The sequence below is a fragment of the Myiozetetes cayanensis genome, unplaced genomic scaffold (assembly GCF_022539395.1).
Source record: "Myiozetetes cayanensis isolate MyiCay16 unplaced genomic scaffold, myiCay2020 scf1, whole genome shotgun sequence".
Lineage (NCBI taxonomy): Eukaryota > Metazoa > Chordata > Aves > Passeriformes > Tyrannidae > Myiozetetes > Myiozetetes cayanensis.
The window spans coordinates 33828354-33900442 of record NW_026086604.1 but is presented as its reverse complement, the minus strand read 5'-3'; the positions used below and the strand labels follow the sequence as shown (position 1 = coordinate 33900442).

The 72089-nt window shown below is 39.0% G+C and overlaps 1 protein-coding gene across 2 annotated transcripts; it reads right to left on the bottom strand.

Moving 5' to 3' along the window:
- Nucleotides 1-37983: 37983 nt before the first annotated feature.
- Nucleotides 37984-71594, bottom strand: ARMC1 (armadillo repeat containing 1). 2 transcript variants are annotated; one of them, XM_050312946.1, is made up of 7 exons: nucleotides 71428-71594; nucleotides 68726-68931; nucleotides 64427-64518; nucleotides 44045-44234; nucleotides 40939-41055; nucleotides 40782-40856; nucleotides 37984-40255 (listed from the first exon to the last, which is right to left on the bottom strand). In XM_050312946.1, exons 2-7 carry the CDS (start codon nucleotides 68897-68899, stop codon nucleotides 40064-40066), a joined length of 840 nt encoding a protein of 279 aa, XP_050168903.1. In that variant the 5' UTR covers nucleotides 68900-68931; nucleotides 71428-71594; the 3' UTR covers nucleotides 37984-40063. The 2 variants fall into 2 exon arrangements, with proteins under 2 accessions (XP_050168903.1, XP_050168910.1); XM_050312953.1 differs by having other exon boundaries at nucleotides 68726-68928.
- Nucleotides 71595-72089: the final 495 nt, after the last annotated feature.

Sequence of the window (72089 nt, the reverse complement as noted above, 5' to 3'; positions counted from 1 at the left end):
CTATGCAACAATCCATGGACGTAGCAAGGCCTGAATATGGCAAAGCAAAAAGGTCTACCTAGATAAATTTTCGTTGTGGCCAGCTGTTTGCAGGTAATTCTAAGAGCAGCATACATTGATGTTTTTCTACTTAGATTAGCAATGGAATGTTGACAGTGCTTGTACTAGTGGCCATATCCAGGGTTGCCATATTTCTGCACCTGATCCATCTATAATGTGCATGATGCATATGGTTTATATCAAATCTGCTGTGCAAATGTAGGTATACCAGCATATCCTGGCACTTGAGGTTTACTGCACCTTTAGAGTTTATCTGTCATGCCCAGCTGCCCACCAGTGCATGCAGAGCCTGGTCAGACCCTGTAGCTTAAGCAGGCATCAGACACCCCAAAACACTGAGCAAATGGCAAACAGAGGGAAAAAGAGAAGATGTTCAAGGAAAACTGGATGTATGGTAGCAATGTCCACGACAGTCAAGAATCCAGACTAGTTTAACTAAGTCTACCTCCATGACAGCCTATTCAGGCCAGTGTGGTCTGTAAAAAGCCCACTGACTACTTTAAACTTCTGTGCTACATGAACACTTACCTGCCACAGACACATGAGAATCAGAGAGAGATGGGTGTTTTCTCCCGTCAGTGTGAAGGGTTTGTTTCATTATTCTGGCTTTGACTGAGTTCCTCTGCTTCTTGCCAAGTTAAACTTCTGTTATATCACAATGATTCTAGGTGCTGCTAAAGGCATTTGGTGAAGCATGAGGAAAGCTAATTGACATGGAAAAGGAAAATTTGCAGGCCATGTTTTCTCCTGTGGAAATTATGTAAAATTGTTGCTGCTGCATTACACAAATAATTTTGATGCATTAACTTGTCTTTGTCTTTACCTCATTCTCACCCAGATACTATGTTTTTATGTGCCCTTTTTGGTTCTTAAATGTCTGGTTTCCAGAGAACAATTCACAAAGGCATCCTATAGAGCAGCTTCCTTCACATCTCTCCAAATGCTGATATGCAATAGCAGTTATTCAACAATGCAATTATTTCCTTAAGAAAGAGCAACACTTTTTCAAGCCAACTAGCATTTCTCTGAAGGAATTGACAGTACTGACTCAGGTAAGACCCTGCTGTGTCTTGTGCTGTGGCATGAGTTGAGGTTCTGCAGTGTAGCAGGGTTGCTGCCAGGTGAAGGTTAAGTCCTTTGTGGCAGCTCTGCCGTGCTCTGCCAAACTACTTTTGCCTGTCATCATCACCCTCATGCACGACCTGAGGTAAAACCCCAACCTAGCTCATGCTGCTTGAAAGTCATGTTCAGCTGCCCCTGTGGTGACAACTTTATGTGACAGCAGGGTTGCCATCCGTCCCCATCAAAGGTACAAAGAGCATTACTGCCAGAAAACAGCAACATTTCTGAAGCATTTCGTTCTGCCGTGTCTCTTTCTTTGTTCAGTGCTCACCCACACTTACTCTGTCATTAGTTTCTAAAAATTTAAGGCGTTCTCATTTTCAGCTTTCTCTGAAGCAGCATGTTAGCCTCTGACAGTCATATCTCACTGATACTCTTTTGCAATTTAGCAAAAGTAAATATGGATCAGAATCTGACTCCGAAAAATTGAATCAACAGACACTTTATAAATTTTACACTATTTTCACCTACCCATTGCAGTGACAATAGCAAGGACTGTTAGTTTGTTATAGTGTAAAAATATACAACATTTATAATTCATATCTATTCCAGAAATGTATAAAAGCTTAAGCAAATTGTTTCACTGCAAACTGCTGAAATTGTGGCCAAATCTGAAGATGTCTATGAATAAGTCCCTCAGAAAATTAAAAGAAAAGAAGCTAAAAAGAACAAACATTGATGTTTAAATATTTTTAATTATTTGCATCTCTGTCATCTTCATTACTAACAAATATAGTAATATTATTTTGCTATGGACTTGGCAACCCTATCTGTCTTGCTAATAGATATTTTCTCTTTAGAGAAAATGAGAACAATTCTGTTTTATTTAGAGGCCAATAACATTCTTGAGTGTTCATCCTCACTGTTCTGGAAGAACAATGAAACAGCACTTACATGAAGGATTTACTAGTGTGAATGCCAGGACAAAAACAGATGGACAAAACAAGTTTAGACAACTGAATCTGAAAAATTGGATGACCTTTATCTCACAAACAAAGTTACAAAAATGAAGAAAAAGCCAAAAGTTATTTTATTGCCTTCAATGGAGAAATTCCCATATTTGTGCTTGAGCCAACCACTTTAGTTTAAACCTGACGATGTGAATTAGTAGCCAGCCCTTATGGCCAACACGTATCATTCCTGAAGCACAAATATCTAAAATGTCTTTAAAAACCCCTACCCCATCCACCCCAAAACCTAATAGAGGATTTGCAGTTTGTTTGTTTGTTTATTTTTTTTTTTGCATTTGGTAGCATGCATGGACTCACAGCCAAGATCAAGTGACAGGCAGTGACAGTGTCAAGCTTAGGTGAGAGTTCCTGCCTCTGATAGCTGTGGGGGGAGGATAAGGCAGAAATACAGGAGGCAGACAAAACACGAGGTGTGGTAGGCTGCTGAAGGGTTAAGGGGGAAAGAGCAAAACATACCCTTGTTAGCACAAAGCACAACACTGAGATCACTAGTTGTAAGGCATTAAAAAAAAAATTACACAAAGGAAGTCTCCCATTGATGTTTCTAAGATATCAAAGCTTGCTCTTTGCTGAAGACAAGAATTTAAGCAGAGAGACGAGATATGGTAAGGCCACTGCAACAAGCAGATTTTGCATCTCTGCACACATATTTCAGGTTTAGATGGGGTATTCAAACTCTGTAAAATCTATTGAATACAAACACTGAATCAAAAAAATTCCCAAGTGGATTCTTCACATCCATTTGAGGGCGCAACTGCAAACTGACGTTATCATGAAAAGCTGATGAGCATCATTTCAGCTTTAAATATGACACGTTCTAAGAAGCTGGAGATTCAAACTAAACAAAAGGAAAATTAAAACATACACAGAAGAAACACCCTACACAGAAGCAAATAGAAAACCTTCCAAAATATGGAATGGCAAAGTTTGGGTCTCACGGTTAGTTCAGGTATTTGGCAAATTTGCAGGTAGATACAGAAAATTGCTTTGTTTTCATCTACCTAATGTTAAAGAGATCAATATATTATTGACAAAACACACAAGAAATCAATTTATAGAAAATAGTCAAAACCACTTCTCAGCTTCCCATGGTCTTCCTCAGAGAAACACCCTACAAAGGTTTCCTGTCAAGCTCACTGTCCCTCACTGCACTAATCACACTGAGAACCTCTGTTCACACACAGTGAAGCATCAGCACAGGCTCACGTGAATGGGTAGGGCCTTCCTCCACACACCTCTTCCACAAAAATCAACTTGAGTAATATATGACAGAAGGGGTAGCCCTCATGAGAATCCATCGGGCAACGTAGCAGAGAGGGGCAGTCTTGCCATGTCATTTGTAAATTAATATCCACAATCCTAATGTGGGAGTATGGGTCTGTTATGTTCTATTTGGTTTTACATGAATTCCATATGTCTCTAGAAAATTCATTTAGTGCTGTGATTTTTCTAAAAAAAAAAAAAAAAGAAATTTATGAGAGCATGAGGACGTTTACTTTTCACTTTGTTGCCTGTCCAGGCACTGTCTCCTCTACAGTTGTGTCATGAGCATGAACCTATGCATCTGCTTGAAAGGGCTGGTATTCTAAACTGAACACTCTCATGGCAGAATGTCATTTTAAAGAGACCCCTCTGTCTGGAGTCCTGGTGGTTATGACTTTGGTCTTGACTTAATCCATGTACATCCCAATGCCCAGGTTAGTATCCATTAACTTTAATGGGAATCTGCCCTGGCTCAGGAGAGACAGGATCAGGCCACAGGTACAATCATATCTCTGCAATAGAACCAAGGATTTTTGCTTTCAAGTGAAATAGCTTTTCTGCAGTCATTTCCCTGACTGCTTGAGTTGTGAGCCAATAAAGATGCTGAGGCAAACCACATAATACTATGACCTTAAGAATTTTAATTTTTTTTTGGCAGGGATAAAATTCTCCCTGCTTCTCATCTCTCAGCAGTATCAGCCTCTGTTTCTCAGAGCTGTTGAAAGATCCAAAAAGATAGAATCGTCCTGTTCTGCCTTTTTCAAAACAAGATGCTGTATTCAGAATAAAAATGTTCTGCAAAGATTCAGCTTTTTATTCTCAGTTATTCCGGTTTGGTTTTTTGTTAGGTTTGGTGGTTTGTTTTTTGTGGGGTTTTTTTGTAGCACAAAATGGTTTAATTCTATCTAACAAGCAATTAATATGTTCTTCCAAACAGATCAGAACTGGGAGACCAAATTAACACCCTTCAAGAGTGATATATCAATTCCTGATTTTACAGAATGCTTTACGACCCTTACACCTAATCTAATGGGTGGATTTCAAACATAAGAAAGCCTTAACATGGCTTGAATTTGAACACTTTGACTTCTTACTAGTGTGTATCACTAATTACAGTGAGACTTTATATTAAACCAAGTAGTCACCTATGTATTTCAAGGACAAGAAAACCTTTCAAAAAAACAGAGACCATTAAACATAACATTCACTGTTATTTTTATTGAAACTTACCCAGTGAAGGAATATTTACCATTTCAGTACTGCATACATATCAGGATTATTTGTAAATCTAAAATCAGCTAAATATTAAACACATAGCAGTATCTAGTCAGAACTAGAGATATCAGCTGCTAATTTTTTCCACTTGTCTTTCACTTCCTTCAGCTCATAAACAGATTTAACAAAAAAAGAACCATGGAATCAAAACAACATATTCATGGGGAGGTATGTTCATTTAAGCAACAGGCTGTTCCAATGTAGCATTTAATAAGATAGATGGAATTGAGTAAGTGATAATTTAACCAATGACAGAAATGTTTTTTCATACATTGCAATAATGCCAAGCTTTGAATTTTAATGAGTCTCTGTTTTTCTCATAAAACCTCAGATCTTATAGTCAGTTAATTAGGGAGCAATTTCATTTTTCATTTGGTGGAATGTGCAAAAAGGTACAATTCTAGGTGTTGCATTAGCAAAAAGTTGATATGAAGGAAACACCTTAGAAAACAGACAGCAAAGGAAAAAAGAACACAGTGTGATGGGTTCAGAATTATGCTTTTGTGTTGTACGGTGGGCTAAACTCACAGTTAAACATATATTCAAAGTATCCACACTAGGATGTAGATGCTTAGAGTCCAGGTGGTACCACTGCTGCACCACCTGCAAAGAGGATGAGGCAGATGGGGAATACCACTTGTATGCTGAGGTGCTCGTGGACTAATATCCAGGGTAATAGCCAGTGTCAGGGTATAAAGTCCCCATGAGAGTTGTCAAGTGGTACACAGAGTTAAATATCCTAAATAAATGGGCAACAGCAGGGCAAACTTCCTAATGATGCCTCACTCACATAGGGTAACTTTGTTTTAAAGAAATGCCTCTGAAAATGAGACTAAATGAGCCTGCATGCCTGTACAGCTTCTGCACTGCCAAATCTGGCAGCAGAGGTTTCTGCCAATTATTTTTTGTTAAGGGAATTGGAATGCAGCCTATGATTCATTTTACATATAGTAGAGCAAGAGTTGGCCTACATATAAAAATTCACACTGGTATAACTGTGTCAGTTTGGGGTGTGATATTTTGCTGACAGTTTTACCTCTAAAAGACCCAAAGTAGATGTGGTTAAATCTGTGCCTGGATACCTTATTCTCTCTGAGGTTGTTTGTTGGTTTGGGTTTTTTTTCCTGGTTTTCAGCTAGAATAAGCAGGCTAAACTATGTAACTATGGAACCTTTCAGCAGGCTGCATATTTACCTCTTCTTATCAAAATTATGCAGATCACATGTAAGTCCAGACATATAGTAGAGGTTCCCAAGAAAATTAGAGGATCACTAAAAAGCCATTTGCATCAGTCACCTCTTTACAGAATCACAGAATGGCTAAGGCTGGAAGGAATTCCTGGAGGTCATCTGGTCCAATGGTCCTGCTAAAGCAGGACGATGCAGAGAAGGTTGCCCATGACAATGTCCAAACATGGTCATGAATATCCTCAAAGGCAGAAGCTCCACAACCCCACTAGGCTACCTGTGCCAGTGTTCACTCACTCTCGCAGTGAAGAAGTGTTTCCTGATGTTCAGACTGAACCTTTACAAGAAGAATAAACTTGTTGAGTACAGATATTCAATAAAATGTACCAATTCACCAAAGTTTTAGGGAGGTTAACTGATAGGGATATATTACACCCTGTGCTATCAGAAATAAGAGTCTATGTCTTTGTTCTGAAAATGGCATTAATGCAGTGGTGTCTATTCACATTTCCTAGAGATTGATATTTTTTACTTACTAGGGCAATTCACCATATTTAACAGAAATAAGGAGATCTGAAACTAAACTCCCTCCTTAGCTATCAGCAACCTGAGACTTGTCAGAAATTCACAATCAAAAATAAGCTTGACTTTTAATGCAAGCTACCAGTTTATTTCTCACATTAGTTGTGGAGAGGAGGAGATCATAATGTAATACAAATATTTTAAGAATCAAGATTTACATGGGAGAAAAAATTACTTTGTTAACCAACTACATCTTGCTTTATTAGCATCGTTATTTCTAAGAAGACTAAAAAGTGAAAAGAGGACTGGGTTTTATTTTTAACATTTCCTCCCCCATTAATACTCCTGATCAATTGCAGTAATCAATTTCAGTTTGACACACTGAGCTTTCAAGTGGTAGGGTCTGGAGAGGGTAGCTGCTTTTTGCACCTTTTCCATGCACTACTTTCTCCGACAAAACTAGTTTGGCAACCACATCTCAGGCTCTTGGCAAAGTTCTGACCTGACCATTTTAAGCACTGTTTTCCTAATATAATGTTGACATATGGCTATTGTGCTCTTAATGTAGTTATTTTGTGTCTGCTGTGTTGTTGCTATCTCATCTTCTGAATTTTCTTCAGGCAATTACTGTCAGAGGCATTTAATTTCTTCAGCTACATATTAACCAGTTGCCAACATTTCCCTCTTTTCTGTATGGAGGGGGTGTTTATGGGTCCAAAGCAATATTATTTCAAGGTGTCCTAGGTATATCTGTATACCTGCAAGGCCATCTCAAAATATTCTGATCACAAACCAAAGAAGGGTGGAGAAGCTTTGGAGAGAATAAAGCTGTTCTTTTGGCCTTCACATGTCACGAAGCCAGAAAAAAAACCACGCTACATTGCTTTCATATCTAATATGTTGAATAGTTGCCTGTGGTTAATTACACTGTGTTGTGGAAGGTGCCACAATCAGGCAGTAGGTTTAAGCCCGTTGAAAGTGATGTGAGGAAACAGATGGAAAATAACTCAGGTAACCATAGAAAGAAAGTACAAAAGCTTTACTCATAAGTAGGCAAAACACCACGTTTAACCATTTTATGCTGTGTAAAAAGCAAACACCTCTGCAAGAAAAAAACAGTACAAGCTAACACACATTGTTCACTACCATGTGTTGACAATATTTTGACCTTGAGCAAGCAAGACCAGAGGTACGTATGAGAAACTGAGAAAAGCAATAGCTGGTAGGCACAGATTTAACACAGGGACAGGGGAGGGGATGTCCTTCACATTAACTCCTGCTGGTTCACAGCACACTCCACATCCTGTGATGGGGAGCAGCTGCCCTCCTGCAATGCCGTCAAGGCTGTATCCACTTTGACCAGTCTGTAGTATTTATTGCAGTGCATGACTTCCTTTTGGGTCTTGAGTCTTGTGCTAATGTCCCTTAACTCTAAACTATGAAAAAGCTGACAACAGAGAATGAGATGAGAAAGTATTTATTCTACAAGGCTTCACAGGGCTGAGTCTGAATGGTCCTCTGAGGAGCTTCTCTCTCTTTTCATTAACTGTAAATAACTCACATCACAGGCACCTTGTCTGGGCAGTGTGGTCATCTGCTCATCATCACTGTGTTACTGTGCTTTGTCCACATTCCCAGAGTATGATGTAACTTTTTTTTCTGTGTCTCTGCTTACAAAATGAGTATGACTAGACCTACTTCATCAGCTGCAAGTATTCCAGCATGTGATCAGGTAATCAGTTTTGCCTTTACAGGCATGACTCGTGGTCATAATGTTTGCTTTCATGGAACAAATTGCAGATCTCTAGAAAATCGGCGTCTAAATTTGTTGCAGTAACTCATTTTGAATGCAAGCTAAGTCCTGTGTTTTCAGATTGTACACCACAAATACTAAAATAAGCACTTCCTGGGGGCTGGAAAATAAACTTTGAAAAAATCTACCCTTGATTTCTCAGAGAAGCAAGAGCAGATATTTGAAGAGAAAGAACAAAAGACATGTGATCTGTTCCTATACTTCATAGTTTGCCACATTTTCTTTGAAATTCAACCAACCATTAAGTCATAGGATAGCATGTACTTTTCACAACAAACCAAATATAACAGTTGGTTTTACTCACAAATGACCATACTTTTCTGTAGTGATTTCTAAAGGAATTTTATCATATGACCATCGGTTGCACAAATGCCAGTTAGACAGACATGACGGGGGTATTGATAGTATCATAAAAACAGCAGTTACGCTTTGCTTAGATTAAATGGTATCCGTAGCAGCTAATCAGACAACTGGTTAGCAATTTAGAAACCAGTTTATTCATGAAATTAAATGTAGCATCAAAAACAATGTGGCAATATGACTAAACTGTGTTCATATAGGTTGAAGCATATTGGGCAAGAGACCTGTTTGCAAAGTTCATGAGAATTCGGCTGTACTGCAATATTCTGTCAGCCATCATCATTATCTCGTACAGGTACCTAGTGGACAAAATAACAATCTGAAGTACAGAAAACCTGTTAAAATTCACAGTTCAGTGAAAATCTGATTACAGCAGCAGCCCTCTTTTCTTCTCCCTGTCACTCCCACCCCTTTGTTCTCTTCCGCTTCGCTTTTCTCCTCGGAACAGCAGATAGCGGTAAAATGGTGTGGGTAACATGTGGTATATTAGTCTTATTAGCACTCATTTACAACAAGCCACATAGCTGCACTATTCCTGAGCCCATCCTGCTCAGCACTCCTACTGCCGGGGCACACACTTCCCTGCACAAGGGATCAGGACATCTTCTCTCCTGGGCTGTCTTGTTCTCATCTGCCCCAGCAAAGATGAGCTGTTTTTTGCCCCCTTTGTGTGTTTGAATGCCTCATTGTTTAAATCAAATTACGAGCTTATATTCCAGCCGATCTCTTTATCCCCTGAAACAAAGTTTGAATGTAAAAGATAATGCAGTATTTGCCATAAACATTACTCCATTCTATGACTGTAATTTTTATCTCCTAATTGAAATACTTATCATTTTCCTTGCCTCAGTGAGCTATTTTAAGGAATAGCTGAATGAGATTGTGTTGGAAAACACACAGAGAATTTCTCAAAACGGAGATTTATTTTCTTTTAGGGAGTAAAACACCACTTCCAAAATAAGTTTACAATTAGTCACCTGACATGTACCTAGATTGTTAAAATCTGGCTTTTCCATAGCCAAGTCATTATGAAAGGAGAACTAATGAGAAGTTATCTAAAAAATACCTGTATGTCATGACTGGATATAACCCTTGTGTGAGGCCTGACACAGGCTACAAAAATATCCACCCATCTAAAGGATCGTTCTGAGCCTCAGGATGTCACTGTTGCTTGCAGAAGGAGAGGTCTCATTTTTAAGGGACATTTTAAGACTCCTTAAACCTCAGCAAATGATATTTTGCTCAATATTTTTCTTCAAAATATAAAGAATTACTTTTTATTTTTCTAAGTTATCTTAAAATAGGAAGTTATGGGGGAAAAAAATAATTTCAGACAACAGCCCAGTTACTGAATGGATTACTTGATGCCATCCCCAGAAGCTGGTTCACAAAATCTCTGGCTCATTGGTCAGGGAAATGGGAAGTCTGTGCAGTACTTGATCTATTATTTTGAGCTGCTAAATTTTTCTTCTCACCTCTGCAGTCCTGAATCCATGAAGCACACTGATGGATTTTAGCTAGCACAATCAGTGTGATTAAGAAGATGTCTCCAGACAGTGCAAGTCACCTGTGAGACAACAGATACATGAAAGCAAGGGTCAGGACGACAAGCTGCTTTGGGGTTTGGATGGAGCTGCTTCTCCATCAGGCAGCAGAGTGAAAAGTTAGGTGCCTGCTTTAGGATAAGGAAAATATTAAGAAAAAGAAAGGTAAAAAAAAAAAAAAGAAAAATACAATTTATGGGTTTTCTTCTTCCTTTTGCTTTCCTGCCCCCCTCACCACCAACAGAGAGGTAATAGATTGAAAGACTTGATGTTGTCAGTGAATCAGGGTCCAGCCTCCATCAGCTTCTAGAATCCAATTTGAAATCACCATACCATTTTCCAGGTAATAGATATAAAAGTTTCTGTAGGAGACAAAGCACCTGAAGTTGGATCACATCATCAGTTTTGTACTGATGAGACATTGGATGGGTTTTCTATTACATATCCAAAAAGTGAACATCTGTCTTACCAGAAAGCTTATTCAGGCTCAGCCAAAAGCTTTCATATTCAGGAATACATGTCATAATTCGAGCCTAGTGAACTGGAGATATTCTGGGAGATGAAACATGCCGACATGGAATATTTTAACACAGCTGAGATTGGTCTAACATGGAAAGGACACTCAGAGACAAAAACATAGTCTTGAGGTTTTCTAGTCCTCTTTAATGCTGAGTTAATTTGGGGTTTTTGTGTAATTCTAGTCTGCTGAATACACACTGGACACCTAATAGGAGATAAAGCCACTCTCTTAAAAAAAAAAAAAAAAAAAAAGTATAATAATAAACAAAATAACCATAAATTTCAAAAGCACTGGCTCTAAAATAAATTTAAAGTATGTGGCTCCTTTTTATAATGAGATAACAGGAAAATTCTCCCAAACTATGGCAGACCTCCTGAAACTTAGTAGGCCTCTCCATCTATTTGTGGCCAACAAGGAGATCAGACTTCAGGGGAATCTTCCTATAAAGTACATTTGGAAAAGCAGGCTTTGAACATTCATGCTCTGGTTGGCCTCCTGAAGGCAGCTGTCTGTACAGTGACCAACCTCCAAACTACACACCTTTCTGGAACACCTATAGCTGGCTGGGGTAAATGGTGCCCAATATGACCATAAAATAGCATCTTCCTGAAGTTACAGCGTGCTATAAATCAACCAGCTGTAAGTCAAAGAGCTGTCAGAAAATTTAACTTCCCTAGAGGACTTTTAGAAGACAATCCATTTTGGATGCCTAGGTACCCAGGTACAAAACATAAGGGTCCAGCCTGGAAACAACTTCTTCACACAGGCAGCACCATCAATTTTAATGTAACTATTTGCACGAGTAAGTATTTTGCAGACTCATGACTTTATTTCGTAAGTATCTTTTGTAGCAATAACATCCTAAATCCCTTTATGGAATTAAATGACACTGTCCACTCTCTTGTATCTGATATAAATTACAGAAAACAGCATCATAAAGATATTGCACGGTGAATAAATTAAACCATTCGGTCGTAAGGCCAATGATCGAGGGAAAGAAAAATTAAGAGACAGAGGCAAAGGAGGAAAGATATGTTTTAAGATGGGGTTTGAAAAGAGATAGAGTCGATGAGGCAGAGAGACATTCATGCAATGGGACTGTGTACCAAGAAAAACTTTAAGATGTTCTGATATCCAGACAAACCAACCATGGACAAGTTTGACTAGACACATGGTACATGGAGGCTGTCACACATCTTCCTACACAAACAGCAATTCTCACACCTCACAAATTAATTATAGGGAGAGGTTTAGTGCTTGACTGGTCTATAACTTGTTATGTCTCTAGTTTTTCAGTTCACTGCCCTATAAAAGGCATTTATGTTAGCACAAATCCAGCAAGACACTAGAACTGTAACTTCAACCCATAAATTAAAGACATATGGGGTGTCTCCTGAGAGAAAGAGCAACGTTTGTGAAGGTCCTCCAAACCTTCCTGCTGTTAACATGCAGAACTTCAGTACTTGTATCTGGGATCCTGGAAATCCAAGGTGGACAAGATTAGTGAAGTCACAGTAGTATAGTCACAGCAGAAACTCTGGTCAGGTAGCACTGGGTTTGGTTTTCACTTCTACCAAAACTCATGGGCCATACCCACATTTATATTTAGGTATCCTGTGCCACTAAGTTCAATGGAACTTAAGTACCTAAATATCTCCATAAGCACAAGTTTTATGCTTGGCCTTCAGCAAGTCATTTAAAGATTGTGTACCTCAAATCCTTCCCTATCAAACTGGGATGATAGCACTCGGTAACAATAAATTAAGATAGGGAAAAGTTTCTGTAATAGCACATGGCACCAGAGCCATAATATCTGCCTAACACTTTGTGTGACACATCAACCAAGATACAAATAACCCAATGCCACAATTAGAAAGTGGTGTCAGAATTTTAGGACTTACTGCCACTACAGGCAGAGTGAGACACTATCAGGCCCAGAAAGAGATTCTGAAAACTCTTTTAAAGTTTACAGAAACCTGCTTATATGTCAGTCCCACCAGAGCTGATGGAATAAAGCTGGAGCCCATGGAAAGGCAAGCACATCTGATTCCTTGCATCAGATGCAGAGATACCTAGTCTACAGCTTCACATGTAGACCCTTTTCCTGGAATCAGACTAGAGCTTTTAAGTAAGATCAGCTGTATGAAGATAAAAGACCCACTGCACCATGTACATTTTCACTGTACGCCCTCTTGCCCCATTCTCATATGCACCTTCTCCCTGTCATGACAATGTTGACCATTGTCCCAGACTTTCTACCCCTGCCACCTCTACCAAGCAACCTTCCAACCCCATATAGATCACCTAAACATGCTTTTTTCCTGTCACCTGAAGTTTCCCCTCATGGCAGATAGCTTAGGTGTGATCTAGATATAATGTGCACTTCATGCATATTCATGCCATAAATTCATATTTAAACTACTTGAAAGTGTAAGATAAAGCATATTTTTATATCTTTTCAGTGCAGGTTTATCACTGAAAAGGACAGTTAAATAAAACATTTCCCACTTTCGGCTCTTGCACTTCATTAATATTTTGCAGCTGTGTGTTCAGTCAGATCCCTCATTTGACCTTCCAAGACAATATTTTTCCAAAAGTCTGACTCCATCACTTTGACTTTTCCAATAAGCTGGGATGTTTTTTCCACAAGTATTACACACACACGCTCACACACACTCTGAGTGCATCTGAAAACGGTGGTGACAGAACTACAAGATGCTCAGAGTCACAGACATCCCACTTGGGGCAGAGGATATTCCCACTCCCTCCCTTTCTAGTGTAGACAGCAAAGGTGGGGGCAGTATGGGGGATGTGTAGCAAGGAAACATCATGCTCCAAATTTGCAACCAGGAACACTGTAAGCTGTGTAGATACCTTCTTGGTCTGTATGGAGACTCATCTGCTTCCCTCTGACCCTCACACTCTGGACCAGCTGCATAAATATCTTCCCCATCAGAGTGGGCCCACGCCCCAAGACCATTACTCTCAATATTTGAGCTGAGACACACCTCTAGCAGGAACTAATAATATCAAATCCATAGTCCAGTAATGATTTCCTTAGCCTATATAAAGGCTTTTCAATTTTCACAATTCTCATGTATGGTAACTACAGTGAATGGCATGACATGACAACAAAATAAAGGTTTGGACAATAAGGCATTGTTTCTTGTGGGGTTTCCCCATCCCTTAGCTGCCTGTTCTGCAACTGAAGTTAGGTATTTTAAAAATTAAAGCAATCCCTTCAATGTCTCAATTATTCTTTAGAATTGAAGTTGCTTTATTTTGGTTTTACTTTGGAGAAATTATCCGCCATCCTCTCACCTTACTTTTAAAGGTTTTAAGATGCAAAAAAGTATCCAGCATATGCTTGTTTTGTTTTGTTTTTCTTTTTCCAGAGGGAAAATATACCTAGATGAGTTGTTGTACGCTCAGCAAATTTGCTAACAGCACCAAGCTGTGTGGTGAGGGAGGCACGATGGAGGGACGGGTTGCCACCCAGACAGACCTTGACAGCTTAAGAGGTGGGCTTGTGCAAACTTCACGGAAGTTCAACAAGGCCAAGTGCAAGGTGCTGCATCTGGGTAGGGGCAATCCCAAGTCCAGGGACAGGCTGGGCAGAGAATGGATAGAGATTAGTCCTGGCAAGAATGACTTGCTGGTGTTTGCAGATGAAAAGTTCGATACGACTCAGTAATGTGCACTTGCAGCCCAGAAGGCCAACCACGTCCTGGGCTGCATCCAAAGAGGTGTGATCAGCAGGTTTAGGTGGGTGATTCTGCCCCTCTACTCTGTTCCTGTGACATCCCACCTGGAGTGCTGTGCCCAGCTCTGGAACCCCCAACATGATAAAGACCTCAACTTGCTGGAGCGAGTCCAGAGGAGAGCCACCATGTTGATAAGAGGACTGGAGCATTTCTCCTACAAAGACAGGCTGAGAGAGTTGGGGTTGTTAATCCTGGAGAAGAGAAGGCTGTTGAGACACCTTATAGCAGCTTTCCAATACCTAAAGGGGGCCTACAAGAGGGCTGTAGAGGGACTTTTAACAAGGGCATGTAGTGATAGGGCAATGGCCTTAAGCTGAAGCACGGTAGATTTATATTAGGTTTTAGAAAGAAATTATTCCCTGTGAGTGGGGTGAGGCACTGGAACAGGTTGTCCAGAAAAGCTGTGGGCTTCCTGTCCCTGGAAGTCTTGAAGATTAGATTGGATGGGGCTTTGAGCAACCTGCTCTAGTGAAAGGTGTCCCTGCCCATGGCAGAGAGGCTGCAACTAGGTGATCATTAACGTCCCCTCCAACCAGAACCATTCTATGATTCTACAATTTAAACCAGAAAACACTCAAAACAGTCACATTGCTAAGCTGTTTCTAAAAAATCATGCTACCTTTCAGTGCTCTATGGAGACAGCTGCTGGTAACTAATCAGTACTTCTGGTCTGGAAAATAATATGATCTATCCTGATGAATAGAAACAAGAGAAAAATTAGTTGTCTTGTTTTTGTCTGAAGACAAGAGGAAAATACAATCTTATAGGTAGAACAGGTACTGAGCATTTAGGTTCTTAGCTTTGGCAAAACTTTTTCATGTTTCCCAAGCCCTGGCCTGTATTTTCCATGGTGATATCTTATTTACATCCTTGGATACCACAGGCTTGGACTCCAGATGCACTGAGCACTTCCAGATTCACACCTTTTTAACTGGAGGTACAGCCAAATCATGCTTCCCTGAGTGCTGGTTGTGAAGAGACTCAAGCAGATCAAAGCATAGAAGAGCATGAAAATCCAGCACTGCTTTTGAAAACTTGGATATTAACAGCCCTTCCTCTGAGTTTTCCTCCCTAGTGCCAAAAGGCTGCACCTGCTCGACACGCCAGGGTGTTATGAAGCTGAAACCAAAGCTTAGAAGCTTGGAAGAAGCTGCCTCAGAGGAATGATTACTTAGCAAATTCCTCCTAGGAAAGGAAGAGAAACATGTTATGTCTTATTGAGCCTGGCTGTTGAAGTGAGACCCCAAAGACTGTATGGTACACAGAGAGTTAGACATTTGCAAAACAGACACATTCTTAATATGATCTTTAAGTCACATGGACACTCACTAATTCTTCATTAGCCTGCTGATCCCTATGCATGGAAGGACAAAGACCATAGATTTTTCTATGTAGCCTGGGAGCCATGAGGTCAGCTTCACTGAATGAATTTATCAATAGAGTGAGAGTTTCAATTTATCTAATATCCTTTACCTAATAAGGCAGTTCCTGTCGTAATTGCTGTTGTAGAGATAGGAGGTTAATCTTTTAAGTGACAGTACTGGACTGACCTGCTGAGAGATGATCTGGAGCTCTCCAATAAAACATTCATGGCTTCATGCCTCCTCTGTTGCACTTAAATCTGTGTTAACAGTTTCAAAAAGCTAAAAAGTCAAGCCTATGCTCTACAGTGACCAATGGCACCACAGTTAGATATCAGTGCGTTCAGCTCAGTGGGATAAATGTTCAGTCTTTGGTAGATTTAGTAGTGGGTGGAAATGACAGATGGAATTCAAGTCTTTTATGCAAAGGCTTTGTTCTCCTCTGCTTTAGTGCAAAGAAGTTCTCTGTGATGTTTTGCTTTTTTTCAAAGAGACCTGAAGCACCAATCATTTTGCTTTGTTCCCCTTGAAAAATAAAGTAAAATAAAATAAAATAAAATTTTAAGAAGGCACACCAAACCAAAACATAGAGAAGGAAAACACTTACTTCATAAAGATAGGTCACGAATAAAAAGGTCAATAGAAACAAGACCCAGCATGTCTGGCAGCATAATTTCAAGTTTGAAATCATGCAATTAAATCAAACACAATTTGCAATAAATAACCATTAAAAGTGTTCAATTTGATCAAATCAAATTTGTGATAAATGATGAGGAATAGGAAATCCCCATTTTTTTATATCAAATTATAAGAACAACAAATACAGTCACATATCCAGTGATCAGTTTTTGGCCCTGGATTCTGTAGGACACTTACTTACAAATAATAAAAAAAAAAATATGAGAAAAGGAAACCCATTGCAACAAATGTAAGTTTAAGAGTTGTTAACTACAATAACTAGCAATTGCAGTGGAAGAAAAGAGTGAAGAGAGCAGGTTCTCCTGCTTTCTCTTCAACTGTATTTTCCTCCTTAGTCTGCAATTTTCTGCAGATAAACTGTTTTGGAAGAAAGTATAGAGTGCAACAGTCAGGAATTGTTTCCTCTAACCAAAGTTTGAGCCTTCCCTGTGCCCAGATTATTGACATAAAGCCCTCAATAAAGGCTGTGTGTTCATAACTCAGACAAGAACGTGACTTCAAAACTTTGAAGAGCATGCAGAGTTTCATGAAAGTTTTCTGGTTGTTCGCTAATTATTGTCCTAGCCCTTATCTAAGTGGGGTTACATCCATGTTTCTAAAATTCTCCTTCTTCCCTTTGTACTTTTGATGTGGTACAGAAATACTGGTACATGTAATTTTGGGAGCAGTTGTGTTTTGATCACAAATCTAAAGCTCATACAATCTTATACCAAAACAGAGGTGGGGAATTGGAGTCTTTGGTGGTATTTCTAATGATTGTTGACTGAAACTCTTGAATGAATTTTGTTCTGGGAGAAAGTCTGATCCAGAAGGTCACAGATAAAATCATCTATTGAGATATTATACTTAAGAAGAACTTAGAAGCCAATCTCAATGTATTTTTTTTTCCAAGAATAAGTTTTTTATAAAGTGAACTGTATTTTTTTAATTGAAAGCTGCTTTTACTAGACAGGCATGTACAGGGAATGCATGGAGAGTCAGCAAGAATATTGAAAGCAATGTGAGGGCAAGTCTGAGTTTTGCAAAATGGATTACTGTCTGCTAACCATCATTCAGATCAGAAAAGGTCATCAAGCTATTTATGTGATGCATTCCCATGCCTTCCATCTGAGCAGCTCAAAGATTCTCTGTCTTTAGTCCATGAGGAATATCCACACACTGCTCATGTTTAATGAGGACTGGGGAGGAAAGGCAAAAAGGAGCACGTATCCACTCCTTCTCTACTGAGGGAAGGTGAGGTGATTACAAGGGGTAATCACCCTGAGGTGATTACATGGGGTAAGTGAGGGATTTAGAAAATAAACGGCTAGAAGTAAGTGATAAAAATGGCAGGACTTCACAGGATGACTCTGGGACGTAATAAAAGTTGCAGTGAGGTTGAGTAGGACTTATTAACGAGTTACACCCTACTATTTACTCCAGGCGACAAAGGTTACTTTAATCTGTTAATAATAGAGTTAAGAAAGATTATGAATAAAAGGTTATCAAGTGAAACATGGTAATCTGGTGTGAATCATCAAGCCCCAAAAACTACTGGTTTTGTTCTGAAAAATAAGAAACCTCTCTTCCGTAATGGACAAGTTGCTAGTACAGTTTAAGCACAGAATATGATTTATTGGTATCCAATTTATTATCACCAGATGGCTGTTCAATGTTGCACTTTCAAATTGCCTTTTATAAAAGTTAGGTAGTTAGCAAAGATATGATGGACATAATTTTAAACTTGTGGTCCAATTAAGGGTGTAGATACCTACAATCTCAGCAAATACCAGTCTGCAGTGGGGAATCAGTAGATTGCCACCAAGGGGGCTCTGCTTGAGAAGACTCAGAAGAAGAAAAGTAACAAATCTAACAGCTGAAGGTTAAAGTCCAGTTACCAGTGGCAAGGACAAAAACAGTCCTGGGCAATAATTTCCATAGAAGTTGAAACAAATATCCCTTACGAGGCCTTTTTAAAGGCATGTTCGTAACAGTTTGTTTGATGTGCTGCTTTTTGAAGGCAGATGATCAGGTATCGTAGAAGAAACAATGCTCACCTAGAGAACAAAGAATTCAACAGTGTAATATATTTTGAAGACTAAAACATAAGCATTAAGGTAAAAGTATCAATATTTCTATTTCTAAAAGGAAGCCCTTTTGTCTTATCAATAAATTTTACTATGAACAAAATGGAACTTGAAAATTCTTGAAAAATCCTACTAAAAAAAGGCACACAAGGGTTAGAATAATTTGGAAGCTGCAGCATAAGTGGAGCCATACTGAATATGAAGATGAGACACATTTAGTTGAAACCTCAGAAACGGATTTTCTCAAAGGAGGATGAAACATAATGTTTGCTATATGCAAAACATAAAGATTGCATCACCATCCTTTTAGATACAGCATATGAACATATCTGCTGAGAGTCAAAAGTGAAAGACTCTAGGAAGCTGCCAGACCTAGGGAAAATGAATATTCTGCAAATATATTTATTTTACATGCAAAGCAAAGCAAAGAAAAATGTTGTTAAATATTTACTCATCACCCGGTAGCTTATTAATCTTTGTTGCAGCAAATACAGCTGACTATAGAGTGTGGGCAGAGATGGTCCTTATCAATAAATAAGTGGAGGATGCACCACCACAGACTGAGGCTCAAAGGTAAGCAGAAGCCCCAACAGGAACTGTGACTCAGTTGCACGAAGAGCAGCTGCGCAGGAAATCAGGCCATAACTGTTAACGTTGTCTTGCTTTCTTCTTTGGCTCTGTGACTTCCCTCATCTGGCCCCCAGAGCTGTCTTGCACTAGCAGACATCTCACAGTTATTACTGCAGCACCACTCCAGCACCACTGGAGTCCAGGAAGACATGGACTGTATTCTGATGACCTACTATAGGCCCTTAAAGTTGAGGGTGACTCAGGCTGCCTATGTAGGAGCAAAAGCTCCGCAAGCGGTCTGTGGGGAATCTGATTCAGCTCATCAAATCTATTTTTCTCTCTTTGGTCCTCTAGGTTTCCTGAGAGGAATCAGCACTCTAAGTATTCTTCTGGCGATGCAATAGTCACAGTGATAACCTGACTTTGCATGACAGCACGGGTGGCAGATTCCCAAACCTAGGAAGGGGAGACTTAAAATCTGAGCTCTACTTCAGACTGAGGGTCATCAACCCCACAGCTCCCACTTCCCTGGGAGGATCCCACTGTGTGGGTTACACACCGGGAGGAGATGTTCCCTGTCTTTGTTGAAATCGTGCCTTCTTGTCCCACTACATGGTTATGTGTAAGACTCACAGCACCAGAGAATGCACAGGGAACCTGCCTGCACCATCCAGAAGAAGAGGAGGAGGTCTGGTTCACGATTGCTGTCATTCAGTTGTCCTCATCAATTCAAAAGACAAATATGAAGCCTCCTGGAGCAGGAAGCAGATTATCTTGAAAGAGTCTCCTCCTCATGGCTGGCATAGAGGAATTAATCTAATCAATTCCTTGATTAGATCTTGATCAAAAAATTCAAAGGAAAAAAAAATTAATTACCACAGCACACATTGGAAAGACCACAAAATAGTTACCAGATAGCTTCATTGAAAAATGTGCTGAGTTGCAGTGGGCTCCGGTAATAAAATCAGGACTGGCTGTTTTCCTTGGGGATACACTGGCCTTCAAGTGTGAGTTATTTAGTGAAAGTCCAAAGGTCTATGTTATGCAAGAAGGCAGATTAGATGGTCATAGCAGTCCCTTCTGGTCTTTAGCAATTAATCTCTGACGTGTTGTCAGAAGGTTGGTTCATCACAGCCCAAAAAAAAGCAATTTCCTTGCTGATAAATGAAAAGGTAAATCAATTTTTAGCCTTAGATGAGGATGGGATTCCACTGGTCCCCAGGGACTGCTTTCCTTTTCAGGCTCTGAGCAACTGAGCAAAGGACTGCTGAACCAAACAGCATGGGTTCTTGCCAGGACCTGGATTTATTCTCCCTGTTTCCAGCAAAATCACAGCCACAGAAGGTGAATTCTGGCCTCTGAAGACACAGGTAGGCTTAGATGGGGTCTTGGCTTTCAAAGGAGTACAGAATGCTCAACGACATGCAGCTAAACAAATGATAAAAATCAGGGAACAAAAAAATGGGCTCATATTTACGCTGCAGGATCACAAGTTCACTGGTCCATATTTTCTCCACTAATTAAATTCTTCAAGTCAAGACTAGACACTGAAAGACATCTTTCAGGAAATTTCACTGAAAGAACTGGGCAGATATTGAGTAACCGATTCTCAAATGCCTGTGTGACACTGGGGCAATGCCCTTGTTACCTCCAGTTCACTAGGGAGCAAAGTAAAATGTGAGAGGACATGGCCAAAGAACAAAATCCAAGTAAGCAAAAGAGAAGGATTTGAAAGTGATATAACCAAGCTCTGAACCCCCTATTCCTACCACCAAATTTCACAATCCCTCAAAGATCATTCCTTCAATTTCCGAAACTCATACCACATAAACCTCCATCTAAATTTAAATCTCCATTTAGATAACACTTATTTCCCTTCCCTATACTGGTATCTTACAAAGTGAGAAAACTACAGTGGTCAGAGTCTGTGCCTTTTTCAGCCAATTGTAATTCAAGACGGCAGAAGGAAGCAAACCCACAAAACAAGTTATATGCCATTGTCAACAAGGAATGGGTGGATTACACTGCCTACTATTATATCCTTAATGATACCAATGTTAAGAGGATTTCTCTTCAGCAAATGCAGATGCAAAACTTTTCGCTGAGGTAGTTGCAAAAATAATATATTACATTTTGTTAATTTCTCATTACTTATGTTTAAGTATATAACAGAAAAATTAATATATATGTTTGCAGAAGACTGATACAGAGGAACCACTCAGAAATAATGTGAAGTGGGACCACAGTGCCTTTATGTTGTATTTGAGGCATCTCCCCAGTCAATGAACCTCTGTGGAAGATTAATGCCATTTGAACTTTTATTGTGGAATATCATTTGTGCACTGTCACACTTTGCACAAATGGTGCTTCAGTCACAGTTCGGTAACACTCCAGCATATTATTTCCCAGGCATTTGAGAGTTTAGAGAATTATTGAAGGGCAAACTGTACTCATTTGGTAATAAGGCAGAGCGCAGTTACAGTCTCCATATGATTTCAAGAAATGGAATCCATGTTAATTTCATTGAACGTAGCAAAATAGTTGTGATAATAACCCCAGTGAAATATTCCACTAGAGAAAAGAGATAGAATGTAGTGCCACAGTGTTTCATATTATCTATACAAAAGATTCTAGAAGAAATATCCTAATAATTTCTGAAAAAAAAAACTCATTTGGCAATCACAATCGCTATTTCTCTCAGTCTTTACACACTGATTTTAAGAATGTGCTGCAGAAGAAAGAATTAAAGAAACCAACTGAGACTCACATCCTATTTTCACCCAGCTTTGAGGCAGTCTAGATGTTTCAATTTGGCATTACTGCTTGTGCAAATAGGTGTTATACTGATCCTGAAAGTAAACATTTCCCGAAGCCATGACTTGTTAGCACTGTCTTCACATGTTATAGTCAATTAGTCAATAATTAGTCAAATAATTAAAAATATAATTATGCAATGATGTTGCCTTATTTTTAAATTAAGGACTCATTCGCAAGCTGATTCCTCTTTGTAATTATATGTTTCTTTGCTACTAAGTTTAAGCACATTTGCTTGCCTTTTCTCTCTTTTTCACTTACTGTTAGTAAATGGACAAGTGCTTATTAATATACTGTCACAGGCAAAGGCACAAATATGCAACTAAATACTTATGCAGCTCCCACCAGATGCAAATATATCTGTAAGAACCATCACTGATGTGCTGGAGACCTCTAGAGCTGTATCTCTTCTCATGAAACTAAAATTTCAGACATTGCCAATTATTTTATTAGGGCTACTGTTCAGGTATACAATTAATTTGAAAAGAAAACAAACAAACAAAACAACAACAAAACAGAACAAAACCAAACCCACCAAAAAACCAAACAAAAACCCTGAGCAAACCTAAAAACGAAATGTCCATTGCAGAATTATCAAAATGTCTCCTTGTCTCGTATGCCCATCATAAAGGGCATAACACACCAGCAACCACCATGGTTTCAGTATCTTTAGAAACTGGTTTGAAATGGGGATACCAGCCTTTAGAAGGGCCCTGATGTCATGTAGGAGACATGGCAGCACAGTTAGAGAAAGCGAGAAGTGTCAGCGGTGCATACTGGCACTGAGAAAAGTAACTTCTACATGAACATCACAGCCATAAGACAACCAAAATCAGGAATTCAAAGTGGTCTTAACCACCTGTTCATTTAGCTGCTCACGCCTATCTATGCCAAGGCTATGGGACTTTGGCTTGCAAGGTCTACATGGAGAAAGTAGGATAACTTGGAATGAAGTGAGGCACATACTTCACCTCACCCTTTTGAGCTAAGTCTATGTTATTAACTTAGAAACAGGAACGTATTACATCAATGCTCCGTAATGACTATGACTAAACCCTTCAATCTAGCTACCTTTTGCAGTTATGTAAATGGCACTAATATTCTGAGAATTTCTTTCATCTAGGGACAAAGTTAGCAGAAGGAGTAGCAATTGCATGTTTCTGTGCCATGCTTCATTGCAATCACCTCCTTTTTCACACCTTAGGGCTGTGAAGAGACTTTATCTCCCTGCAATCTCACAAAGTTAGATCTGGTCACACAATCAAACCAACCGCAGGACTGTTCATTATTTCACAAATACAGAAGAATAAAGGGGCCTTCTAAAGACTAGCAACTGTAGGTAGAAATGGCAACTAAAGCAGAACATTTACAGTTCAAACAAAACTTTTGGCAATCATCTCATCTCTTTTTTTAAAAAATGCTATTATTTTAGCAGGTACAAACCATTCCTATGAAAAACTCATGAAAGTCACCTTACATGATTCTTCAAGGGTGCTCAAATCTCCCTATGGGCCAAACCAGCCTGAATTAAAGCTCAGTGACAAATGTATCCTAATGTTGGAGGGTTAAATAACACAGAATCACAGAATGAGTCAGGTTGGAAGGGAGGGACAACAGTAGGCCATCTCATCCAAGCTTCCTGCTAAGCAGGCTCACCCTAAAGCACATTGCACAGGATTGCATCCAGAAGATTCTTGGATATCCCGAAGGAGGGATAATCCATAACCTCTCCGGGCAATCTCTTCCAGTGCGCAGTCACTCACGTAGTAAAGAAGTTCTTCCTCATATTGCCCCATGTCCTATTGTTTGGCACCACTGAGAAGAGCCTGGATCCATCTTCCATTCAGATACTTACAGATACTGATGAGGTCCCCTCTGTCATCTCTTCTCGAGGCTGAACGGGCCCTACTCCCTCAACTTTTCCTTGTAAAAGAGATGCTCCAGTCACTTAATTATCTTTGTTGCCCTCCATTGGACTTGTTCCAGGATCTTCGTGTCTCTTCTGTACTGAGGAGCCCAGAACTGACCCAGTACTCCAGTTGTGGCTTCACTAGGGCTGAGTAGGGCAGATACTAGCCGCTTCAGATCTCTTAGATGAGCAGGATTCTTGCCTGAATGAGAACTGAGTAAAGAGTTATTCAGCAAAGAGCAACCGCAATGCCAGTTGCACATAACATAAACTTCTAAACTAAAAGCATCCAGTACTCTATCAAAAAGATTCATTTTCGTAATATGGATGTTTTTCCAAGAAAACTCTCAACCATAATTGGTACCAAGATGTGGGCTTGGCAGGTGTATAGAAAACTTCAATTTTTGTCTCTTAATACATGGTACTAGAGATGGGAAACATTTTTGCCTTCATACAGGACCCAGATGGCAAACTGTGAAAGCTTAATTTCAAGAGCATTCAGGCTGACAGCTCTACAATCAGCAAGCTGAATTTAACTTATGTGATTATGACACATACACAGGACTCTTCAACCAAGTGGTCCAACACTCTACCTATTAGAGGCATGCCTGAGATCTGTGCGTGCTGCATGAAAGCCTTTACTGTGCAGATCAGGCCTGGATTACTACACCAGAAACCACACGTGCATGTGCATACAACTTGTTTCCATGGTCTGGCTTGTCAATCAGGACATTAATTCTATTTCTGCTTTTGCAAGGGGTAACAAAGAGTCTCCATGACCTCACAGTCAGGATCACTTTTGCTCTGTACTTTACGTAAAGGGATGCAGTCGTGTGTTATGCCTTACTCAACTCCATTCTGACACACCACCTTCTGACAGCCCAGCGCTGCTTTCTGTGTTTCTTAAAATCCTGTCCCTATGTGAGCCCAAGACCTCTGATCCTGAGATGTCTGGCTGTGCAAGCCAGAGCAGCAGCATTTGTCAAGACTCAAAAAAAAAAAAAAAGGAATTGAGAAAAAGTGTCTTCAGGCCACTGGTGGTATATTGATAAAAATTAATAAGCTCAACTCTTCAGCATTTCAAGCCGGGCAGTGGGAAATGAATTTTCTCCCAGCCGAATGAGAAGCAAAGCAGTCAGACAGCTTATCAGTAAGCGGTTAATGAGACTCCACTATTCTGAGAATCTATTTCATCCAAACACAAAATTAGCAAAAGGACTAGTAATTCTATGGTAATATCCCATCCTCCATTTCAGCCACCTTCTTGTCTCACAGGTGCAAAGGTTGGTTCAAATTTCTTTAGATTCCACACTATTTGGAGGTCTTTGTGTGTTTTAGGTTTGGAGGTTTGGGGCTTCCAGATGTGCAATCAGATTGTGGCGCACAGAACAGAAATGCATTAAAGCACTGTATTTTTTTTCTTGCTGACTTTTCTTTATATACCACTACTGCACAATTCCATAAGGTTGAACTCCCTGTCCTGAGTTTTGGCAATGTTTGATGTTCTTTCTCATGTAGTTACTTTGATGTTCCATCAGTAGCACCCTTGAACCTCACAAGAGGAAACCATGACAAAACAGTTGATCCTGATGGTGAAATAAAGTGTGTCAAGACAGACCTGACAGCGACTAATGACCCCCCCTTCTCCAGGTTACAGCTGCCAGTATACTAAGCTAACCAAACCTTCCACAATTTGATAATGCTGGGATTTGACAGATATTTCACATCATCCTGTCATCTTTAACACTATTAGAGGAATCCTAATCCATTGACTTGGCCTCCTTCAGCAACCCAATGGTAGTTACTTGTCCTCCTCTCTCCCTGCCTCCCCATAACACCTTGGTTTGGTCTGACCTCTCCAGATTTCAGTCCATCTGTTTTACCTCAACTCACAAAACTTCCTTAAAACCCTATTTCTGGAACTTCTTGTGCTAGGAAGACATCAGTGATAAAAAACGAGGGAGAGGCTGTTACATGTCTGACCAACATGAAGAGCTGTGTGATCATCCTCCTTTTCCTCCGCTCATAACATGAAGGGCACACAGTCTGTGCAAAGATCACCACTTTTAGTGTCACTGCTAGACACTAAATAGCTATCTAGTATAAAATGAAGGGTATTTGCTATAGGTGTCTCTAACATTGCTGTCTCTTGAAGAGACTAGTCTCTAGAAGTGTTTCTAGTCATCTCTAGGGTCGACTGGAAGGAAGATTAAGGCTGATCTGATCCAATTAGCAGGGATTTGAGGAAGAAACAAAGAAAAAGTCATAGATTAGCATTTAATAAGTTCTCAGATACAAGTCTGAGAAATTGATACAGATCTTTCCCACTGCTGCGAGGAGCTTTGCCCTCATATTGATGTTTCCCTCTACTGATGTGAGCATTTCAGTTCAGGTTGCACAGGATCCACCAGGCCATACAACTCTCACGGCATCTGCATCCAACTTGGAAAATCATTGTTAACCACCACATCCAAGGGTAAAGTGATGCCTTCATTTGCCCAGGTGGGAGCTGAAGCTTTGAAGGTTGGATGGCTTACCCAAGTCACAAAGGTACAGGAGGGAACACAGCCCTGGGATCACCAACCAAAAATTACTGCCCACAACAAGGAACTTTTCTACCTCAAGTTAGAAGAAGCTGTAAGAGTTAATAATAAAGTAATATCACAAAGACCACCAGGAAACAGGCCCAGGTTCCTATTGCAGCAAGGTATTTGTAGACAAAGCACTCTCTTTACTTTAGTTTTAAGTGTTGCTGATAAAATTCCATGAAATCAAACTGTAACAATTAAACTAATGAAGATCCAGCAGATGTTGGACCTGTGATATTTTGTAGCATTGTTTATTTTGGGAAAAAATCCAGTTTTACTAAAATATTAATGAAAGCGTGCTCATTTTGCTTCTGGATTCACTAAATGCCTGCGCTCAATAGCTCGTTCCTGTTTTCAGTTCCCACTGTTGCTTCCTCATCTTAATATAAGACAGTAATAGGCAAAAACAAAGAATTAATAGTCCTTGTGCACTGAACTGTTGGATGTGTGCTGTGAAGAGGATAACACAGAGGCTGACATGAACCTATTTTTTCCTCCACCAGTGCACTTTGGAAACATGTCCATTTGAAGCCAAATTGAATTCAGACTCCCGCTAGAACCTCCTTTTGATGATGACATCCATACTGTATGAACAAAAGTCACAGGAGACTTTTCAAGTCTTGATCTTCAGACTGCAAATCTCATCTTGGACAAAATACCCAATATATTGGGAGGTTTTCATATAACAACTATGTTTGACTTACTACAAAAACCCCCTTCCCCCCGAGTATTGCACTACGAAATTCAACCTAAGTCACTGGATCACAGCCATTTACACTTGCCACGAGTTCTTGCTACTTGGAACATTTCTAAAAGCCAAGACTGAATTCCCTTTTCTGACTGACTGCCAGGAGAAGATCTCTTTTCTGTCCCCACAATAGAAACCTCAACTTCTGTCGTTTGCATAACACGCGATCCTGTGCCTGTTTTTTCTGAATCACTCTGCTATACGTGCCTCTCTCCTGTTATACATCTGTTATGGTACAAGCTCATATCCCCACTGTCATGCTGTGAGTCAGTATTTGTACTTCTGTCTCATATTGTGATGAAAACATCTCTAGTGGCACTACACTTTAATTGGTATGAAAATATTTGGTAGCATAGTCACTAACACCCACAACTTTCATTTACTGCTTCTTTCTCTATGGAGTACTGGTATCATCATCCACTTTTACATGGCAGTTTTCTATGCCTATTTTTTATTTTAGTCATGGGACTCCTAGTTTTGAGCAGTCCTTTCTGGTAATACATGTCAGACTCTTTCCAGGGAAGTATCCTAGAGACCTGACAAAGGAATTTAATCATGCTACAAACATCAATAGATTTTACACCAACATCTCCAGTTGCACTTTCAATAGGGGTCAACAAGTCTGGCACAACACCAGGCAGGCCCATAAGATAAAAGCATTTCTGAAATTACAGTAGGCTGGTCTTCTTGGTCAGCAGTTCTGCCCACACAAAAAGCTGACTTCTGTTAGAAAAGTCTCATGATGAAATCACACTAACCATGGTCATGTGTTCTGTGTACTAGAATATTTAAGCCATTTTTAAATTTTTATGAAATATAACTTTTATATATTGGATAGAATATGGTTGATGGATGTGGCAGGAGGAAGTAGATAAACACACTGTTGTCTATTCAGGAAGGTTCAGGTAACAAGAACTCTTTGAACTAATACCCACACATTTCTCTCTCCTACACATACATGCATCCATATCCACCAAGTCAACTGAACTTCCAGTTAAATAAGGCTTACAACAGGACAAAATAGTTGTTTTCACCAGCTGTCTTTCGGAATAAAGTGCATACAGGGCATTGTGAAAAATTATCTGGGTTCTAAATTAAAATGCCTTTTTGTGCCCCTTCAGTATTGATTATCTCAATAACAGTGGCATGAGTTTCCTCTAATTTCATCGTTAATTCCTCTACTTTTTAGAAGCTAAGTCCAACAAGAGTGAAAAGGCATCAGTTTCTAAAGAAGCAACTTGAAGCTCAAATTTTGTCTACATTAATCTGGGACCTAACTTTACCTATTGCAGCATAATTAAAGGGTGCAGACCTCTCCCTTGCCCCACTCAACCTCCCACCCCTCCTCCCCATGGACCAGCCCCACAGCTGAAGCACCCAGGAGGCACTTGTGGTGCCAGCACCATCCTGGCAGGGGAATCAGCACTCCCTAGGAATGGTCAGGAGCCAGGCTGCCATCCCTGCTGCCAGTGCTGACTGAGGCACAGCACAGTCTAAAAGGATAAACATGCATAGACTGAACCTTAGCTGCTTTCAGGAAACACTTTTTTGGGCTTCTTACTAGTTCCTCATTTAGGTGGCCACTCTTCCAACACATAGTGCCATGAGAAACAGCAGAATAGATGAAGAAGAGAGGCATTGCTCACATTCCTGTATTTTAAAGTCAAGTGGTGGGCCATTTGGTTAAGACTTGTTGCAGCAGTCATAGCGGTGTGCTGGGCAGCATGGGAGCCAACCACCAGCCTCTGTGACTGTTCATACAAACTAAACCTCCAAACTCCTGTGCAATACCTGGGGCCTGGGTCAAACATAGGTCTGGAGACTGGAGCAAAAGGAATACCCCTTGCTTTGGAACCAAAGCATGACCTAGAAGGGGGCATTTGTTTGCAAAGAATATGGGCTGAATTCTGATTTCAGTTACATTCAGGAAAAAAACAAGATTAAGTTATCCTGTGCTCGCACTGCTGTCAGGTAGATCAGCTCAGGACTTCCGTCACTCGAGCAGGTGGCGCACATAGCATAAATCTGCAGGTATTTACACATAGACGTACAAAACCCAGTATCCATTCCATTTCATGGGTCATTAAGATCGTCTGTAGCACTGTATACGCAGCTAGGAATAAATTAATTGTAAAAAATAAACTGTGATCTTTATTTAGAGACAAAATCTCACTGCCAGGGTAAGTTTTTCTTAAAAACAAACAAACAAAAGAAAAGAAAAGAAACAAAAAAAAAAAAAGAGAAAAAGTTGAAGAAACGGAAGAGTCAGATCCATGTGAGAACAAAGAAGGTGTAATACTACGTCAATGAAAATCACACAAAGTTCGGCAGAAAAGTAAAAGAATGCATTTAAACATAAAATTTTTTAAAAAGAAATTAAAAAGGAGTTAAAGGTGGGGAGACATGGGAGAGACATCTACAGCCTCGCACCTCAGACGGGAAGGAGCCGGGGGATGAGGCGGCAGCATCCCCCAGCGGGGCCCTCGCTCTTTCCCTCCCTCCCTGCTTTCTTCCTTCCCTCCCCACTTCCCTCGTTCCCTGCCGCCTCCCGGCCAAAGGCACGTCCATGCTGCCATCTAGCGCTCCCGCCCCGCCGCGCACCCGATCCCGCACGGGCTTCGGCAGGATCATGGAGCATCCCCGAGCGCGCAGTACCGGCTGCCAGCCGGGGGAACACCCACCCCAGTGGCACTGCCGAGCCCCGGGATACAACTTTAGTGCTTGGCACGGGTCCGCATAAACAGTAACGGGAATGGGCGCGGGCGGCAGCACCAGAAAGAGGCACAAAGCCCCTGAAATGCAGTACAGGTGGGGATCCTTCAGAGAGTTTCTTCGCATACAGAAGGAGACTGGCGTGCACAGGCGGTCCATTAAAAGTCTTTTTAGGACTTCTTTCGGACTCCAAAGGCTGAATTAGCCTTAGGTGTTGCTGCAAGCATCTGGTTATGTGGGGAGTCAGCCAGTCCCCCCTTCCCGTTGCCCCCTCCCGCAGGAGGTGAAGAAAGGTCAGTGAGATGGAAATGGAGCATCACCCAAGTCAGCGCTGCCGGTCCAGAGGCTGGCAGAGGAGGAAAGTGCCCTTTCTCCACCACGCAACTGGAGTGGGGAGAGTTTGTATAAGAACTGCCCTTAAAAAAAAGTGCCACCTTAGAAACTTCATAACATTTAAACAGTCATCAACCACTAAATAGCAGCTTGGGGAATAAAACTAGGCCAGCAACTACTAAAAATACCTAGATTGATGGTAACAGAGGTCAGAAGCCCTTCCTGTCAGTGCTGGTGTGTTGCACTAGCCGCCACCCAGGACCCCAGCAAGAGGAGCTTCCTGATATCCCACATTTTCATTCATACAAGAATCATCCAGGAGGAGAGGTAATACAGCTTCTCTTCATAATCTTCACGTCTCAGAGACAACTTTTTGTCATTTCATAAAATGTGCAGGGTGAGATTTGCTACCAGACTCCTCTGCATCTGGGCCTTTAACTCCACTGCTGCCCAGTCAAGTCTCTCCAACTTGATTAAAACACTTCACTTTACCAAATCCCAAAAGAGCAGAAGGAAACTCTCTGCTCTGTTGCCCTGCTCTTCCTGGTTGAAAAGTGAGATGCAGAGTTATGGCAAGCAAAGAAAACAAAACCAAAAAAAATCCAAACAATCCAGAAGATTCAAATGCTTCAAAACCAGCAAGCTAGGGAAACAGGAAACAGTAGCATGAAACAACTGAATGATCATTAGAATAAAGTTGAGGCCAGTGAGGAAACAACTGAACTAGAAGAATAAGAAGAAGGGTGGAAAACTGGTTTAATATTTTCATTTGTTATGTTTTTCTGATGCAAAGCCCTAATTTGTAAGGAGAGCAGTTCTAAAGTCTCAATTTTCACTAAAAACACCCAAACATCCCCAATCCTCACAGCTGCAAAGAGGATGGGAAAAAAACATGGAACTTCACTCTAGCATACCCAAATGCCAGGAGAAAAAGAGCAAGAAACAAAACGATTGGTTTAAAATCCTTGAGGAATGTAAGTCCAGTTCCTGGTGGAACTTGGGTAACTATAGTTCCATATTTAGAATGAAAGACTATGATGATGATGATAACATGAGTATTGTAATAAGAGCAGAAGCAAGGAACAAAGTGTGCACTAGAAGAAGCAGGTTTGCACAAAATAAAAGTACTTACTCGCTTAAGGATCCTACACTCTGTGCTGAAAAATGTTGGAGCAAGACTGGAAGTCCAAACATTTTTGGATTTATTTTGCTCTATGAAGGAGACCGTTAATTTTAAGTGTCTATAGTTAAGATCCCAAAGAGTGAGAAGCTCAGACCCAGAAACCCAAACCACTTACCCTGCCTTCATGCTGATCAAGCCAGCAATTTACAGGATAGCCCAGCAAGAAGCATCGTACAATTTTGATAGGTGTCCAGTTTGCTGAACAGCTCTCCTTCTGGCAGGGGACAGACTTGATTCTTAGTTTTTCCTTTTGATGTTTCACATAGTAACTTTCTTTGTGTAAATAGCTGTCTTCATTTACTTTATATTCTTTTATAATGCTCAGGTTTAGAGAATCAGGCCTGGGATTATGCAGGAATTCAGTTCTGTTGGAGGACAGTCCTAGTTGTACTGAACTCTACCACATGGAAAAAAAAAAAAAAGAAAACCCTTTTACAGTAGAGGCCAGTAGTAATCATTTCTGAAGAAAAGCTGCTGCAAGGAGCAATCCCTAATAATTTTCTTCAGAGTTGTAACTCTTTCCATTGCCGAATTTAAAGTCCAGCCTCAGAAAGGTATGAGGGAAATATGTTCTTGCCAAAAAACCACACTAGTGTTAGGAAAGACTATTCATGGAACAGTGATTGCCTTGGGGTATTATTGTGGCACTGCAAACCATCACTGACAGATAATGAATGGCTTATAAGCACTGAGTCTTAGAGAAGTGAGACCACATTACCCTTGGACAAAATAAAAGCATTTTTACAGTTTTATTTCTATCAAAGAAAGTTTCCCACTAATAGCAGTGGAAGATGTTGATCAGCTCACAGACTTTTTTAAAATCAGCTTAAGGACAACATTGCAATCACAACAGCATTATGTGGGGGCATTTTTGTCAGCATTGACAATTTTTATCCTGTACAAATGGTGGTGTTTAACAAAGACATATGTTTACACAGATGGAGGAGGGAGGTTGTAGTAATGGTGTGATTGAAAGTAAATTGGATTGGTTGGGGAGCTGATGCCAGCTGCCATTTCAGTCTAGGAGTAGGTGGGTACTCGAGATGGTCTGTAGTCACTGGGACCAGATATTGAAAGTTTGCTGGGTACCTCTTATTGTCCATTTAGATGATACTAAAACCATCACAGCATCTGAGAGCTGGCTCAGGGCTCAGGATTCAGTGGGGCATTTTGGTTTCGGGTGTTCCCATCCTGAGGGAAGGAAACAAAACGTTCCCTGGTGGGATTTAAGTACACACCTTTTTAGAGGTGAGCATACAGCACATAGGTGAAGGGCAGACTTGAGTATCTTTACAGCTCTCCAAATGGAGAATTTATTTTAAAATCACTTGCTCTCTCTTCCTCTATGGTGGCTGACTATCCATCAAGCCAGATACAAAGACAACCATACTGTTATTTAGCCAAAATAGTTTAACACTGATCTTGCACAAGAAACACTGTTTCTGGAGCACTAATGTTTTGCCTGATCAAAGAGAGGTTTCTAAAGGTAGATGCTCATTTTCAGGATTTGGGTCTTTATGAGCTACCATTACTGGAATATTGAAGAACTGCAGAGGTCATGGAAATGACACCTTTTTCCACCGAGTGCTAGTCTTACGTGAGCAAAGGATCTGCTCCTCCCCACATCTCTCAGTTTACAGACACTGCTGAAGTCTGGTGGTGATGCTGTCACAACAAGGGACAGAAAAGGAGCTGAAAGGGCTGCACTGCATTTGAACTTTCACTTTATTTTGTGGTATTAGTTTTTTTTCCTGCTCTTCCTCCTACCCCAATTAATTTAAATAATGCAGGGAACTTTTACATATTCAGGGTCTTCACAAGAAATAGTCAGGCCTAGTTCTCACTGTAGTTTACCAGATGTCAGTCTACTCTGCAGAGAGGTCAGCATCATGCTTCCTTCCATATGTATTATCTTGTATATTATGAACAGTGTCTCAATAAAGCTTTTTTTTTTTTTTTAAATTTAGATATATTACAGTTTTTTAAAATTCTAAAGCTATTTTTGGTATTTTCCCCTAATAACTACCATTTCCTTTTCATCATTTGCAGACCCTTGACTGACTGAATTGCAACTGACTATTTAGCCATAGCACTAGCAATACCTGCATCAGGGTTCATTACTCTGGGAGTGGTGTGTGTACATATATATATATATATATATATATGTATGTACATGAAAGACTGAAGAAAAAGGAAAACAGCACCCTATAGCATTCTAAAATTATTTAGCTAAACAAACAAATATGAACTGCAAGCATAATATTAAAAGAGGGCATGACTTACGAGACATCCCAGGTGAAGAACTATTCACCGCCAGCTTTCATTTACAGGTTCGCTAGCTTTGAAATGGGTAACATGCACCTATATGATACTAAGCACTGCAAAAATATGTTTCAAGAAGCTTTTTTTCACAGTGAAGGCTTATATACAAAACCATTTTTTTTCTTTTCTTAGAACAGAATTTTGCAAGATGGCACAGAGAATTTTCATTGTTGAAACTACTACAGTGAAAAAGGTTTCAAAACTGGTCATTATTTGCTTATTCTGTTGAAAAGGTTCAGATATAACTTAATTCAAACAGCAAGAATAGCCTTCAAGAACACATAATTTACTGTTACAAATAGCAGTGCATTTTATACACCAGAACATATACACATATGGAGAAACAAAACCAGCTACATTGACTATAATAATAAGATTGCTTCAGCAGCCTAAATGTCAGAGTTAATGTTCAACTATGTTAAATGGCTGCTATTTCCTTATTATAGTGGGTGATATATCTTCATTGTTTCGGTAATGTAGCCAACAATTGAGAGCTAAGGAGTAGCCTTCAGTAAGCTTTACAGGTATTTTATATGCAAAGAAATAGACTTCTTAAAATATGCCATTTACTACATCCCACCAAATTACAGTGTATAAACAATAATGGTTATTTGCTAAAACATTACAGCACGTATTTGTTGTACCAAAGGAGGTAAAGCGATGAAATCCAAGGACAACGTTTAAGGTCTTAGTTTTATACCAAGATTATGAACCTGAACAGCATTGTCAATATTGAAAGTGGCACTTCCATATTAACAATATAGGGTTTTATAATAAGAAATCTATTATGATAGTCTAAGTTTTTATTTGGGAAATAAATATTAATTTTGCAATAATACAAATTAAATCCTTACCTTTAGACAGTCTCAATGTTAAATTAGTGCTGTTCTTATGGCCCAGAGGAGCAGCCTTTTGCAAGTGGAAAGCCTCTTTCTGTGTGAATTGGCTTCCAGTTTCCTTCTACTCCCTCCCAACCTTCCTAAAACTGGAGTTCCCTATGCTGGATTGACTACCTAATGTTCAAAGTTTAATATGAACCAAGGTACCATGGATTCTTGTCCAGTGAAGGAAGCATGGTCAAAAGGCCACACAATGAACAGGGCATCTTGTGCTACCACTTTCAACCTGTGCAATATACAGAGACAGGCAAAGCAAACGTGCTCTTGAAAGGTGATTCAAAAGAAACATCACATTCATATAAGATATATAAAATCGTGTATACAGGGAGTCTAGAAAGGAGATCACACCTTCTTAGAGAAATGTTAGGGATCAAAACCCACTAATCACATTAATTGCTGGAAAGGGTATAAGCACCACCATCAGGGTGATGCTTTAACTCCCGAGAAGGCCTTAGGCACCCTATTCAGGTAGCTGTGCTGAAATAGATCATGTTGTGCAAAGCTTTTGGAATGTAACACATGCAAAGATAGCTAAATAATTTATTTTTGGTTTTTAGAAAATAACTAGGAAGGGTATTTGTGACCAAAAATTCTTTGTTACCCAGAACTTCAACGTATCAGTAAGGACTATTTTGAGATGAAAATTGGCTTTTGACCATGCCTTTTGACATCAGATGCATTTGATGTATAACTCAAGAAGGAAAGTTGCTTATGACAGGTTTGACTTTTCTATTCCAGGTCAGAGAAGTTCAGACAGTGCAAAGGCCCCTCTTAAAATGGAAAGCATTTCGGTTTGTTTATGTAGTGAAGCATGAACTAAGATTCAGAGACAGCTTACAAAATCTTGCACTTCCCAGGATTCCTGAGCAATTTGGGTAAACAGACTCAGTTGTGCAGTCTGTAAAATGAGGTAGTAGAAAAACACCTCTGTAAAGACCTTGTGTTATGTATGTTCAAGTGTCTGTGGGATGTTAGGTGTGAACAGTGTGCCAGCTGCTCCCTGTTAGCTCACCATGGGCTCACATGGTATGTCACCCTGCCCTTTCACCAGCAAAAGTACAGAGGGGCGGTTCCCACAGAGAAGCTGACACAGCAATTCCCTGCACCAGTGGATTCAAATGCCATTTCCCTGAAGGACCTCTAAGAGAAGAGGTATGAAACAGGATGGTACTACTTCAGGCCAGCAGAATCCACTTACTCTCAGTATTTACACTTAAGTCAGTGCTCCAATGGGAAATGAAAGCAACAATCCTGTCATATGGTGGTTTTGCGGCATTCAGATTTTTGTATCTGCTACCTACAAGACCCTTGTTATGCCAGTCAGACACATTGCCATGCACTGCTGGCACAGGAGTGCTTTTTACATGAGAAGTTTGGTTCCAGTTGTGATTTTATTTATCTCCTTAGAAATGCTGGTTAGATAAGCAAAAGCACCATAGGTCAACCGACCTGAACTGAAGGCACTGGGAAAGTATTAAACACTGCAGAAACTATTTGGCTACCAAGTTCTGTAGCTTGGTAGCCATGAAGAGACCAAGCTGCTGCCAACTTCATCCAGATAGCAGCCTTCAGACGCTAACATAATAAACAACTTCTACCATGACAACTGGAACAAAAATCTGTTAACAGCATGCATCTCCTCTGAGATGTTTTTGTATCTTAAGACTTTAACTGCTTTGAGGGATCTTAATTTATTCCACAGAGGAAGCTCTAACTCTTGCAGTCACTAACAAGCCTAGTGGAACATGCACATAAATGAACAATAACATGAAGAAACTTTAAAATAATGCAGATTCTGATGTGGCACATGCATCAGCTTACAGAGGTAGACCTTGCTCTCCAGGCGTTAACCTACGTATGTGCAAAGTACCGCAAATTTAAATCATCTTTTTTCAACCCTATTCAAAACCTTCAACACAGGCTAAACAAAGAGCATTGCCTGATCTGTGTAAACTACAAAAAGGACAATTTTTTTCCTAACAGCTTTATTCTAAGCTTTAGAGCAGGAGTCTCAACAGGCAGCCTCACCCCTGGGGCTAATTAGATGCTGTACCTCACTGAAGAAGTCTCCAGTGACCCTTAGGCTCACCCCCTTTCACCAAATCACATGCTCTCAACTTTTCCTAAAGAATTACAGTCAGCATCAGAGATGGGTTGAGAGGTTATTCTCATCTCCGTTTCTATTTTCAATCCTTACAGACAGGTTTGTTCACGTTTTAGGAACTCAGAATAATTAGGTACAGATGAAGAAACAGGAAAGACTATATGGTCCAGCCTTCTGCAAAATGAGTATGGCAAGGACTGCTGCTGCTAACTTTTATTAGGTCTGTTTTTAAACTCTGCTAGTTGGCAGCTGGAATGTTGTCACAGGCAAAAAGGAGCACCCACATTTTATTTCACATTGCAGGCAGTTACAGGAGTACTTCACACCTGCCAGTTTGCATCTGCCGAGGTATTCAATGTTTTCTTCCAAATTAGCCCCACGCAGTACTCTCCCCCTCAGCTTACACGGCCTATGGCAAAACTCAGCAACATCGGCTATTTTTGTACAGAATTAAGCCATGGGTGATCACGGAATGGGAAAGCTGGAGTATGATGTATTTCACAATACTGCAGAATGCTTACAGTGCTTTGACAGCTGTTCACAGAGGCACAGTCACGAGCCTCAATTTTGCCTCTACTTATCCCATCGGCGATTACTCTTATTATGAGGAAACACAGCAGTGATTGTTCCATTACTATGCTGTAAACGGCTTTAACCCTAGGACGGTTCAGGAGCTTAAACCATGATGCATGTGGTGGCTTCCTTGGCAATCAAATACTTTGCAACAAGTGCTATGTGATACCAGTGCTCTGTCTAGGAGTTCAGCTTCTTTTTGGAAGCCTTTAATGCTGCAAATTTTTTTGGTTATATCCTTAGGTCAGAGTAAAAGGGTTTTCTTATGATTAATCTGACTTCTGAAAAAGTACAAGCATAAAATTAACTGTGTCTTAGTCTGTGCTGTGACTTCCCCCCACACACTTTTCTGAAAGTAAGAGGTTTCTCTAGGAATGTTGATTCTTCTTAAATTCCCTAATGAAATATGAGCTACATAGCATCAGTTATTAAAAAAAAAAAGCTAATGTTCAAAAAACTTCCCTAAAAATGAATTTGAGACAACATGCTCAAGTAGCTTTTGTTTACCTACATTTTAAAAAACCTTTGTTGAAATGGAAGCATGTTCTAGACATACACAAAAGCCCAGCTGTGATATACAGCAAAGGACTCACTAGGACTAGACATTTGCACTCCTCTCTGTTAAAGATGAAAAACATATACTCCTAATACCACGATAAGCTTAAAAGAATGTCAGGACATTTAAAAAGGCACCAGTCACATTTTGTTTAGTTATATTATCCTTTATTATTTTACAATGTATCTCAAAAACTTTTACAGATGCCTTAAACTGTTCTACAAGAGCTGCAATACTGTCATAAAAGCACACCTACAGACCGAATGCACAAACAAACTGTAGTACCTACTGGTATTGAACCATTAATATCCAAAGGGTGTAGTCTTTTAGTAAACAGATGTGCAGTAATGCAAATGCAAACAGATGTTAATGCAGAAAACCAAAACTCTGCATTCATGGCTATAGAACAGAGGACTTTTCAAACACATTTGGTACTGTAACATTCTAGACAGCAATGAGTAGTATTACATATTTAAAGCAATACATGCCCTGAAAAGCCTGTATTTTCAATCTGTGCGTGTAAACCTGAATCAAAAATAAACTATATATATTAAAAAACATGAGACATCTAGTCTGCCAACAAGCTTTTGTTTTGTTTTCTTTTTCTTTTCCTAGAATGATAGTTAACCTGGGTGGGTGAACTCTGACCTGCATTATTATTTTACATTATCATATCCTCAGCATTTCTGTAGTATTATTATATGACAGCCAGTGATTTTTTTTTAATTTATTCCTTGTGCATAGGCACAGGGAATAACTCTGATGCATTACATTTCTTTTCCGAGCCTCCAAGTGGTAAATATAACTCCTATTATAGCAAATACATTACCACAAAAAAAGCATTGTATAATGAGGTTTATAACATGTTTTGAAGTCCTCAGCTGTATTTCCCTGGTGCAACAAAGCAGTGGCACTGCAGTTTTCAAGCACTGTGTTTTGAGTCCTCTCACACACAGTGTTTACTAACAGCTCAGATATATATTATTCTCTACCTACAGAAGTTCTGCTTTTATTATCACTTCTGCTCACAGAAATTACTAAGACATCTCTAAACTTATACTGTCTGTAAGTTACAGGGCAAAGCCAATTGTTTGCATATGTTTTTAAGCCAAGCTGATGTACTTTCATGGGAGACTCATGAAAGACATTAGAAGAGAACAGTAACTGCATACCAAATTTGTATAGGGGGAGGGAAAGATAGTTAAAGTCAAAATTTATGTGTGGCACTGAGGCAAGAGGCATTCTGTCCTGCTTTATACTTCAAGTTTAAAGTTTTAGTTACCATTAAATATTTCCTAACAGTAAACACCATTTCTTAACCAAGTACAGTCTACATTCCTCTATTCTCTGCAGGCAGGGCTGCAATAGGTCATCACTACATTAGACCACAGCTTTTTCTGCTAGTCTTCCCAGCTAGCCTAAACAGCAGTCAGTGGTATTTATTAGGTTTTTTTATATATATATATATATATATATCAGTCAGTCACACTCATCATTACAAATATGTTCTAGTTTATTTACTGTACAATGTATGTATACATATTTGTGTTTATTCAATCCCTTTTTTCTTATCTTAAGCACTCCAACGGTTAAGGGCAGGCTGGGAAAAAAATTCAGTATACATAAAAGGGTTATACATTTCAAGTCTGTAGTGATTCTAGTTTAACAGCAAAAGGGGAACATCGTGCTCACGCTGTGAACATGGTTGGCAAAAATAAAGGCAAAAAAAAGTGGCAGACTGTATTTTTCTCTGGAGTCAAAATCTAGAAAATTAAACAAAATAATGTTAATCCAAAGGGATGCAGAAACAAAAGGGGCATTTTATTTAAAGCACAACTAGAGCTATTAAGAATTTTCTTTCACAGAGGCCCTGAGACTTGAGTTAAATGGATTCTCCCTACCATGTGTTTCAGTGAAGTCAAACTTAAAGCTCTATACGTATAGCATAAACATTTGGTATATAACAGTGGACCCATTTTTAAAAAGTGATGCAATAAAATCTACATGAAAAACAAACGGAAGAACAACTTGATTGGAGGCCTCTGTCCTTTGACCCCTGCCCTATCAGGCTAAACGTCCAATAAAATGTAAAATGCAGCATACATTTGCTTAATCTAAAATTTTCGTGATGATTTATTGCAAATTGCACTTGGCAGTTCACCACACCAATGGAAAACTGGCCCCCCTGTTGTTCATTCACACAGTCTTTTAACACCAAATACAAGTCACCAGTAAAAAGATCTCGATAGAAAGTTTGCTGCCGTGCTGAGCCAGCTTGCTGCACCTTCTGGGTGTGACCCAACACGAGACACTGCTTTGTCCTGCTCCTTAGTAGGGCTTTCGTCTTCTGGTAAATATTCAGGTAGATCTGTGTTCTGCTCGACTTCCACTGGAGTATCCTGGAACGGAACTAGCATCTGATAAAACACAACAGATTAAAATTATGTCAGATGTTGTAACTTAAAAGAATGAATCAAAGTTATAACAGATACATGTTCAGGATGACAGACATGCACGTTGTGACACTCCTCCCAATCACCCTATACACCAAAAATATAAATGGAACCTAATATGCTTAGAAGATATACAAGGAAAGCTTTGGCTTAATATGGAAGAAAAAGTATCAAATAAATAAAGACAAAGCCCTTTTACTGTAGTTGTGAATCAAAAGCACATCAGCAACTCCAACCAAAAAAAACCCAGGTTCATTGCAACCCTTTTCATACCATTAAGGAAAGAAACAATTACAGTATTTTTGTCCTTCTTCTGAACAGTAAGTTCTATAAAACCGTTCTACTGATTCACACCCTGACACAGGTTACCCTTTATTCTCTTTGTACTGTACGTGTTGCACTACTACCAGATGTTACAGGCACAGAGGTGCTGATACTAAAGACACAGCCAAGCTATAACAGTTGGTATTTAGAAAGATACACGTCCTACCTCCTCACCACTTTCACTTTTCACAACTTGCTGCGCCTTCATAACTTTGGTTGATGCTATTGCCGTTGCCAATGCCTACAAGTATACAGAAAAAAACAAGAGCTCAGCACGACAGAATGCGATAATGTGAGGATCTGGAGGATTACCAAGCACTTACCTCTGCTTTTAAATCTGAGCGAATTCGGACCACACACCTTTGAACAGCCATTTGAAAGGTAAAACTAATAACACCTTTAATTTTCAACAAGGCTTCTTCACAAAGATTCCGTCGAGACTGAAAAACAAACAACAATTCCACAAATGAAGTCCTTTTGTAACACACCAAGTGAAAGTGCTCCCAATTAATTGTTAAGGTATTCCTGTATGTCTCAAGGCACATGGTTGCAGAACCACATTTTTGTAACAGAAAAACTGAGACTTACATTTTAGTGAACAAGTATTAGACTCTCTTGCCACCCAAAAAAAAAAATTTGCTTACACTTTAGAAGTCGAAGAAGGATGGAATCAACTGTAAATAATTAGAGAAAAGTGCTGAAAAGCAAAGAATGTTTTTCTCCGTATGATCAGCTAAACAGTCCCCTCTGGTTAAGTTCTGATTGACTGAAGTGCTCATTGATGAGTAGTTAGTGTTTAAGTTGCTATTTATCAGGCACCTTGGCTGCATACTGACTGAATGCATCAAAGCAGCTGTTGTATTTTTCAGCTGCTTCATCTGTGGCAGCTCACAGACATCGTGGCACAGCATAAGCTTAATTCTTATTTCAAAGGGAAAACATTTGGTTGATAACCCACAGAATGTCATGTTTAAAGCAAGTGACATTGCCTGTGTTGTAACATTACCTTGACGTGTACTAGTTGCAACTGTTACAATACCTTAGAGCGTTCTATTTTTTGCTTTTAATATTTGCACAAAATGGTTGTAACAAAAATAATTAAAATACTGGAGAAACCGCTAGCACATAAGGGGATAAAAAAGATACACTGAACCAGAAATAATCATGTGTTTAACTTCTCCTGCAAGATTCTGCAAGGTTTTATATAAGTAGTTATTTCAAAGCATATTTGTATTAGTTATCAAATAATCACTGGTCAGTATTTAGGATAACTCCATGCACAACAAGCAGATTAAATTCTTTTAATCTGTGGAAGAACCAACTGATGAGGTTTGGGTTTTTTTTAGCGTCTAGCATGCATATTGAAATAATTAATTTGCGAAAGTTTATGTAGTGAAATAATTAACATTTTTGTGTTTCACAACAAATAACTTTTCAAGTAGGCTACCTTTTCTATACAAAGCAAATATCTGATACAAAGATGACAGGCTGCCTTACATGAGTGAAAGCTGAAACTGCTTCTGGACACAAGAAGCCAAACATTCGTAGCTTCTTAGCCTAAACAAATAATTTATGCTTACATGAGTGTATAGCAATTCTGTGATAGAATCTGGCTTTTTACTCCAAGATTCCAGGTAAACCATAGGCACCTCAGTTTAATTTGAAATGAGGCTTTCAGTGACCAGATAACTTTTTTTTTAAAACGTTTTTAGTAATTATCATCAAATTTGGTAATTAGATCTTAAAACAAAAACACGTGACTCCACACTAAACGACCTTTCCTCTGGCTTCCTAAAACAATCAATATCTACTATTTGAGGTTTCGAAATCCACAAGCATTTGTAGGACCTTCAATCATTCCTAACAGCAGCTTCTTGTTACAAATGTAAACGACTGAGAACACCATGTCTGCAGCCCTGTGTTTGCTCACCATGCCTTTTAATGCTCACACATGCCACTTTATATTCTTTGCTAGTTAAGTCAGAAATAACCTATTCAATGAAAGTAGGCTGCTTTTGTTGCTCACGTTGGTCACCATCCTCCCAGTCTTACCTTATTGTGACATTTAAATCAGCATTAAAGGGAAGTTTAACTGCTGGGTGAGCGCCTGGAGTATCACTAACATTTGTACACTAGCCATCTCAGCCAGTGCACAGCCAGATTTTTCTTTAACAATGAGCTAGGAAGACGTGCTGGTCTACCTGCAGTTTTTCTCTCTGCAGATGAATATCTAAGTACCCTATCCTTTTTCTCAGTACCTCTGCCTCAGTACTGAAGAGAGAAACTCCACAAATCTTGCTAAGCTGCACTTGTCGAAGAACACAAAGAAACACTTCTAAGATAGAACCAGACTATAGGCAAAATATCTAAACTCACAAAGTAGAAAAGGTTGAAATTTCTTGCTTGGAGACACCTGCGAACAAACAAATCAACTACAAGCTTAAAAACAACAATTGATGGAACTGCATTAAAAAAAACTTCACAGAGCACAAAAGCCAACGGTGTTGACAAAGCACTGCCTTTCTAGATAGAGCAAGTGCTGGAAGGACAAAACTGTAAAAAATATTTACTTTGTATAAAGTGAGCTAGAGCAGCATGTTATTTCTAAAGGAATTAGCTGTGGTCTTATGAAAACAGTACAGTGGGCATGCTGTTGATAAACTGGGCCTGTGGACAGTTGCTTACTTGGCAAAATGTAAAGCAACAAAGCAAAGGATCAGGTTTGATCATTTAAAATGGGTACAAAACTGAAAGATACAGAGTCCGGAGGGCACTTGTGGATAACATGCTTAAGCAGTCTACATGCTGTTTGGCAGCCGTAAAAAGGCAAACATGGCCCTGGGGTGTTATCTACAGGGGTATGGTAGATAAATCTGTAGAAGTTATTCTGACATTACATAAAGACTCAGTGAGACCTCATTAACTCAAATGCCATTCTGGTCACTACGGTAGAAAAGATCTCACGGACAATGAAAAGATGCATCAAAACCAACTCAACAAAAATACAGTGTTTCTAAATTAAGAGTAACAAAAATACCCCACAGTGTCTGAAATCTCTGGTAACTAAAAGGAAACTTTTATTATATTAACACACTGATACAACCACAGGATACCTGTGAATGAAAATGCTGAAGGCACCTTGTTTATTCCATTCTTTCTTGAAAAAGGAATGAAAATTAGGAGAGGTAGAAACAGAATAGATTTTTAGAGTAATTAAAGAGCCATCAATAAAACTGCCTTAAAACATTTTCAGATATTCTGAGTAAGCTCAATTTATGCAAGATTTTATACATATCTCATGATTCAAAATATGATCCACAGAAACTGCTGACAACTGATGATGCCACACAAGTAGCCCGAGTACCTTGTTTCTGTGGGCAAAACACATCTCAGTGCCTTATTTAGGTGAACTCTGCAAGGTTTCCTTACCGAATCATCAAGGCCATCTATATGCAAAACCACTGTCTTGGCACGCTTATTTGTGCTGCCAAGGAAAAACTGTGCTTTCCGTCGACGGTAATTCATCTCATTCACATTGTCCATGTCTGACATGTTGGAAGACTGAAGGATATCATAGACTTCAGAAGCTAAAAGTTTAGTCTCTCCTGGTGTAGTGGTCCTTAAAAGAAAAAAAAAAAAAAAAGGGGGTTAAGATTTTTAAGTATTTTTACATTAGAACTCTTAAACAGCTGTTGATGACATCCTTGTAACTGGAATACAGTCAAGAAATAGCAAAAATGTTAAGAAAGGAGAGCAGAAATTCGGTAAAACTATTTTCTTTCCCATACTCCAACTTTTATGTCGATCCGTTAATTACAAGATCATTATAAACAACTTTGTTCTCAAACAATATTAATACAATTCACATCAATTTGACAACTAGAAACCAAACATGACAGTAGAAGGTCAGTGCATAGTGGTTACTTTGTTTTGAGCTTTATTTAAAAAAAAAAAAATTCTTCAATTGCTTTCTGACACGTTTTGTTTCCCCCTTTCCCTGCTACATGATAAAAGTAATTCCTCTATAGAACTGTAATCTTTCCAAATGTTTTCTTCTCCAAATTTACCAAGCATCAACAGCACAGCAGAAACACAAAAGAATCCAAAGGTTATTTCTGATTAGATTAAAATTTATGGTATGAACTATAGGATAGCATTTTTTTAGGTAGAAAAAATGTAGATAATAGGCTGAATATATATTAAATTCTTATGATTAATTAAAACTAACCTTAATAAGGTATTAATATAAATCTGTTGTCCAAATTCAGTCCTGTTTTAATTATGCTAGTGATTTAAAGCTTTGTGCAGAACCGAAATTATTACCACATCAACTTGCAATTAATTTTAAAATGATGAATGACAGCTTTGCTGCTTTGTTTAGCAAACACTAAGTAAGTAACAAGTACCTTTAGATTTATTTTTTTCCATTTGACTTCCTTAATTACCAGACATTAAACACATTTTCCATCCTACCATATGGACAAGAGAGAACACTGAAGTAAGCATGTTAGGAGTTCTTGGCTTGTGGGGGTCTATCAGCTAGTCTTTATTTTTTTTTCCTCTGCACCTTGTTTTGAACAGCACCCATTTGGAGAGGAAAAATATGAGTTCTTGTGGTAATTCAGTACATTAGTAGCATTCCAAGGGAAAAAAGAAATAAAAAGAAAAAAGTGGTAATAAGCAAAACAACCAAGACCTAAAAAAGGAAAGCATTTCAGCATATGTTCAATTTTAAATACATGCTTACGTTCTGCTTTCCTACACTGAAAAAAATGCTTATGTTAATTCACAGAAACAAGTGCTGAGAACTCACAAATATTTCAACTTCATCTTTCCATGATTCATTAGACAAAGTAATAGAACAGATGACAAAGCCATGCAAGCTGATGTCTTGAAGTAGTAATAAATTAGCTTCTGCAAAAATGACATCTTACCAAGATACTAAGAAATTAACCCACCTGTTAATTTTGGCAAATTCCTTCAACAACAATCTTGTCCATGTTAAGCGATTTACAATGGAGGACTTTTGTTTTTTGTTAAGTTTAAATTCAGCTCACTAAGCACACTGTTGAAAAAGTCATTAACCCATCTAAGCACCCACTATGCTGTTGGTAAGAGGTTTTTGCCTGGAATACAATTGTACTATTGCATCGCAGAGTTTAAAAAAAGTAAAAAGATAAATGAGATAAAAATACTTGATATATGCCATTATATATATATACACATACCTACATAAAAGAGAATTTAAAGTTGTCAATATGTCAGCAAATATAAGATATTTAAATGCCTAAAAGTAAAAAAATCAACAGTGATTTTCATACATGTTTTGTTCTCCTAACATTAGTTGGCACAGTTCTTGGAAAACTAATGACCTTATATTAACTGTACTGTGGAAACAACCTGTTCATTTGAAAACACAAGTGTGAATTTGTTCTTATTTGATACAATTATTCTGAAATCTTCCTAAAACACGTATATACAGGTAAACGTTCTGTGTACATACACAGACACACACTCTCTTAAAACAAGCTGCTCAGATAATTTCCTGTATTTTTCCAAACAGAGGATTACTACTACCTACGACTAAGTTACAGATGATAACTCTAGTTACCACTATACATAATAAAAAGTGCCCAAATGAAAGACTTGAATCTTTATATAAAGAGAATCTGTAACAAGCAACTGACTGTGTAACAAAAAGCAGCAAGAAACTCAAACACTACACTACAAGGGTAAGAACAATGGACATCTTGTAAAAATATCAGATTGCAAAACAATCCCCAATAAAGGTATACACCAGTTTTATTTTGTAGAAATAAAATACTACACTTGTAGCAACTCACTTGAAAACAAAGACACTCAAAATTCCTGACAAAACGTTCTACAATTTTTAGTGCACTGGTAAAATGAGTGAATACAAGTTTTGCATCAACCCCTTATTCTTTTCATTAAAGCAATTTATACAACAGCTATAAAAAGAACAGAAACTGTAACATCAGACTAGAAAAAAAGGAATTTTATGATGGCAGTGAAACACTGGAACAGGTTGCCCCCACAGAGGTGGTAGTTGCCTCATCCCTGGAAATGTTCAAGGACGTTGGACAGAGCTCTGATTGACTTGAAGACATCCCTGCTCATTGCAGAAGGGCTCGACTAGACAACAATGTATCAGGAAGTAAGTACAATAAACCCTCTCTATTGCAAAACCACAGTGACATTCAGTGCTGACTCTGTTCCTTTATACACTATACTGGTAATAAAAAGATGAACGCAATGAAACTACATGTAAAGTTAAACCATAGAACAGTGGAAGTTTTAAAAAACCCACAAGGATAACACATAGGTTGTGGTTTTGCTGCCCAAAATGAGGAAAAAATTCAACTTTAAAAGAAGAGGGCATAGACATGGGCCCTCCCACCACCTGCGCATCAGGAGTTTCAGATGCCACTGCCCAGGGCTGTCTGACCCAGCCTCCTGCCATCATCAGAGCAGCACAAGGGAACTCTTGCACATCTTTCTCCCACTCCCATTCTCACTCCAGTATAGCACTTTATTCACCCCTGAAGGTGCAGGTACATATTATAACATCAATATGCAGTTAGAGATTGTTTAAGAACAATCAGTCACTGGAACAACCTCACCAGTGACATGGCAGAGTTCCCACCGCTGGAGGTTTTCAGGATACAACTGGACAGGGCACAAGAGAGTCTCACTTAGGTTCCTCTTCCTAGGAAAGGCTGAAGTAGATGATCTTTTGAGGTCCCTTCCAACCTGGGCTGTTCTGTGATTCTGTGACTAGTGTTCTCCTACCCTGCTAGGGAAATGGTAGTATCTAGTTAGAGCAAAGTTGGCAAGAGTTGATTACCATCTCTTTCAGAGGCGGTAACATCTTACATTACTTCAAGCAACATTCAGAAGATGCCTGTCAGGGACCCAACCCTTTAGTTTTCACTGTCTTCTTGAATTCCTGTCATCCTAGATTGCTGCCTGTCCTTCCATCATGTTCACCCAAGGCTGGCTGTAAAAGTAATATGAACACAGAATCCAAGTGACATGTGCTGTATCTGTCAGAAGAGGTACAAGAAATAGTTCTCATTTGCTTCTCAATTAAAAATAACCTTGTAAACATGGTCCAAGTGCTGCAGGGGTTTTATTAACATAACAAGACATTTCTTAAAGTAAACCATAAACCTACTGACTAAAACTGCAAAGATGCACGTGATGTAGGTTGCATATGGATGCTTGGAAAGAATGTGTAAGCAGCATATAGCCACTATGGCTGTTACAACCAATATGTGACTTAAGCATACACAGAGCATCACACGTGATAATATTGAAGGGCCCAACAATCTTCCTAGCATTGCTGCATCCAGTACAAAGGTAACACAGAAACTTAGTTTCTCCCTTTAGAAGATGCACAAATTCTGAGAAGGACTAATATAGTGGATTTTCCCCTTTTGGAGAAGGACAAGACAAATATATTAATAAATATATACATATGGGGGGTGTGCGTATAAAAAAATCACCTTATCCTTTCTAAAGCAACTACGCATCTTACATGTACATTACAGACACACTCCTGTATCAGAGGAAACAGATGCAGCCATAACCCTGCTCAAAGTACAGCAGACCCTGTGCACAAGCACAGAAACTATTACAAATGCATGTCCTTAGTGGCACACATTGCACTCTAAAGACACATTAGCCAAACATACTGTAACAGCTTTCATTAGAGTGTTTCTACTGACATTATAACCTTGAGACAGGAGGTTTTCAAATAAAAAAGGGAATTTTTCTTTACCCAAGACTCAATTACATCCCAGATTCTATCAAAACAAGATTTGCATCATTTAATTCCAAAAGTCTCACTTCCACAGTGATTCTGCTTTTGGATGTACTTGCTCAGTTTATCCAGTACCCACAATAAAATGACAAAGTAATTACCCATCCATGAAATTTCAAGGCTCTTGATAATCTTTGAACCCCTAGGAAGGTGATGAAACAAATCTGGAAACTGTTTCTTCCAAGTACATAAAGCACAAGAAGGCAACCAGGAAAGGTGAGCTTGGATTCACAAAGAGGAAGTCATGTGTGACCATCCTGAGAGCCTTCACAATGAAGTGACTGGCTTCACTGGGATGAGACATAGTCTCCTACAAAATCCTCACAGAAAAGCTGATGAAGAACTGGTTGAACAGATTGCAAAGTGGACTGAAAACTGTCTAGATAGCCAGACCCAGAAGGTGGTGATCAAGGCCACGAAAGCCACCTGGAGGTCAATTATCTAGCAATGTACATCATGGGTCAACACCAGGTCCAATTGTGTTGAATATCTTCATTAACTATCTCAATGACAGGACAGAGTGGATCCTTAGCAAGTCTGCAGATGACACAAAACAGGAAGGAGGGGCTGATATGCAAGATGGTTGCGCCAGAGGGACCTCAACAGACTGGAAAAATGGGCTGACAGGAACCTCATTAAGTCCAACAAGGGAAAGTGCAAAGTCCTGCACCTGCAGAGGAACAGCCCCAGGCAACAGCAAAGTCAGGCACAATCTCAGGATGAGCATATGGAAAGCAGCTTTGCAAAGAACCTGGGGGCCCTGGCAGACATGAAGTCCAACATTAGCCAGCAAGATGCCGTTGCAGCAGAGAAGGCTAATGGTATCCTGGGCTGCACCAGGAAGGGTGCTGCCAGCAGGTGGAGGGAGGTGATACTGCCCCTTTAGTCAGCACTGGTGAAGCCTCATCTGGAGTGCTGTGTCCAGCTCTGGGCACCCCAGTACACAAGATATAGGAACGTGCTGCAGAGTCCAACAAAGGTTCAAGAACATGATTAAGGGGCTGATGAGAGAGGGGTGAGAGCTGGGCTGGGATTGTTCAGCCTAGAGAAGGCTCGGGGGGATCTTATCAATGTATATAACTACCTGAAGAGAAGGTGCAAAGAGGACAGAGCTCTTCTCAGTGGTGCCCAGTGCCAGGACAAGAGGCAGTGGCACAAACTGAAAAAATCAGAGAACACTTTTTCACTGTGAAGGTGACTAAGCACTGACAGAAGCTGTCCAGACAGGTTGTAGAGTCTCCACTCTTGGGGATATTCAAAAGCTGCCTGGACATGTTTTTTTAGGCATTGTGGTTTAGGTGACTGCCTGAGTAGAGGAGTTGGACCAGATGACCTGAAGAGGTCCTTTCCAACTTCAATGTCTCTGCGAGTCTGTGAACACATACTGAGAAGTCATTCAGTAAATTCAAAGAGCAAGGTACATGGTGCACATCCATTTTTACCTACTGATGGATATCTACTTTTTCAGGTTAAGAGTATTTTAAGAGATAGGCTTTTATGTAAAGCAAAAATTTATTTAATTTTCCTGGCAACTATTTTCCTGGTACATTGTCTTCCAAAGAGTTCTGCATGACAGCTTACATAATTCTTAACACATCTGACAATTAGAAAGACTGATTTCAGAAATCTCCTGCTCCTGTATTTAGACTTACAGTTCACTGATCAGTCCTAAATTGTTTTATCTTAAGGCAACATGATCTAAAGGCAACACTAGATGCAAAAAGGAAGGCTTTGTTCTCAAAGTCATTAAAATTTGTCATTTGGCATTCTAAATGTTTGCCCCTTCACAGAATCATCACAGAATGGTTTGGGTTGGAAGGAGACCTTAAAGATCATCTCATTATAACCCCAATGCTGTGGGCAGGAACACCTTCAACTAGACCAGGCAGTTCAGAGTCCCACCCAACCTGGCCTTGAACACCTCCAGGGATGTGGCAACCTGTTCCACCTTAGCTTATAGCAAGATCGTATTACACACAGTCATGAAGGAAAAGCTATTTGAAATTATTATGCCTTATAATAACAATTTAGAAACTTTTAATATAAAACTCAAATCCCAATAATTTACTGGTTCAAATGTGACATTTGATTTTAGGAAAACACTGCTCCCAGTTTTGTCTCTCAAAATATATGATGTCTTTGTTGTTGTACTTAGCACAATAATTGTACTGAGTCAATTTAGTATAAAGCCAAAAATGAGATCGCACAGGCATACCAAAGAAATACCTTAATCTGAAGTAATTTTGCAACATAGATCAAAATGTCAAGGTATACAAACTTACTCAGGAGTTTACAGTTTTGTTCTCTTAGTTCAAGTGCTCAGTTTGTAATCCAGGGACCAATCTTAGCCTTGTGCCAAAGGATCTTTTTCCCCATGGTTGCTCAAGAATAAGAGATCCAAAGACAGACCATTCTCAACTTCTAGCTCTAGAATGGGGCATCACTTACAACTCAATGTTGACCTGTCAGTCTGTCCTGTGCAGGTCCAAGAGTTGGACTTAATGATCTTTGTGAGTCCCTTCCAACTCCAGATATTCCGTGATTCTCAGGATACATGGAGAAGTGCTACAGCTTATCCCTTGCAAAAGGCTGAGAAACCTCTGTGAGAAGAGGGCAATCAGAGGCAGACTCTTTCTGTCACAGAACTCACTCCCAGAACTCTGTTAAGATCCAAGTAAGAAAAATTATATACAGGAATAGTTCATTTGCAGTACACCACTTATGTAATAGACACTTTCACATACAAAGTGTCTGTACTATGTATATTTTCAGCAGGCATGACCCTGTAAGTGAGGGGGCATGACACACAGCCTTACAATTCATGGAAAAAGCCTGTGGTGTAGATCTCAAACTTTTAAAGTCAATTCAGGTGAAATTTCTTCTATTGACAGCTCCAGGATTTTACATAGTAATGGAAAGTAGTACCTTAAAGCACAGATCTTTAAAAAGATTCCACTACACAATACAGTCTAAAAAATATGAAGGGTTTGAAGATAATGAAGACATTTTTCTTGTAAGTTAAGGCTCCAGTAATTGGCAAGACCTCAGCTGAACCCCATCCTAAATAACCTATTCATAAACTAAAAGTAAAAACAACACTCAGATTTAACTTAGTCTTTCACAAAAAAATCCTAAATCACTGAATGTAATGCAGGAACAAATACATTTTTCCTTAAACTACTAGTTTGAGAGACTCCATTTATAGAATGATCTCAGTGCCTTTCCAAAAAGTTTGAGAAAACTTACGATCACATAGAAGCAGATATTTTCACTTGATCCCAATCCTTCTCATACGTGTGAATACTGCCCTATATGGCAGAGCAGTCTACAAATTCCTCCTGAGGGGAAGAAGGAGGGGCAAGCATTGATCTCTTTTCCGTCGTGACCAGTGACAGGACTCAAGGAAATTGGCCTGATGTTGAGGTTTAGGTGGGATATTAGAAAAAGGTTCTTCACCCAGAGGGTGTTTGGGCACTAGAACAGGTTTGCTAGAGAAGTGGTCACAGCACCAAGACTGACAGATTTCAAGAAGCGTTTGGATGATACTCTCAGGCACATGGTGTGACTCTTGGAGACGGTCCTGTGCAGAGCCAGGAGCTGGATTTGATGATCCTCGTGGGTCTCCAACTTCCAACTCAGCATATTCTGTGATTCTGTAATATTTTTCCCTAGGATCCTAAGTAGTGATATTTTCAACTGTCATTTTATTTCCATAATGAACTTAATTCTCAGCAATAAATGTAGTATCCCATATGACAAAAAAAGGCATAAGTAAGAATTTCATGGATTGGCATCAGTTCTATCTAAATACATTGTTGGGCAAATGCATGTGAACTAGAACACTTGAAGCATACATGTGGTAGGGAGTTATCATATAATTATGGTTATAAATGGCTAACAAATTGATATTAAATCAACTATGCATTAAGACCACTGATGTATTTGTTTCCAGGTGTCCAATTTCTTTTGGAGTTCATTCTTCATCTACTTAAAGACAGGAGTTGTCTCCAGCAACAACTAAAGGGAGCAGTAAGCTGCAAAGGGTTGCTACATTCTGTAAGGGGTAGGAAACCACTAATCCTTTATTTTAGAAGAAAGACACAGTGATTGACATGGTTTTGATAAAAATGTTAAGCATGAATGACAAGCCTAAAGAAAGAGCATGGTATTGGAGAAAAAGCAATCTGTTTCAAGACAGTTATCCAATCTAGCTGTTTTTCTGGCTGTTCTGTTCCAGGGCAAAATTCTTTCTTACCTCCAAGAATGCTGCTCTTTCTTGTGAGCTTTTAGTGCATCCCATCATACAGGGGGTGCACTCACAAGCACGGCTGCTTCCCTGACTCATTCCAGGCAATGGGCACATCATTTGAAAACAACCTGAAGAGCCCCATCATTTCAGTGCACACCCTCTCAGAGTCCCTGTATGGTGCTATTACCATGCCACGCTTTACACTACACATCAGTTCCCTCCAGCCCCCAAACACAAAGATCAGATAATATTATAGAGCAGCTAACAAAAATAATCGTCACCCACTTTCTTAAAAGAAAAAAGTCATAATCCTAAAGCATGCAGGCAGTAGGATCTTTCTGTTGGCCAACAACAATATATCAAGCTTAGTAGTGTGTTAATAACAGGACAAACAATTTGTAGTTATAGAACAGGAGAAACAAGAGAACCTGTAGGACTGGGCAAGTTTTAAGTGACAGAATAAGCAGCAGGTGGAAACTCCAAATCCCAAGACCAAGCAGCAGGTGGACTGCTCAATGGACCTATGTACAGCCTGAGTGCAGCTGTTACATGTGACTGCACTCCAGTGGTATCAACTACGTGCTCCAAGGATGTCACACCAGAGAAACAAGGCAAGGTCAGGCAGACTTTCCTAGAATGCTCTCTAGAACTGCAAGATGCCTGCCTCTTGGCAAGTCTTCCAGACTCTACTCACACTACTGGCTGGGACCATTTGACCAGGAGACCCTAAACTAAAAAGCTCATAATGGCACAAAGAAACCTGATGTCATAAGGTTGATTTTATCCTAAATGACATACCTCACTGAAATTAGGAGTGAGGACTGGATTCCCAGTGCCACTTACAGCTAAATTTCCATCACATGCCTACTGACCCTGAAAATGCACAGAAACCCCATGTAAATGCCGGGATGTTCTGAAGACTGCTAAAAATGAAAAAAAAAAAAAAAAAAAAAGAAAATCAAGCCTAAATATTAAATATGAATTGTAAATGTGAGTAAAATCACAGTACAGTCCCACTGACTGCTGCAAAATCAGTGACTGTGATACAATCTTAAACATTTGGCAAATAGAGTAATTATCATACTTAAAACATTTTCCTGATTCATTCCATTGTCCTCTGATCACAAGAAGAGAAGGAACTTTCAAGAGTAGGATAACAAATTTGAACATATGCCATATGCTTAACCCAGCTATTCATCCAATTTTGTTTAACTCTTGCTATTTATACACTAAATGGAAAATCAAGTTTTAATCTTCCACAGCTTGGTATCTACCATATGGACATACTCTCCATCTACAGAAAAAAAAAAAATCAAGGCCTGTTACTCAACTAAACTCAAAAGGCTTCATAGTAGCATTTGCTAGACAAGAGTCTGCATAACAGACACAAATTCCATACTGCATTTCACAGTAGCTAATTCTAACATCTTGGCTGCTAATGAACAGTAATAATTTCATGGATTTATATGGTAGAAATCATGTTTATTATATGGCTTCAACAAATCTGCATCAAGGTTAAAAAAAAAAATCAATTCCTAAGGGTAACAACTGCCTCTGGTCCTTTACAGTGAAAGACTCAAGATGCTGTCAGTAAAAAGCCAATCCTTCCCAGGAATAATGCTGCAGCAACCAGGTAGCAGCGTCAGTAGCGCTGAGATGAGGCTTGGTACTGAAGCATTTTACAAACATCTTGAAGGAAGCCAAATATCACTTTCTTGTGTTATCAGCATGCTAACAGCATTAACTACATAATACAACAAGAGATGATTATACTATATAATTATCTGGAAAACCCATTTATAATTAAAAAAAAAACAACAAACCACTATTTATTTTAATTTAAAGAAGTATGCTACATCTGATTTTAAAAAAAAATTTGCAAACTTACAGAAAAAGGCTTCCTTAAACAAAACCTGTATGAATAATAAGAATCAAACTACAGCACCAACCTGTCTCAGAGAAAAAAAAAATGCAAGTTTAATCTGTGTAGGCATAGCTATGTGTAAGTTTTATATTTGACTGATTTGCTAATATAGTTAATACCTACTCAGCAGACACTTGAAGTAGGTAACTATTCCAACATCTTGTTTTCCTATTCTTCAACTACTTATTTATTAGCAAAGGGCTTGTTTTTTTTTTTATTTTTTAAACAAGCCAGTATTAGTGGCTTCACTTCTAGCTAAAGGGACTGCACCATGCAAAATAGTTTAAAGTATATACCAAGGTTTTAAAAAAAGTTGTGGGCACTTGATGATGTACTGTATAAATACAGAATGTGCTAATAATTTTAATTTGTTCCAAGTTATTAGATACAACTTTCTACATGCAAAATTCAGTGGAAAGCTTGCTGAAAGATACTGTAGCAGGTACTGCAAAACAAAGTATCAAAACACATTCCTGGATAAAAATACATCTAATTCCCTTTGCACTAGTTGTTCCAGAGTAAAATTCACTTTCTTCTGAAATAACAGCTCCATTTGGAAACTGTTAATGAAGACTGTTTCATCATTAAGTTTTTTAATTTGTAGCATTTACTGCCTCTAATACGCATGTGAAACTACGTAGCTTCTAATAGTACACCAGCACCTTACTATGTTTATTGATCAAGAAGCATACAGAAAATAAAAAATAGAAGGGTAACCCAGACACTTATGGTTTATTAGAAAAAGAATCTGCAGTTTTTTGGGGATTCTTACCATAGAGGTCGAAAAACCAGGGACAAACATAATTTGTGGATAAATTCACTGTAACCCAAATACAGACACATGAGACTGGCAAGGAGAGATGAGAAACTTCACAGTGTTATTTATCAACTCTCCTTTCATAAATAAATGGCTCCAGCCTACAATACAGTCAAACCATATGTGCACTAATATTCAATATTCACAACAGAACTTGCTACTTCAATGCTTCTTAATCCTTAATTTTTGTGAGCTGTCAGCAAAAGTCAGCATATGGAAGAACCTACCTAAGCACTGTTCTTGTATATTCAATAGTAACCAGTGAAGGTCACTGTATTCCTGAAATGCATTTGACACCAGCTGACAATGAGGTTTATCGAGTGTTAAAGGCATCCTGCGTTGCCATTACTAATCCTGACTCTTCTGCCAGTCCACTTTAATCTCTCCTCTTCCACCTCAGTACAGAATCCCACCACAAAAAGAAAAGACAGCTGCTTTTTGGCACATCATGTTAGGTAGATCTTGAGTCACTAAATTCAGCATTATAGGTTTTTTTCCCTACCCTACAGTCAGCAGTTATTTAAATACTATTTTGGATTTTATTATTTTAAATATATCATGACATTGTGTCTCACTCTGTAAACCACTTCATTTTTTACAATCATTTCTCAGAGTTCCATATTTGTTTTAATATAAGGTCTGCAGGAAAAATAGGAAGTAAAAACACCTTAAACTTATACTGCTTTCTAAAATACTTAACTACCTACTCCAGTCAATTTCTAAATAAAGATGAAACTGGCTAAGACATTAAGCACAAAACACTTTTAAACAGAGGTATTTTTATTAAATTTATTTTATATTTAACACATTTTTTCAACATTTCAAAGTTCTTCAATTTTTTTATTCTGCAATACTCATCACAATGTTTCTTGCCTTCAATGAAGAGCAATTAGTTGATTTTTAACTTCTCAATTGGGTTTTTTTCCCATTTAAATAGAAAGCACTCAAAGCAATTATGATTGTGGCCCTCTGCCTGTCAGAAAAGCAACACCAGAATAATGCCTATTCACTCAGTAACAGGTACTGAAAATTCTTTTCCAGGTTTAGGAACCTATGATTTGGTAAATTGGCTTTTCAATATTGTACATAAATCACCGCTGTAGAACTTAGGCACTTTGATGCTTAGGTAACTACTTGCACTGCTTGTCATTCTCTTAAGCCAGTCATTGTAAACCAGCTGAAGTCCATGATTTTGAAGAACTTGCAGGTACTCTCTAAATCTTACGCTACATAAAAACACTGCATTAATGACTACTCACCTTGCTACCTCACTGTTTGCCAACTACTTTACTTGAAATCTTTGAAATACCAAGAAAATGAAACATCTACCAAAGTAAAGGGACCAAAGAAAGTGTTCAAATGCAGGCACAGCAGCATCAGAGAAAGCTCTGCATTAACAGCAAGTGCTGCACAGAAACCAGTAACAAAAGTTCTGCTGTTCCATGGAGTGTGCAAATGCACTGAGGTAGCATACTTAAAGCTGAACTACTTGAACTAATATTGTACTGAACTGGTACTCTAAAAAGTCTATGGATGCATAGTACCCAGATTAAATTGATACAGATGTCAGATGATGAAAAGCTGCACAACTGACAGTCGTGATACAGATGCCGACAACAAGTGGAGAGTTTTTATGTAAAAGTAGTAGCTTTGAAAGCAAAAAGTGGAACTAAACTGCATTTCTGACTGCAGTGAAAAACACTGTGATGGGAATTACACACATGACAGAAAGAGAAAAATAATAAACACACAAAATCCAAAACTAGAGGTTAACAAACACCTAACTGTTGAGTACAGAAACAGCACTGATCATATAGAGCTCATTAAGCAAGTAAGTTGCATACAAGTAGAAATGATGATTGTGGAATGTCTCTGACTATGGAGAGGTCCCCAGATAAACAAGAAAAAAAAAAAAAACCCAACAACTCCTTCCCACCCCTGTGCCCCAAACAACAAAAGTACATCTTGGAAGGTGTCTGTGCACTACATTTGGTCACACTTTCATATTTTTCTCAGTGATCAATTCTACACAAACAAAACCAGTAAGCACATCCTAAATTGTACCTCTCATAATAAATCTTTAGACCAGTAATTTACAAGACTGTAATTTCTATTAACACCTGCAAAATATAAACCCACAGTAGTATTTCAACACATAAATTACTAGTTACATTTGAATTGCGGACAATCCAGTCTTGGACTACTCTTAAAAATTACACCCATCTTTCCAAGCCTTTAAGCCTTACTTACTGACAACAACCATAAGATTCTCTTAGAAAGCCTATTAGACCATGACTGAAGTCTATGTTAACACCAATACTGTAACACTAGGATTTTACACCGTTTCATTAGGTAATGCTTTTTGTGTTTTCTTTATTGTTACCATTTGTGCCTGTGCCTGCACCTCTGTGTTCAGATCATGACTTCCTATATTGTTCATAACACTATACCACAGGATATAGATTAAATACAACTAATGCACAAAAAAAAGGTCTTGGAACATGTTAAAGCCAACTGCTGAACCATGATTAAGTCTGAACTCTTGTTAGTTTGCCACGGCACACAAACTAAAAGAGCAAAAGTTTTACATGCCTAAGTGACTAAAGTAGCCCTCAACATTGAACCGTCTCTTCAGTCCCTCCACTCTTCCTAGACAGAACCTCTTCCAAATAACAGGAAGCTGTTTGACAGACAAAAGGAGCTTTCAGTCACTTAGAACAAATAACATGGTATATTTAGAGAGGACATACTGATGTCTCCTACATTTCCTAATATTGCATTGCTTTGGGGTTTTTGTTTTGGTTTTTTTTTTTTTGGGGGGGGGGGGGAGAGAGGATGTTTTCTCAAAAATTACTTCAAGAAACAATCTATTTCCAAAAGTTGTAAGATTTAAAAAATATACAATTAACATTTTCTTCAAAGAAACCAGGGGTATCAAAGGGATAGGGGGATATTAAGCTACTTTGCCTAACAATGCTGAATAAAACAGCCCGCAGGCGTCCTCCTGCCGTGACCATCTATTATTAACAAGCACATTGCTACAACATTGAATAAATACACGGGAGCCCCACAGCCTGAGGAGATGCACCAGCAACCAGCGGTGTCATTTTCTAGATGCACTTACCTTATAACAGACAAAGCATAACAAAGTGGGCAAAACAAGGAGGCTTGGGAAAGTAACGGGAAAGGAAAGGCCTGCTGGGAAAGTTAACATGGAACATACAGAGATGTGTGTATGACTACTGTTCCACATGATACTGCAATTTGTAAATAATTTCTAAAACCAAAGTTCTTGGAACCTCTTGCTGACATGAATATTTAAGACCTAGGATAACCATATTTTTCTCCCAAAACACAGCTTCTCAGTGCAGAATCACAAGTATGGTGGAGTTCAAAAATAATCATGCAACCAAATCACGCTTCCCATTACCCAATCTCAACTATTTCTCAATTTTGATGTGTTAAAATGAACCCACATACCAAGAACTACAAAACCAACGTGACTAAGCAATTCAAGTACAGAAAAATAAAATCTCTACAGTCGACAAAAAAGCTATTTCCTTCTCTTTTGCAGATCAGAATTTAGGTATTCCAATTAATAGCATAAATGCATTAAATGTGAAAAGTTCACAGAATATTTTGAGCTGTAGTTTCTCATAAAGTATTATCTTGAAGCTAGTTATATGGCAACATCCCTTTCATCATCAGATATCTCTTTAAATATATAGTTTGCTTACTTGCTAATTAATATATAGCCTTTGCCCTGTCTTTCCCCAACCATTCCTCCTTTCTCACAAAGGAGAAAAAGTAGTATGTCACACAACAACAACAACAAAAAAGATAAAATTATTGTGATGCTATATCCCTACTATTTAAATTTCAGCAAACACTACCTGAAACACCAGGTTTTTGCCTTTTTTTTTTTTATGTTAGACATCATAAATTTAAACTTTGCTGGTTTCAACGAATAATTAAATTTTCAAAAAGTGCAGGTAATTAAGACTACCAAAAATTAAAATTGAGTAAGAAGTCAGCAATTACAGACTGCATGTATTTTACCAGATCTGCAAGGGACTCTAATTAAACACATATTAATTGCCCTAATCTTCTTAGGCAAGTAATAAATTGGAAGAGCTGATTAATGAACTGGATTTAGTTCAGCTTGTTAAATCTGACACCCTGGCAAAGAAAGACTATCTTGAAAAGCTCTTTTAGCTAAGTAATTGGAATTTTACTCTGAGTAATTTGCTGTTCCATAATAAGAGCTATTTAGTATATTGACTCTTCATCAGTGGTTTTTTTTTTAATACATACTGGTTATATTTAAACAGTACCATTATGCTGCTCATAAAGATTATGAAAAATTATGAACTTTGACCTTTACTGTCCATCAAAAGTCACTTTCACTCTGTACACAAATTAGTATCTCTCCTTGTAGGCTATAAATCCTAATTAATTTTAATTCTAGAAGCTGCTAATAACATTTTAGAAAGTCCATACGGACACATTAAGTCCTCTATACAATTCATAAAGCCAGCAACTAAAACAGTTTTCAATATTAAATAACTGCTGATGACTGCTGGAATGCAATGAAACACCATTATCCAATGAGCTCCAATTTTTTTCTCTCGTTTTTACCTATTTACATAAACACTTCTGCACATACACTTACTGGTACTCAATCACCTGATAAGGGAGCAAAACATTTTTGAAATAGCCATAAAGCAGTATCAGTTAGGGAAAAAAAAAAAAAAAAAAAGGAGAGAGAGAGAAGTTTGGAAACCTACAGGAGGGAATTTTAAAGGTCTGATTTTTCTCCAACACAGCTGCTTACTTCTAGATTGTAACATGGAAAAATGCATGAAGTTTTACTTAAAAATAAGCAGCTGTGGACTAACAGAAGTAAATATCTCCCCTACTAAGGAAAAAAGCAGCAAGTATAGAACAGGACATCAGAAACTTTCATATTTGAAAAATGTTTTGAAGTATTCCACAAAAGTTGAACAGCTTTTCATATGTCCTACAGAACACAGACTTGTGTGAAGCCTTTCACATGAATCTCAGAAAGTCATGTGTTCTAAATCAAGTTTCAGTTTGAAAAAGAAGTCCTAAATATAAAAATATCTCACTGCCTTCAAATTTTTATTCTGTACTCCTCAGAGCTGACACTTCTCTAAAACCTGTAACCTCCAGTATCTCCATTTAAGATCTGTTACTCTTCTGTTAGGAAAAAATTATGTGCATACATCTCAAAAATCAGTCATAGTGAACCTAAAACTTGTCCTTTGCTCCTTAGGTGAAGTGTAGTATCAACTTAGGAGTCAGCCAGACATTCCTTTTAAGCAGCAACATGATTTTCACAACTGAGTTATAATAATTTTATTACAAACAAATACAAAAAAAGCTGATCAGATAATACTAGAGGATGGGTAAGTCAAGGAGATATTAAGGTACCTCAAAAGAACTACTCTTAAACTTTGATGTCTCGAATATTTCCTACCCATTCTTCATGAGGCAGTACGATTTACTGCTGATCACTGAGGTCCTCAGCACAGGAAGGACACTGACCTCTTAGAGCAGGTCCAGAGGAAAACACCAAGGTAATTAGAAGGATGGAGCATCTCTCCTATAGGGAAAGGTTGAGAGAATTGGGTTTGCTCGGCCTGGAGAAGAGAAGGCTTTGGGATGACCTAATTGCATTCTTCCGGTACCTAAAGGAAGCCTCCAAGGAAGATGGAGAGAGACTATTTACAAGAGTATGTAGTGACAGCATAAGGGGGAATGGTTTCAAATTGAAAGAGAGTAGGCTTAGATTAGATATTAGGGGAAAATTCTTTACTGTGAGGGTAGGGAGGCACTAGGACAGGTTGCCCAGAGGAACTGTGGATCCCCCATCCCTGGAAGCGTTCAAGGCCAGGTTGGATGGGGCTCTGAGCAACTTGGTCTAGTGGAAGGTGTCCCTGCCCATGTCATGGAACTAGATGATCTTTAAGGTCCCTTTCAACCCAGGCCATTCCATGACTGGATAAACAGCTGGCACTCAATTCCAACTCTCATCCTCAATAGTCTTCATGATTATGAGTTTAGTAAGTGCTATATTCTTTTTCCATTGGCTATTACTTACAACAAAAGGGTTTGGGCCTGTGCCTGAGGCTCCCATGTACTATTACAAGAAGTCATCAATTGCAAATCAGTTCCAACTACTTTCCAGTTGATGACATTGACCATTTAAGGATCTGTTAGACTTATTAGCTCTAGGTAGGTTATAACAAGAAATTCCACACTTCAACTTGAGGTCTCTAATGCAAAGAACTTCAAGGCTTATAGAGAGATACATGATGAGAAAAGCCCTCAAATTTCAGGACTTGCATCACTGAAAGCAAGGGAGAACTGGAATTCTAAACAAACTCAACTTCCTAACACAGTGTCAGTTTAGCGCTGCCAAACATCAACTTAAGCCTGAACTATGACAAATACTCAGTTTGTGACTTGACATCTTTTGCTCCCAAAGATGCTGAGTTCTGTCTTGCTTGAGAGAACCAAGCAATAACTGGAAAAGCAGGACTCTGGCAGAAGTCCATATCTTTTTTGTACAATTTGTTTGCACTTTTGTAACACATCACCCCAAAAAAATCTAAACCCCAAATTAAATTCTGGAAATAATAAAAATACTTTAGATAGAGCTATGAGCTAAATACACAGATTCTGGAAGTAAAAGGGAACACACAGCATGAAGTCATTAAGACCAGAGCATTTGTTAATCTTTAGTTTCAGTTCAGACAATATAATCTTCTGGTAAATTGAAATCATGTTGAATGCTAAAACCCACATTTTGTAAAGCAAATCAAAGAGTGTGGAGACCTAGTTTTCACCCCTACAGACTTTCTAACAAAACAAACTACAACCCCAAACCTTTGTTTTATTGTTACAAAAATCATTTTACTTCTTTTTCTAGGCACTTTTCAACCATCTTTCTCCATATTTATGCAGGCAACACAAAACTTAACTTCAGCATTTCCTGTCAACATTGAAACCAAAAATCCTGACAAGCACATGACAAAGTCTTGTATTTGAAGATGCTATGTATTTAAATTTTCATGATATCACACTTTCCAAATGTTACAGGCATACAAATCAAACGTATGTTCTTACTCTTGCCAAAGAGCTTTCTAGAAAAACAAAAAAAGAACACCTACAAGATTTCCAGTTTTTAATGACTTATCTCTCCTTTCCTACACGTTTCTGAACTTCACGTTCTTACGACCCTTGAAATTGAAACCTAGGAAAAAACATTGAAGAGACTTCCATTAAATTCTTCAAAGTTTCCCAAGTAATATTTGTAAGCCACAGAGACTGATAATGAACTACCATTCCCTTTTCAACAACTTATTCAGGATGTCTCTGCACTCTAAACAGACATGCAATCTATAATAAAAGTTCTTCTGAAATACATGTTTCTGTTATTACCTAAACATTTCAGGTCTTATTGTTATTATTAACAGTAGAAAGAAAAGAATTCTCTATATTTTACCTTAATTATGCTTGTCCTTAAAAAAAAGGTGAAAACTGTAAGACTTAAATTTCATTTTTTCCCCCCATACGTCATATTCAAGACACCTATCATTTTAAAAAGTTATAATTATCACATTATTCCAAAAAATAAGGCAAATCTGAATTTTAGTCATTTTGGTCATTGTTCTTCTTAAGACATTTTTTTTAAGTCTTTGTTTTTTGGGTAACTGGTGAATAAGAAGATAATACTTAGGCATAATTCAGAATTCCATGCCAATACATAATCTTCTTAGTTTCAGCAGATTTAATGAAGAAAAGTAAGGTAAAGAGATGTAATATTTCCTCGATCACAAATCACACAGGACTTGTGTACAGACCAGAATTGTACAGACCAGAATCTTCCCTCCAGTTTTTCAGGTTCACACATATAGACAGGTAAAGCAGTGTCAGACAGAGATACAACAATAATCCTGCAATATCTAATAACAAGAATCCTGGGTTGCATCAAAAGGAGCCAGCAGGTCAGAGGACATGATTCTCCCCTCTATTCTGCTCTTGTGAGACCCCCACCTGGAATACAGCAAACAGTTCTGGTATCCCCAACATAAGCAGCACACAGAACTGTTGGAGCAAGTCCAAAGGAGGGCACGAAGTTGTAGGAGGATTGGAGCACCTCCCTACAAAGACAGGCTGAGAAAGTTGGGGCTGTTCAGTCTGGAGAAGAGAAGGCTGCATGGAGACCTTTTAGCTCCAGTATCTGAAGGGGGCCTACAGGGAAGCAGGAGAGGAACTCTTCACCAGGAACTGTAGTGACAGGACAAGGAGAAACGGGTATAAATTGAAAGAGGGGAAATTTAGGTTAGATTAGGAAGAAATTCTTTACTGTGAGGGTGGTTAGACATTGGAACAGCTTGCCCAGGCAGGCTGTGGATGCTCACCCCCACCCTGACAGTGTTCTAACCCAGCTGACACATTGTACAAAGATAACAGAGACTACAAACCATAGTAGCATTCTACTCCACCTGCAAGATGTTTCCTCAGAGAGCTGCAGATAACATTACCTTCAAAAATACATGGAAACAAATTCCCTTCCCAAAGGTGGGATTCAAAGAATAAATGTGGCAGATACCAAACAATTTCATTAAATGCACAACTGCAAGGCACCCTTTTACAATGACGAGAAGGATTATAAGAGAAACTAAAGGCAAGGGACAAAATTAGTTATCAGTAACAAAGAAAACTGTTGTTTGCCAAATGACTTGCAAATTAAGATTTCTTGTAGATTGTGGTCTGACTACTTTGAAATACTGTAAAATGAAAACAATTAATTGCTTGCAGCCACATAATTTCAACAGGGAAGAATGAAATACTAGAAACATAGTCTACAAATTCATAGTCAAAGTTTCACTTTGCATCAGAATGTTACATTTACGCTATTTGAACCCAAAAACCCATTGTAAACTTACTTTTGTATTACATTCTGTAAGCTGAGCATCATACCCAATTCACTTTTCATCTTTTCTCTGTTGACACGGCACTCGGCCAAGTAGCGGAGAGCCTAAAAGAAAGAGGACCACAGCAAATCAGCAACACATCCAGTACATCATCAGTCATTTCTACCAGTGCACATCTGCAAAACATTCACAGTGGCACTTCTAGTAAGAAGAGCAAGCTTTATCTACCGTAAACAATAAAAAATTATTTTATTCTTATACATACATAGAAAGCACAGAATATCTAATCTATGAGAAAAGGCTGAGAGACTGGGTTTGCTTACACTGGCTGAGAGTCTAAGGGACAATCTAACAGCTGCCTACAGCTACACAAGAAGCCTTTACAAAGATGACCAAGCTCAACTTTCCTCTACAGCAGCAGACAATGCAACAAGGGGGAGCAGCCACAAACTGTAGCTTGGGAAGTTTGAAGTCGGGTATTACAAAAATCTCTTTCCCTCTGAAGGTAGTACAGCACTGGAACAGATGACCTAGAGGAACTGCAGAGTCAACGAGACAAAGCTACAACTGACCTGACTGAGTGCTGGTGACAGTCCCAATTCAAGCAGGAAGCTGAAGTGAATGACTTCCAGAAGTCCCTTCCAACAAACATTTATGTGACCTGAGATCTAAAGTAATTTTTATACGTGATGCTTCTAATATAGTTTCCATCAATGCTATTGGCTTCCCCATTACTAGAAAATTCAGCACCACCAAGTCTCTGCTGTCCACAGGAAGAGGGCTACCACATGTGTAAGCTTCTGAAGATTAGTTGCAATGTTCATCATACCATGAATAATCCATCACTCTGGGAACAAGAATGCAAACAGCAGCAAGTTGCTTATCTTACTGTTACCTAAACTGGGTATTTACACTTATTTGTTGCCCAAAATTTTGTTTATTTGACTTTGAAGGTAGATTCTTCACACAGTTTCACACTACTGACCCCAGCTGGCACCTGTATATCTGTATGATCCTCCTGACATAACACTCCCTTCCAGTTACAGTGTCAGTCCTCCTTTGCATGAGATCCCTCTCTATAGTTTCTGCTGAAAAAGTTTTCTTAGAAGGAACTTCGAAAGGTGTTTTATTGATGCAAGTACAAGAACTGCACTTGCAAAATCCTGCAATACACAAATACAATGATTTATAAAACAGGTTTTGTGATAGGTTTAGAAGTGCATTGATTCTTTAAATATAGTCATATAATAGCTACGCTGCTCAGTAACTGCTTTAAAAATAACATGCTCCTTAATCCCTTCAGAAACAGAGAACTAATCACCTGAGGTGTTTTTTTTCCAAGTCATCTTCAACACATATTAGGTACAATTCACAAGACCATTTTATTGCCTTTTGAGAAACTCTGGCTGCTGCCTGACACGATAAAAACTTTCAAAGTGATTTTTGTTATTTCCTGACGTGGATCAGCATCAATAGTTGCAGTCTATAAATGCTGTATATGCATTTATTATCTTACTTTTCAACTATGGGAAAATTAATAAATAAATAAATAATAGCTCTGAACTAGCTTGCATGGTATGATATGTATCTTTATTTGTGGAACAAGTTTCTCATTTTTATTAGTCTCTGGCAATTAGTAAGGGTACAATCCAGTTGGACAAAGACAAACCTCTTCCCTTAATAGCTGATTTTTTGAGTCAAAACATCGACAGTCTCTTTTCCGTCTGTTACGTACTCTTAGCACACAAATGTAACTTCCACTAGAATAACACCAAATGCAAAGTCGTGACACCAACTTAAGCGACCCAACTTTTCAACGTAAGGAAGTTCCTATTCCCCCTGCCCCCCACCATGGGAGATACAAAGGTCTGAATCTTCCAAGAAGAGAGATCATTTATACTTATTAAATCCAGTATACTGAAAGCACAGGGAAGGTTACTGTTATGAACTTTGGCTCAACCTTTGTTCAGCTAAACACATTATCTATGTTACCTTTAAGGTTCACAAGTAAGTTCATCACAGTCAACAGGAATATCTCCATACTTCAATATAAAACACAACTGTTGTCAATTTTAATAACAAGAGGCATCTTTGATGGTTTTAAGTGAAATTTTAAGGTAGTTTCTTAACTTTCAAGTCCTATTTATTAAAAATTTTAGTCCAAATTTAAGAGGAAAAGAAAGCAGCATTACCCAGGTTACTTCCGATCTTTTTAGTTAAAATCATTCAAAACTCTCAGAATGTGAAGTGTATCATAAAGAATTCCTGAAATCAAGATTAGAGAAAACTACAGAAAATATATATAACTTCTTGATCAGAGAGAAGAAAAGCTGAGCTGTAACTGCACAGGAGGAGGAAAACACCCTCCCTGAAAGATTCTATAACATATCAAAAAAGATAAATAGGCAATTATTATGATTCATAGAGACTATTATAATTTCAGGTAGAGAAATCCCAGAACAGCATAATAAGAAATTGAAAATCAGCGCTGTATATCCCTTTATAAGATATAAACTTGATGAAAGATCATTACATTTAATGATTCCCATCCAAATGGAAGCACCTTTTGACTAATGGGATGACTAGAAAAGCAAAACCAAAAGACTTTTCAGAATAGAAAAATACAAATCATGAAATCTAAAAAGTTATCAGTGAAGATATTAAAAGCTACAGAACCTAAGCAGTTCAAGAACTCATGAACACAAGGAGTCTGAGTAGCAGACCACAGCATGTTTTCACAGTAAACTGACCCATTTCCCATTGCAGCCTGGGTCCTGGGATCTAGCACAGTCTCCTCTAAATCCCAATTCTTAATATACACTCTAACTGTAAGTTATCCCTAAATGGAACAACTCAGCTGTCTCCCATTCTCACCCAACGAGATGCCCTTACAACACAACTTGAGTACTATCTGGGGCTGTGGAACCACACTGCAAACTGCACTAGTCCTCGCCGCTCTGACAAAGCCAGTCTTTTTTGTGTAGAGTTAGTTTCTGTAACATGACCACAAGACTCATTTCTGAATCTCACTCAGGTCATGAGAATACACAGCCCAATGGAACAGAAGAAGGAAAAAGACATCCAAACAAGATCTTCTTTTAAGAACATGACCTATGGAAACCATACTGGAAAGAACATATTCCCAAGTAAAGTAAACTCAAAGTTCTCTTACTTAAGGATATTATAATCTGACAAGTGCTACAGCAAGGCTAACCTAAAAAACAATTAGCAGGATACAGGTTTCCCGAATTATGGGACCTTATTCCCAAAACCCAGAAGAATATCAGAGTCACTAAGGTAATTCCAAGAAGTCTATTAATATCTACTATGACTGCAAATGAAGAATAAAAAATTATGGTACAGAGATGTCTCAGTGACATAAAGAATAATGTTTACTTGCATGTAAAAGTGAGAGCTCTTTTTTCTTTCACATGACTTACAATTCAATAAGGACATAAAAATGGAAGAAAAAAAGAGCACTACATAAATTTCAGTAACTTGAAATCTTAAAAGTCTGCTTCAATTCTTCAAATAACTCAATTTTGACTTTCATTTGTCTCATTTTTAAGCAATAAATGCACTTTAAATCAGTATTCAGATTCAGGATAAGAAACTGGGACTTCAGTGTTCATGATCTAGAATGAGAAGAAACAGACAAAAGCTGGAACAAGTTGTATTAGACATCAATAGATTCTGGGTTGGCTGGTTCTTTGGGTTTTGAGAGGGTTTCATTTGTTTTTAATACCATGAGGGTGGTCAAATGCTGGAACAGGGTGCCAGAGAGGTTATGGAATTGCCATCCTTCAAGGTGTTCAAAATCAAACAGGCACAAGCCCTGAGCTGTGATTTTAGTGCACTTAATTTGGCATGGGATTGGACTACATAACCTCTGGAGGTTGTTTCTAACTTAAATTACCCTATGATTTGTTTTTTTCACTGTGAATGTCAAATCACTGCGCACATTTACCAAGCTGCATGACTTTATCTTAAGAAAGAGATTTAAGGGTCCTTACCTCCCTCCACACAAAAAGTGAAATAGCTGTATTAGGGAAAAAATGCAAAGTGAATTAACATCTTGATAGAAGTCAACCCTGGGATAATGTGTCATTGCTAAAAATTTTCTGGAATATATGCTTTTTAAAAAAACACATATAACGAATATCAACGTAACATAAAACCAGGTGGGTTTTTTTTCCTTGTTTAACCAAACTGTTTAAACAGTTTTGTTTATAAGCTGTTTGTTTAAGCAGTTCGTTTAACAAAGTTTGAAAATGCCCTACCAACATACAAATTTATTCCCAGAATACTTACTAGTAAAGCTGAATGAACCACTGGAGGGTTGGGATGGTCCAAAAACAGAATAAGACCTGGCAGGCATCCTTGATCCTGAACAATGGCCCGTCTGTTCAAGGGATCAGCTGCTAGATCTCGGAGCTGGTTAACTACAGAGAGTGCATCAGGCTCCTCACTCATAGCAGAATTCATTTTTTCTGCACCATGCGTACAAAATATACCTGCTGGTAAAAAAAAAAACCAACTGTATTACTACTACCACAATACTTACTCTCAATTAAAACACAGATCAGAAAAAGCACAAAGGCACTGATTCATTCTAAGCAAAAAAGAATACAAGAAACAAGGACTAGAATTCATAAAACATGGATGGAGTTGATCATGAATGGATCTTGAAACTGGATCTAAACTTCCTATGCAGAGAAAAGGTATGTTTGGTTAATAAGATTTTTATTTGTTTCCTATATGTAATTTCAGACCAGTCAGCCTCTGTGGGAGTATGTTTGTTTGTATTTTTTACATTACTGACAGATGTTTCCAGGAAATCCATAGTTTTTTCACAAGGCACCCTAGAAGTCTGCAAACATACTTCTGTGTAAACAAATGTAAATTCAAAATATGTATTTTCAGAGTAGCTTTGGCAATCAGCAAATTTTACACCAAAAAAAAACCCCAACCAGAAAAGCCAGCAAAATACTAACATTTCATCCAGAACAGTGAACATAAAATGTTATTCTACATATGTGTGTATAAATATATATATACACACACAAAATAACTACTGTAATGCCATACTTGAAAGCAAAAAGGCTTTTATAGGCTAGGTTTGGGATGTTTTTTTCCCTTTTCACTGTCAATACAACAAGAGCAAGCAGGTCACGCCTCGCTCCAGCTGAAGCCCGAGCCACCAGATCAATTTCAAAGGAGACACGTGTTAGCTTGAGAGTATCGGATTTCGCAGTTGTTTAATAATAACTACTTAACAGGCAACAAAAGCATAAGCTTACTCAGAGAAAATACTGTATCTCGGTGCAAAAAACTAGTTTGTTTCCTCAGATTGATTACCTGCCTCTGCAACTACTGAACACTAACTGTGCTCCTGGTTGTTGCAAAGTACCAGCTCATCCAAGTAACTTTTTTTAAGGCACAAAAGTGCAAGTAAATAAATACATATTGTTAATTTGCTAAATATCTCGTTTTGCCCGAATTAAAATAAAACAAATTAAATTTCTAACATCACTTTAACATCTCTTAACATCATTTGCCAACCAACTACTAGTATACAAACATCATATAGTTTTTTCTCACCAAAGGTTGGCCTTTCAGCAACACAAATTAATCACACTCATAAAAAAAAAAAAAGGCCACAAACATGCATTTGGATTATGATTATTTCTGACATTTTCACAGAAAAAAAGTAATGTTAATCTCCAAGTCATTGCTTCTTCCTTCAGGAAAGACAGTGCTGAAGTGAAAAGTACATGCCAACGATTAGTCTCCAGGCTATTTTTCTTGACTATCTCAAGTCCAAGAGAGATCAATGGGAGATACAGCAGCATATCCAACAAACAAGTTTGTATTTCCAAAGAAAACAATTCAAAACAAAACAAAACAAAAAACCAACAAAACAAAAGCAAAGCAACTCTTGAATATTATTACTTTACATTGTTCACAAAGGAACTTATTCAAAACTTAAAAATCGAGTCAGTTGTGGACCTGGTGCCAACCAAAGTCTCTGAGTTCAAGTTCTGCATCCCAAACACCAGATCATTCCCACAACTCTTTCTATCCCAACCATCTTTTACCTTTTTCTTTCTAATCTTCAAGGAAAAAAAAAAAAAAGCAACCAAATTTTACCCCCTCCTATCCCATTAGGTCACAGTCATCCGAACGGAACCTCCAAGAGAGCTGGAGATGGACTTTTACAAGAGCATGTAGTGATATGACAAGTAGGAATTACTTCAAACTGAAAGAGGGTAGGTTTAGAATGGATATGGGAAAGAAATCCTTTGCTGTGAGGATGGTGAGGCACTGGAACAGGTTGCCTAGAGAAGTTGTGGATGCCCCATCCCTGCAAGTGTTCAAGGCCAGGTTGGATGGAGCTCTGAGTCTAGTGGGAGGTGTCCCTGCTCACGGCAGAGGGGTTGAAACCAGACGACCTTTAAGGTCTCTTCCAATCCAAACCATTCCGTGGTTTTATGTTCTCCCAGACCCTTCTCCATCTCTCCTCAAACGCAACTGCGGGGAGACATTAAGTCCTCACCATGACCCGCAAGAACCAATTTTACGAAAACTCGTCTCCCCCACCCCCGCCGGCGTTTTTTTATTAAAAACATTAAGCTGTTTTAAAAGTGTTAAGAAGTTATCTAGAATTTCGGAGCCGGGCAGAACAGCGAGCCAGGTGTCGGCTCATCTCTCCTCCCCGTAGCTCTGGGATCAAACCCCAGCGCAGGCACCGCAGCTCTCTCTCTCTCCGCTGCCCTGTGCCCCCTCCGGAGCGGCCCGGGGAGGCAGCTCCGCAGCCCCGCACCCGCTGCCAGCGCCGCCCGGGCGGCTGAGCCCGCAGCCCGGCGGCGAACAGGCCCCGCGGCTCAGCTCCCGGCGGAGGCTCAGCCCTGTGCCCCCCCGGGCACCGTGAGCTCCGGGAGAGCGGGAGAGCCTCGGCCGGACCCGCGGCCCTACCCCAGCGCGGCCTGCTCCCCTCCCCGGCAGGGCCCTACCGTCGCAGAAGCAGTTTCCGGGCGGCGGGACAGCTCAGCCCCGCGCCCCCATGTCCCGCGGGGCGGCGCGGCCCGTGAACAGCGGCGGTGAAGCCCGGGAAGAGCGACGGGACCAGCCCCGGGAGGAGCGGCGGGACCAGAGCTCCCGCACCGCCCGCCGGGCCCGCTCTGACCCGGCACTGCGCAGCACGGCGCGCCGCGATTGGTCCAGCGCCGGGCGCGGCTCTCCCCCAATCACTGCGCGCTTTGTTCCTGGCGGTGCGCGATGCACGCCGGGAGTTGTAGTCCGGGGGCAGTAGTCTGGACCCCCCCACCCCCCGGCAGCGACGCCACTCCGTTTGTTTTGGGGTTTTTTTTCCATAGGCAGTCATCTCGAGAAGCTGATTTTGCTGCTTAAGTAAAGTGTAACGTGTACTGTAAAACAATACAGTGTGAATCACCCCCGATGCTGCATGGAGACGCAGTGCCGACTCCCCGTTTGGAAATCCGAAGGGGGTAGTCCCCACCCTATGAGACCCCGACAATTAAATTTGTTTTAAAATAGAATCAAAGAACCATTAGGGCTGGAAAAACCCTCTAACAGCATCGGGTCCAACATCTTGATCCCTTATTGAAGGTTTGGGTTCCCTTGCCCTCCAAGTTTTCCAAGCAAAGGTTTTCCA

Excerpts from the sequence above, each read along its gene's own strand:
- ARMC1 (XM_050312946.1), bottom strand. The coding sequence starts at position 68,899 with ATGAATTCTGCTATGAGTGAGGAGCCTGATGCACTCTCTGTAGTTAAC. Across the intron at positions 41,056-44,044 it reads TAGATGGCCTTGATGATTCG|TCTCGACGGAATCTTTGTGA; the intron begins GTAAGGAAACCT and ends TTTGTTTTTCAG. Across the intron at positions 40,857-40,938 it reads GCTCAGATTTAAAAGCAGAG|GCATTGGCAACGGCAATAGC; the intron begins GTAAGTGCTTGG and ends GTATACTTGTAG.